At 55.8% G+C, this 69,281-nt stretch overlaps 4 protein-coding genes across 4 annotated transcripts in view; all 4 read right to left on the bottom strand.

The window, feature by feature from the left end:
- Positions 1-6,568, bottom strand: part of SCARA5 (scavenger receptor class A member 5) — a 38,607-nt gene extending 32,039 nt beyond the window's left edge. Inside the window, exons 1-3 of the mRNA XM_050895135.1 lie at positions 6,362-6,568; positions 4,876-4,997; positions 117-245 (exon numbers count right to left, since the gene is read on the bottom strand). Coding sequence (XP_050751092.1) covers positions 117-245; positions 4,876-4,987 — 241 coding nt within the window. The 5' untranslated portion in view covers positions 4,988-4,997; positions 6,362-6,568. The remainder of the gene's footprint in view (positions 1-116; positions 246-4,875; positions 4,998-6,361) is intronic.
- Positions 6,569-21,878: 15,310 nt separating this feature from the next.
- NUGGC (nuclear GTPase, germinal center associated) lies at positions 21,879-32,703 on the bottom strand. The gene is given in 19 exon segments (XM_050894021.1): positions 21,879-22,027; positions 22,355-22,445; positions 22,991-23,070; positions 23,073-23,126; positions 23,789-23,897; positions 24,417-24,555; positions 25,201-25,233; positions 25,235-25,281; positions 25,283-25,329; positions 27,077-27,245; positions 27,694-27,720; positions 27,723-27,827; positions 28,247-28,280; positions 29,340-29,515; positions 29,989-30,228; positions 30,785-30,988; positions 31,352-31,574; positions 32,132-32,264; positions 32,697-32,703. Coding segments are annotated over 19 exon segments (2,067 nt in total).
- A 4,485-nt stretch (positions 32,704-37,188) lies between these two features.
- LOC127014577 (L-gulonolactone oxidase-like) lies at positions 37,189-53,985 on the bottom strand. The gene is made up of 12 exons (XM_050894020.1): positions 53,947-53,985; positions 53,469-53,570; positions 52,702-52,827; positions 51,167-51,261; positions 49,481-49,571; positions 48,585-48,770; positions 40,353-40,460; positions 39,837-39,913; positions 38,767-38,916; positions 38,205-38,369; positions 37,649-37,739; positions 37,189-37,317 (listed from the first exon to the last, which is right to left on the bottom strand). The coding sequence occupies exons 1-12, from the start codon at positions 53,983-53,985 to the stop codon at positions 37,189-37,191; spliced, it is 1,359 nt and encodes a 452-aa protein (XP_050749977.1).
- A 10,382-nt stretch (positions 53,986-64,367) lies between these two features.
- The window catches only part of EPHX2 (epoxide hydrolase 2), a 9,537-nt gene continuing 4,623 nt past the window's right edge, over positions 64,368-69,281 (bottom strand). The window contains 9 exon segments of the mRNA XM_050893922.1: positions 64,368-64,575; positions 64,680-64,738; positions 65,112-65,192; positions 65,271-65,340; positions 65,579-65,681; positions 65,790-65,835; positions 66,734-66,808; positions 67,136-67,247; positions 67,413-67,498. Coding sequence (XP_050749879.1) covers positions 64,407-64,575; positions 64,680-64,738; positions 65,112-65,192; positions 65,271-65,340; positions 65,579-65,681; positions 65,790-65,835; positions 66,734-66,808; positions 67,136-67,247; positions 67,413-67,498 — 801 coding nt within the window. The 3' untranslated portion in view covers positions 64,368-64,406.

Here is a 69,281-nt window from a genome sequence, read left to right as displayed (position 1 = left end):
GCAGAAACGTGGTCCCATGCCCACAGCCAGACCCAGTTCTCTGAGCTCCTACACAGGGGAGCATCGCCCTAAGGTACCGCTGCACCATACAGGGAGGACCCAGGCTCAGCCCTTACCCGCGAGGATGAAGACTCCGACGAGGATGAGGAAGACGAGGAGGTAGAGTCCCACCACGGCGTACTTCAGTGCCGCCAAGGAGCCCAGCCGGCTGCAGCGTCCTGCTGCCTTCATCCTCTGCCCGGGACCTGGGGGACAGAGCGGGGTGTCAGGGAGAGCATCGTGCACCCAGTCTGCCTGGGCTCCGTCTCCCACCGGGAGAAAATATTGCAAATAGAATTTCGGCAATGCCTCGTGGGTGCAGGCACAGCTCTGCATGCCCCAGTGTCGATCCACACGGTTTTCCCCGAGTCGGGACCATCGATGCTGGCACAAGCCCATGCTCCCAAGTAAAGGCTCCCACGCAGCCGGGACACCATCAGCAATGCAGTAGGCAGGGGCAGGCCTGATCCTGCCCACGCTCGTGCTGTGGGTCTGGGCTGGAGGCAGGCAGCCCAGTTTGAGCGTGCAAACATCTCCCCTCCTGCACGGGCAGAGCTGGGGTGCAAAGGGCCTGGTGGGGATCCCAGGTAGGAAAAAATCAGCATCACCCACCCTTGCTGAGCCGTCACCCCTCCAGCTCCCACCCTTCGTCCCCATCCCCTGCCTGCAGCCCTGGGACTCTCCCTGCCAGGCAGGAGGCAGGCAGCAATAAGGGGATGGAGGAAGATAGGACAAGGGGTGATGGGCTTAAACTAAAAGAGGGGAGATTCAGACTAGATAGAAGGAAGAAATTGTTTACGCTGAGGGTGGTGAGGCACTGGCACAGGTTGCCCAGAGAGGTGGGAGATGCCCCATCCCTGGAAACATTCCAGGTCAGGTTGGACGGGGCTCTGAGCAACCTGATCGAGTTGAAGGTCATGGAATCACAGAATGGTTTGGGTTGGAAGGGACCTTCAAGATCATCTAGTTCCAACCCCCCTGCCATGGGCAGGGACACCTTCCACTAGACCAGCTTGCTCAAAGCCCCATCCAACCCGGCCTTGAACACTTCCAGGGATGGGGCATCCACAGCCTCTCTGGGCAACCTGTGCCAGTGCCTCACCACCCTCACAGGGAAGAACTTCTTCCTTACATCTTTAGATTAGATCTCCCTGCTCATTGCAGGGGGGTTGGACTAGGTGACCTTTAGAGGTCCCTTCCAACCCAAACCATTTCTAAGATTCTAAGATGCCTGGATCCTGACATCCCTGCCAGCTTCTGCTTGCCCAAACCTGCACTAGCTGTGATCCAGCTCCTCTTCGACGCTGCCACAAGCCCTGAGCAGCAAGAGCTGTGCGCGAAGGAGGTGGGGTTTTATGAATAAAATAGCCGGGAGGAAAATGCAAGGAAAGACGAGGAAAGGCTCCTGTGCCGTGAACTCAGCGGCAGGGAAAAGTCATCTTGTTTTGGGCTTTGCACATGTTCCAAGCTCGAGCTCGTGTTCAAATCTGGGCCAGGTCGTGGTCTTAGGTGGGAGCCAGAGCCTGATGTGGCTACAGACCCCGCAGCCCTCTGCCCCCAGCCCCAAGGCTGCAGTAATGCTTCAGCCTGACGCCTTGGCTCTCTGGGTGACCCCGTGCTGCTGGGACGGGGTGCCGGGCGTTGGGTGCCTGCATTTTGGCGTTGGACTCTTGCAGAAGCACAAGGTTTCTGAGAGCAGCCGTGAACCAGCAACTTCATGCCAGGTCAGCAAGCGCCGCCCGGTTTTGCCCCTTGCCAGATCTGAGATGTCTCCAAGGAGACACCAACAAAAGGTGGAGGAAGAGTCCGAAACTCCCACCCCCTTGACATTTGGGTGGCTCTGTCCCGTTGCTTTCTGCCCTTTAAGCTCCCAGGCCCAGCGTAGCACCGAACCAGAGCCTGCATCAACCCAGCAGAAAGGGTGACGCACCGCAGCCCCAAAGCCAAACCTCCTGGGGAGGAGACCACGCTCATCCATGGCCATGAGCAATGCTCACCTCCAGCTGAGACCTTCCCTGCTGGGCTTTGAGACCTCACCCCATCCCATCCCCATCCGTGGGGCAGGAGCTGTGGGACCAAGCTGGCCCTTGGGGTGCCAGAGATGGAGAGGAGGTACAACGGGTTGGGGGTGTCCCTAGCCTGGCAAGGACCCTTCCCCGCTGCACCCTCACCCTTCCCCAGCTGATGGTCCACGTGTCTGTCCTGCTGGAGGACAGGGAGGTTTGCAAAAGCCTCCAGCCAGCAAAGGGTTACGCTGGGTGTATCGCTTACCTCAGCCCCGTTTTGGGGCTCCGAAATGATAAAGTGCTGAGGTCAGGCTCACTGACACCCGGAGGGGATCCCGCGGGGATGTGGGGTGCTCGAGGCGCCCCAGCTCAGGTGCGAAAGGCGGTGCCTCTCCTCCGGGACCCCTCCATCTGCTATTCATTACCCGCACGCGGTTCCCATTTGCCGTCACTGGCCAAACAGATGGAGCCGAGGGTTTCAGAACGAGGAAAGCTGCAATATTTTTCTGACATTAACACTTATATCAGGTCCTGGGAGACTCCAGGAGGAGCTGGCCCTGGGCCCTGAACCACCCACTCCTCTTTGCTGCTCTCGGAAGAGCAGGAGGGACCGCAGCTGCGTAAGCAGGGTTTTCACAACAGCCTGCTCCGAGGAGCCCACGGGCGGGCTCCGGCCAGTAACCAAGGGGAAAAGCAAATATTTCTTCCCCCTGCCCATGCCCAGGGGAGCTGGAGCTGTGGCCCGCCCGGTCAGTGGGGTTGCAGAAGGTGGGAGGCTGAAAGCAGCCAGGACTTGTCATCCCCCAAGCCCTGGGGGGTGTCCGGGGCTGCTGTCCTGGGGGTCCTGGCAAGCAGCAGGCTGCAGCACTGGTCCTCAGCCCCACACGGAGCATTTTCACAAGCCCGGGAGGGACTTGAGTGGTTCCATCCTCACGATGAAGCTCTCGGGGTTGTCCTTGACCCTGCCCTGTGCGGCTGCGGACCAGGCACAGCCCCACAAGCCTCGCTCCAGCAACCTCTCCCATGGGAATGGGGTTCCTTGGAGGGCCAGCTCTGCATCGGGGTGAGTTATGGATGAGCAGATTTGCCCTGAGAGAGCCAGGACAACCTGCCACAAAACTACCAAAGCCAGGGAGATACCCTGAACCCTCCCTGCCATTGCCCCACGCCAGGGCAAGGTCTCTGCTGGGAATGGTGGCCTCAGTCATGGAGGACACCAACTCTTCCCTCCCATCTCTTCCAGCATCGCTCCCTCCAGGTTCCACCACCCCCCCCCGCCACGTTTGCAGCGTGGCAGAGCATGGGGACAGCCCCTGGGCAGGATCTGCCCCTCTCTCTGCTGCAGGAAGGTGGGATGGGTGCTGGATTTTACCAGCCGACAGCAGGAAGGTCGGCAGAGGCAGGAGCAGACATGCTGCTGAGAGCAGGGGGACCCTTGCGGGTGACATCAAGTTTGGGGAATGACATCAAGTTTGGGGAATGACATCAAGATTAATGATTGGGGAATGACATCAAGACTCAGCTTTCTCCATCATGGGAAATCCACCCTCTGAATCCAGAGCTGTCCCCATCCCGGGGGCTGGAGGGCAGGAAAAGACGCCCACGCAGCAACATCACATCTCCTCTTGCAAAGACCACCATGAGCCATGTGCACCCTGCAAGCATCCAGAAGCAATTTGTCCGGGGCTGGGTGTTCCTGGCTCACTCAGTGCCTGGCTGCAGCCCAGCCTGGCACAGGGGCTGCCCTCTGGAAGCGCCCAGGGCTCTCCATCGTACCCTGGGGATGTCCCACGTGCCTAAAACTGGGAAGGTGAGTCCCCCATCACCCCGATCCCATGCTTGTGGTGGGGGACAGCAGTGTTGGGAAGCCTGCTCAGAACAAGATGAGTTTCCCCAGCAGCCCCACAGGTCTCCAAGCAAAGCTGCCAGCAAAGGGGACCTCTCATCTCTGCTTGAGCACCCAACTCTGCCACCCTGGCCTCTCCCACCCGGGCTGCAAGGGCCTCGGGAAAAATTCATCAGGGCTGTTTGCCTGGGGACCAAGCGTGGATCTGGTGAAACATGGACAGCATTTCCTGAGGCAAGAGTGAAGGAAAAGAGCTCAGCAAGTCCACAGTGAAGATAGAGGCCAGCTAAGATGTGCAGGAGATACAAGCAGGTCCCGCTGTGTCCTGCTGCACAGCCCTGGTGCTGCCATCCCCACTGCAAGGCATCTCTGGACAAGACCGCATGCGAGAGAGCCAGAGGCTTGGAGGAGAAAAAAAAAAAACCACAAACCAAAAACCACCAAAATCAACCTTTAGCAAGCAAAGTGACTTTCCTTGGAGCACAACCCTGGTCAGTGGCAGAACTGAATGAGATCCTGGGCACCCTGAGAGGCCCATGGTGCCCTGGGTCTGTCATCCCCCCGTCAGACCAGAAAGGGGGGGGACAGGCGAGGAGGCACAGAAACCCCCTTGCAATGGGATTCCCTGAGTGTTTCTCCCAGTGAGGCCATGCCAGCAGGAGAGGAGAAGTTTCCTGCTCCGGTTGAGGCACACACCTTGATCATGGTGCTACTTCCACCATGGCACCCTCACCCTGGGCACCTCTCCATCCCGGGGCAGGGGTTGCTCCCTCTGCTCCGGTGCCCTGGGACCCGCGGCTGGAGCTGAGCACCTAACTCAGGCCAGACACCTTTGCCTGTGTGGGACCAAATTGCTCAGCTTCTTCCTGAGCAAGCCAAGCTCCCCTGTCCCCCCCATGCAGAAGCTCTCCAGGTTTCTGCCACCAGGTTCAAAGCCCCCCCTCCCCGACCCCAGACCGAGCCGCACGTAGAGCCCATACTCACCGTCCTCGCAGAGATTCAGTTTGGAGAGGTTCCTTCCCTCGAAGGGCTCCTCGAAGATGGAGCCGTTCTCCCTCTCATTGAAGGTGTGAAGGTACATGGCCTTGTTCTCCATCCTCCTGCTGCTGGTGGAGCAGAACAGGCACATGAGATGGTGCTTGGTGGCTATGGCATATCCTGACATGGCAGGGGCCCGATCCTGGCTAATCCTGTACCCTGCATGGCTCTGGCACCATGGTCCAGTGCAACGTGGTGTGGGCTGGTGCTGGGGAGGCGGACCTGGTGCCACGGGTTGGCAAAGCTCTCGCTTGGCAAAGCTGACCACCGCATCTCAGCCTGCGGTTTCTTGCCTTGCCCATGGCCCGGGCTGGGCTTGTCAGTGCCCCAAACGAGAGCCAGACCGCCTCAGGGAATGCAGGGAGAAGCCGGTGGGCAAGCTCAGCAGGACCGCAGGTCCACCACCAGCTAGTCCTGCCTGCGGCCTTGCAGCTTGGTGAAATCCTCACCGCCAACACAGACCCCTTGCTCGTTGGCCAAGGAGGAGCTCCTACCTCCCACCCCTGCTTGACCACATTCCCTGCAGATGTCCAGCCTTGGCGTCTGCTCCGGGCATGCCCTGGATATCTGTCCCTCCCCAGGGCTGGCGAGATGGGGGCTCAGTGCATGCATGCAAGCCCCCCAGGACCTATTTCACCCCTAGAGCTTGGGGTACCCCTGCACCCACACCACCTCGAGATAACCCAGCACCCCGACCGTGAGCCAAGCCTGCTCTCCCCACGGGCCTGATCCTGCTGTCACTGCCTCTCTGGTGAGGAGGCTTGAGTTGGGCTGGTCCCAGGGACAGGTCCGTGCCCGCAGGGAATACCGTGGGCCCTGGGGGAGGCTGGGCCTCCTCTGCCACCGAAGTTTCATCACAGCACCCGGCCGGGGAGGAATCAGCCCCCAGCAGGGCTCTGGTGTGGAAGGAGTTAAAATCACCCACTAAGTGGGACCTGCTGAGCACTCCCAAACTCATCCCGTGCACCCCTGCGACTCCCCCAGCTCCAGCCACCCCTCGCTGTCAGCACATGGGTGCCGTGCTCTGTGGGGACCCCCAGCTCCTGCTACACCCCCCCCCCCCAGCTAAAACCAGCCCCGCTGGGAGCAGGCTGGGCAGGGACCTCCCTGGCCGGGAGCAGCATCGCCAGCCCCTGGTCCCACTCCCACGGGGGAGACATCACCCGTGTAACCCCGGGGCGGGGGGGGGGGAGGTCGCAGCACCGTGGAGTCAGACTTCACTCCCCCCTCCTGTATGTCAGGGCTGGGGGCGCAGCGGCAGGGCCCGTGGGTGCCGGTTCCCCACGCAGGGATGCTCGGGGAGACACCAGCCCCCCCGCGCCCACCCCACGCGGGGGGGTGGGGGGGTGTCCATCCCCGCATCCCATCCCGCTCCCCTCTCCCGGAGCTGCGTGTCCCCTTTCTCCCCGCTCCCCGCCGCGACGCCGCTCACCTGCTGGGGGGACCCACGCGGGAGCGAGTTTCCCGTGGGCCCTTCCCTCGCCTTCTCGCTCAGTCCCCGGGCTGCGCCATGGTGGCCGGGACAAGGGGGCGAGGACAGCAAGGGGAGCCCCCGACCTCACCGCCAGCTCCCCACGGGCGCAGAGGGGCCGCCGCTCCCCGCCAGCCTCCCATGGGTGGGGGGGGGTGTCCCCGGGGGTGGGTGATGCGCGGAGCCGGTGGGGCGGCTGCGGAGCCGGGAGGCTGTGAGCAAGGACCGCTCGGCCGGGAGGGTTTTGTAGGCGGGGAACGGGAGGGAGGGGGGGCCGGGCTCCCCACGCCCCCCCCCCCACCCCCCCCTCCCCTCCGGGGCCGCCCCCGCCGCCCATTCGCCGGCCTCGGGCCGCCCCGGCCGCGGGGAGCCGGGCAGGGGCAGGGGGAGCCGGGGCCGGAGCATCCCCCGGGGGAACGGGGCCGGAGCATCCCCCGGGGGAACGGGGCAGGAGCATCCCCCGGGGGAACCGAGGCCGGAGCATCCCCCGGGGGAACGGGGCAGGAGCAGCCCCCGGGGAGCCGGGGCAGGAGCATCCCCCGGGGGAACAGGAGCCGGAGCATCCGCGGGGGAACGGGGCAGGAGCAGCCCCCGGGGAGCCGGGCAGGGGCAGGGGGAGCCGGGACGGAGCATCCCCCGGGTGCGCTCGGCTTCACGGGTGTCGGGGGGGGGGGGGGTGGGGTGTGGAGTTTCCCTTTGGAAAACCCCCTGGGGCAGGAGGTGGGTGCATGGGGCGGTCCGTGTCCCAGCTCCAGTGGGTCTCCATGCCTTCCGCTCTCCCTTCGCTGCCCAGTTCCCTACCAGCTCAGCGCACGGCGGGCAGGAGCAATGGCAGCCCCCGAAGAAGGGAGAGGTGCTTGTTCCCCGCTGCACCTACGGGGAAACTGAGGCACAGAGGACCAGAGGGAAATATACTCTCGACCTTGGTGTGGGCCGTACAGAGTGGTGCAAGACGTGCACCCACTATGGTCAATCTCTGGGAGGGGGCAAGGTGGGGAAGAAGCTTTAATGTGCTGCTGCAAGTCCCTCACTGTCTTTGGGGTGCTGCCCGCTCCCCACTGCAGCCGGCAGCTAACCCAGGCCACTCGGGCTCATAGCCCGGTCCCCAGGACCCCGTGTCCCTACACCTTCCCTGGTCCTGGAGCAGAGCAAAGCACCCTCCAACATCTCTACAGGGTCGGGGGGACTGGCTTGGCCTGGTGGCACGATCAGGAGGGTGACTGGTGTCCCGTTGGGGTGGGTGTGCCTGGCTGTACCGCTGCCTTTCTGGCAATGGTGCCAGAGCGAGCACTGGGCTGACTGGGACAGTGGGGTCACTGCTGGCTCGTGTCTGGTTCACCACCCGTAAGGATGACGGGGCCAGGAGAGCTGAGCACGCTGCATCACGCGATGAGCCACTCGGTCCCCCAGATGCCACCAGACAGGCGATGGCAACACACCTTTTAGGAGGCCACAAACATACTGGGACCATGACCTAGACCTGGAGAAAGGATGGCAAGACCTGGGGGGAGAAGGGCAAGCGCTCCTTGCCCAGGGGCATGTCCAGCCCGTGGTGCCATCCTGAGGACACACATTGCCTCTTCCATCACGAAGAAAGATCTCCAGGGGTACAACCACACGGCAGCAGGTCCCCTCCCAGCACGGTGCAATGCGAGTCCGTGGCAGCTGCCTCTCGCAGCCACCCCTGACCAAAACTTCACCTTGGGACACCTACCAAGGACACCCCAAAGGTCTGGGGCAAGGAAAAGACAACACACTCCAGGTCTGAACAGCTTGGGGTAGGGCTCTCACTGCTGAGCTGCCTTTCCTCTCGGAAAGGCCAAAAGCATTATCAAAGCGTGCTTCGTTCAGACCTGGCCAAACATCTGCAAACGTTGCCCCAACGAAACCGAAGCTGCAGCAAATAAAGGCAATTATTGTAGAGTATTCCCAAGGTTTCATCTTAATACAAAACACCCGACCAAGCAGTCCGGTTACTTCTTTTGCATTAAAAAAAAACCCAACCCAACCCAGTCACGTGTAATCCAAAAAGGTTAATATTTTATTAGATTTCAGGTAATTTCTAGCAGAGTTGCACTTTTGCATCTTTAGAGCCTTCTCTGTTTATATGCCACGCAATAAATTTGCCGTTCGACGGTTCTGGGTTTGATTCAGGCGTAGGTTGAGTCTCAGTCTGCTGGCTTCTACTGGAAAACTGAAATGCGTGAGGAAAAAAGGGATTTGCCTTTATAAGAGTATAAAAACTATGCACAAGCTGCAACTAACTTTTAGTATAAATGCAGTTAAACTCATACACATCATCTATCGTCCCTATTTCCTAAAAGATGTTCAACAAAGCAGCTGAGGCACCTCCAGTGCTCACCGGACAAGGCCAGCATGGGGAAAAGCCCCTTCACGAGGGGCTGGCAGATGTGACATGGGACCTACAAGAGATCCACACCCTCCTGGGTCCTTACGAGCCCGCGTTTAAGCTACTGAATCTAACCCGTAACATCTCTAAAATTCCCACTCGCATGACGGTCAACACAGAAAAGCAATGAGCTGATTGGTTAAAAGCAATTAAGGATAAAAGCCAAAAAAAAAAAAAATTGATAAAAAAAAAAGCAAAGAAACACTCTTCTTGCAGGTCTTTTTGGTCAGTCCATCTGTCACAGGGATTTCGGCAAAACCTGGATTTCTTGGCATTCCTTCTGGAAAACTGCAAGGAGAAGAGCAAAATGAAACAGATGATTGAGTTGTTGGCCTCTTTTTTCGTAGAAGGGGAAGAAAATGATAACGTGTTCGGTAGAAATGAATGGGAACACACAAGTATGCTCAGCGGTCGCGGACCCCAGCTGTTTATTTCGGAATATACGGTGGGAAAAGACACACAGCACCCCAAGTCTGTCCCCAAGCCCTCTCCCACCCACCACACTGGCCCCAGAGAGGAGAATTTGGACCATGCCTGGCAGCACCCCAACCAGTTGGTCCCGAGGATGAAAGGTGAGGCTGAGCATGTTGGAAAAGTCCTTCTCCAGCATCTTAATGATATGCCTCTGCTATCGCAGAGGACGACAGCGTCAGACGTCAGGTGACAGAGCCATGAAGCTCCAGGAACTCCCAGTTTGCACTATTATCTGCTGGGACTGCCAAGGTTGTGACGCTAGTGATGGCAGCTTTGACCTGGGCATACCCAAAAAACCTGCTGGGGAAGCATCAAAACTGATCTTCCAGACCCAAAGCAGATGAGGAGTTTATTAGGTGAGCCTATATCCCACCTAGGTGTCCATCATCTCCCATCAAGCCAGCATGCCAGATCTTTGGCCAGCGTAAAGGAACTTCACTCAAACAACTGTGATGAGTCTTGGCGTGTGTGATCACAGCCTGAATCCATCAGGTTTCAACACACAAGAATGATCTGAATGGCCAGACATGAGGTCTAAGAGCTCACATGAGGTCAGAAAGCAAGAAAGGAAGGGACCAAGCTAGGAAATTACTACCCAGAAAACTATAATTTTGCTTCCTAAGTAAGAAAACGGCAAAGCTCGCTTTGGGGACAACCAGGGAATTGAATCCAAACAAAAATCAGCTGAAGCCGATCAAGAGCTCATTTTCTCATTGACATTTCCAAAGACCGTCACATTTAGAACATTGCGGAACAACCTGCGTCTTGCGCAATCACTCTGTCATCTTAGTCGCTACATCCCACGCGGTCCATAAAATTTCACCGAGCATTAGAAGTGCTCTGCAGTGACCACCAGTCCAGCCATTAATTTGTCTGTCACGCTTTCTGGATTGACAACAGCAGGTTTTGAAGCGTCACTTCCCGTCAGACCCTAGAACTGGCTGTTCGTCGTCTCCTTTGCTTTTTCAAACATCTCCCTCCCACCTCAATGTCATGTTCCAGATGGGTTTTTTTAATCCGCTCGCATGTCTCCTTCCCGCTTATCCGAGCAACCCCTCTTGCAACGATGGGAAACATCAACGTGCTGTTGTTGATGCTAAAGCCATGCTGCCCGAGAACTGGCCAGTGGCAGGTTTTCACCTGCCAATCCCCCTCTTCCCAAACTGCTTTTGCCAACCTAAAAAATTCCTTTATTCAACAGCAAAACCTTCATGTTACCTCCTTCCAGTTCCCCTCCAGCTTTCCCCAGTAGCCTTTGACAAGGTCTCTGCTCCCCAACCCCACATGCTGCTCTCTCTGTACCGGGGATGAAAAGCCTCCAGTTGACCCACAAGAGAAGCATGATGAGTTTACGTGGTTTGACGATCAAGGGATGGGACAACAGTGTCAACAAGACAAGGGATTTATGCAGTAAGTTTTGGAACTCACACATTTTCTCTGGAAGTAAGGTTGTGACCCGCTGAACACGTCACCCAAAGGCACAAATTTACACATCCTTCTTCAGCCAGTGAAACTAAAGGCTTCTGTAGCTAGACTCCACGCAAGAGCTGGGAAAACATGTCCCAGGGCCAGACAGCGAACTCACAGTGGCAGACGCAGGATCAGATGGAGAACCTGTCCTACCTTCGTAACAAGGTGCTTTGGATGGACAACACAAGGGACTCATAGACACTCTTCTTTTTCGAAAGAATTTCTCTTTCAGGGGCTTTCATGATGATGTTTGTCTGCAGGAATTGACGTCAAGTGTTTACCAGCATCTCTCCAAAGCCTCCTTTGCCAGCAGAATCCAAACAAACACTTCCAAGCCCAGGAGCAGGCGGAGCACACCATGCGGTTACGCAGAATTAAGATAGTAAAATTGAGAGATGTTGGGCTGCATCTACGCTGCTAAAGCCACTCACTGGAGCAGTGATCTCTGGCCAACAGGCCAAATAGTGCACAGGGATTCAGGATGCTCCCTCTCCACCCTGCCAGGGCACACTGGTGGTGTCCCCATGGCCAGCGGGCAGAGATTTGTGTGCATACGTGTCATTTTTCCAGTTCCAAGTGCCCATAATAACAACGAACCTGTCTTCAAGCTGACTTGACTGGTGTTTTAATAGCATGGCCTCAAAAGCATGTATTGCACAGGCTTTTAAGGCTGAGTTTGTATCCTGGGCTGGACATACCCAGCCACGCTGCCAGGAGCTCCTTGCAGTGCAGGGTAGTATTATTAGCTCTCAAGCTTAGGACCAAATCCATCGTGCTTTGGTCACCTGGGGTTCCCATTTCCTTTCCATTACCTTCTAGGAGGGCATCTCGCAAACTACCTAGTGTTGCCCCGAGGCTGAAGCAGGAGCTGACTGTGGCTCATCATTAAACACAGTTCTGCTGCACCCAGTGCTGAATAATCACTACTGGTTATTAGAGGTCCCTCCTAAACGACCATTAGATAGACGATGGGCTCTCCCCCGCTCACTGTCTCTCCAGGGGTCACTGCTTTCCCAGGCACGGGAGGATCGAGGGGACAGCAAGGGTAGGGGAGCTCCGTTGCAAGGGAGCGGCGCAGATGGGGGATGCTGCTGACATTGCCTCTAGGTCAACGTTAGGATCCTCTCCCCAGGCCAGCCCGGGCTGAGGGTTTGATCATTGCTCTTTTATTCTCTGCCAATCAAGGCGAGTTTCTTTTATCAGAGGACACAAGATGAATTCACTTTCTTCTTTTCTTTGGGGAACTGGAAATAGGAAGATACTAATTTTCTTTCTTATCCTGTCCGAACACAGAACAGAAAAGGATGGAGTTGCAAACGCCACTGTGATTTATATATCGCACTGCTAATGCAGTACATCAGTCCTGGTTTTCCAGGTAAAGAAAGGCTGGGGGCTGTTGGCCGTAGGACGATTAGAAGCAATTGGGGGAGAGATGAGCATCTTGCTGAGACACGTAAGTCAATTGGAAGCTTTGCCTAAGTAAATGAATAATGGTGAGATATTTTTAGTTTCCTCAGTGACTGGACAAAGCCGTGCTGTCTTAGGTTTCTCGGGGAAGAAGAAAGATCTGAGTGCTTCCCAGACCAGGTTGCCTGCAGCTGAGTTTCCAAGATTAATTTCGTGGGGGTATTTGAGAAGAGATCAGGCAAGCTTAGATGACAGTAAACATTTCACCAGACGTATGTATGACTGAGGGAATGAAGACAAGATGTACTGGGATACAAAAAGTTCTCTAGGGTTGTTTTATGGAGGATGAGAGTAGGGTCATCTTGTCCTGCCAAGCCAAAAGCATGGCTAATGAGATTTTGCTTCTTTGTGTTTATTTGACTTTAGCAAGAGAATTAGCTCATTTATTGCTTTGCTTCTACTAAAAAATGAGTGATGGCTTAAAAAATTTCAAAATTGCTGGTGGCAATTTTTATGTAACTGCCCAGAAAAACAAAACAAAAAACCCCCACGTCTTCTTCTGCTCTTTTATACATCCCCTCGTGATCTTTTTGTTCCTGGATTCCCAGGTCATTCCTGCTTGTCTCAACGTATGGAAAGGACAGCAAGAAACCCTCTGCCTCTGCTTCGTCCTCCCCGCAGCCTCCTTCGGCCACTAGCAGCCTGTCTGAGCATAAAATAAAGATCTCTACAGGATAATGCATCCTGTCCTAAAACAGGTGGGGCTAAAACTACCTCCTGTAGAGCCTCCCCCTTCACCGGCTGTAGGAGAAACCCAAACCACTGGCTCAGCTCCGATGATGGGTCTCCCACACCTTGCCCCACGCCCCCAGCCAGTGCCTTAGCAAGAAAGCCAAGCATCCATCCCAGACGAAAGCCAGGCACAGCAGAGCTCGCAGAGGGAAACGGCAGGGTTGCCTTCATTTTCATACTTGTCTCCAGCTGAGCACCATCTCCTTGAAGAAGAACATACGGCTGTAGGGGCATGCGATGCCCTTCTCCGACCTCGTTCCGGGATTGCAATACTCTTGCTCTCTTTCCAGGAGTCCTGCTGAAGAACAAGTCCTGGAAGAACTTGCTGCTGGGTGGGAGCACATCAGGTTCTGGCCGATGGCATGACCTTGTTCACCATGATCCTTGTCCAGTGCGCTTCCCAAGACCTGGCTAATCCTGCCGGCATGTAACTGTGGAGCAATCTGGGCAGATCTCTGACCACCTGCTTTAGGGACGGCATAAATCACATCCCAGGCTGCATCAAAAGCAGCGTGTCCAGCAGGGCGAGGGAGGTGACTCTCCCCCTCTACTCTGCTCTCGTGAGACCCCCCTGCAGCACTGCGTCCAGCTCTGGGGCCCCCAGCATAAGAAAGACACGGACCTGTTGGAGCGGGTCCAGAGGAAGGCCATGAAGATGATCCGAGGGCTGGAGCACCTCTGCTGTGAAGACAGGCTGAGAGAGTTGGGGTTGTTCAGCCTGGAGAAGAGAAGGCTCCGGGGAGACCTTATAGCAGCCTGCCAGTACCTAAAGGGGCCTACAAGAAAGCTGGAGAGGGACTTTTCACAAGGGCAGGTAGTGATAGGACAAGGGGTGATGGTTTTAAACTAAAGGAGGGGAGATTCAGACTAGATACAAGAAAGAAATTGTTGAGAGGTGGGAGATGCCCCATCCCTGGAAACATTCCAGGTCAGGTTGGACGGGGCTCTGAGCAACCTGATCGAGTTGAAGATGTCCCTGCTCATGGCAGGGGAGTTGGACTAGATGGTCTTTGGAGGTCCCTTCCAACCCATTCTATGACCCAATGATTCTATGATCTGGACTGTGCACGAAGGCTGTTACAGCACCATGGTGACCATGAAGGTGACATCCCTGCACTTCCCAGCCTGGCAAGCTTTAATTGCCCCTTGCAGCATGGTTTCATGTATTCTGGCCCCGAAAACAGGTTCAATATCGGTGATAATCCAAATGGATGAGCATTTGTCCAGGTTTTGGCTGGGACAGAGTTAATTTTCTTCCTAGTAGCTGGTACAGTGCTGTGTTTTGGATTTAGTGTGAGAATGATGTTGATAACACGCTGATGTTTTAGTTGTTGCTAAGTAGCGCTTATCTTCAGCCAAGGACTTTTCAGTTCCCCATGCTCTGCCAGCAAGCAGGTGTGCAAGGAGCTGGGAGGGAGCACGGCCGGGGCAGCTGACCTGAACTAGCCAAAGGGGTATTCCACACCATGGAACGTTATGCCCAGTATATAAACTGGGGGGAGCTGGCCAGGAGGGGCGGATCGCTGCTTGGGCATCGGTCAGCGGGTAGTGAGCAATTGTGTTGTGCATCACTGTTTTTTTTTCCTTGGGTTTTATTCCTTTTTCTTTTTCCTTTTTTTTGTTATATTCTTTTTCATTCTTATTATTGTTATTATTTTTTATTATTATTATTGTATTATGTTTTATTTTACTTTAGTTATTAAACTGTTCTTATCTCAACCCATGAGTTTTACTTTTTTTCGATCCTCCTCCCCATCCCACTGGGAGTGGGGTAGGACTGAGCGAGCGGCTGCGTGGTGCTGAGCTGCTGGCTGGGGTTAAATCACGACACTCCTTTTTGGCGCCCAACGTGGGGCATGAAATAACGACAGATCTGACCAGAGCGTGTTAAAATGAATTTGTTATAAGCATCGATTGTATTAGTTTAATAGTCGCTGGTCACAATGTTGATTTATTGGCTCTTAGAGTTGTGGTGCTCGTTCTTAGAGTTGTGTTATGTATCACCTCACTTGCCGTATATAGTCCCTGTGCTGCTGCTGATCACCCATAAGGTGAGGTGGATTAAGGTTTGCGCTTTGCTGTATTATGGAACACTGGTTTATGGCATGATAAAATTGTTGGTAGTGGGGCTAATCCGGTATTTGTACTCAGCATTGCCGTTATCTCCGTACTTCGGGAGCTATCTAGCGGAAGCTATTAATAATTACACCCTTTACCTTTCCTCCTCGGAGAGCCAATCTATGGGGGAGACACCTTCCTTCACCTTCCCCTCCTCCTCCAGGCTAATTACAGTAGTGTTTGAGAATTTGGAAAATTTTGAATATCCTTGGAATGTTTGAAACTACCATGGTCCTATTGCTAGGAACTAGCTTGTTCCTGAATGTGGTTCAGGTCTTGTTCAGGGTTAAACAATTATTTAAGTGGATCACCCAGAGATCTGCCCCAAGGCTGGAGAGTTATGAGTGGCACGGCGCATGGGGTAGCACGGGCAAATGCCTAAGACAGTGGGCACCTCCAGTGTTTTGGAACTTCACCCTTGAACAAGTGCAGAATCCTGAAAAACTAGGAGAACATTTGGAAAAAATATGCTGTCACCCCGACAATTCCAGGGAGACGCAAATCACTGCAATGTGCTGGGGCCTGGGCCGTGCCTACCGAGCCCTGTTGAACACTATTCGGGGCCCTCAAGGGGAAGAGAAGCTCTCTGGAGCTGATGACAAAATGACCGGCACTGCTATTCCAACCCCGGTGACGGGCACTGCAGCTGAACCAGAGAACCAACCCATGCCGGTATCAGTTGCCCCTGTACGGAAGAAGAAATACTCAAAAAAACCAGCTCGCTTAGCGAAGGGTGAAGGTGAACCAGGGTCATCACGAGAACAGGAGGAAGAGGCAGAACTGGAGATAATCACCCGATCTCTATCCCTGAGTGAGCTGCAAGATACGTGAAAAGATTTCAGCCGTTGTCCAGGGGAGCACATTATCACCTGGCTGCTCCGATGCTGGGGTAACGGGGCCAAGTAGCTTGGAATTAGAGGGTAGGGAAGCCAAGCAGCTGGGATCCCTTTCTAGGGAAGGGGGCATCGACAAAGCGATTGGAAAAAAGACAGAAGCCCTCAGCCTCTGGAGGCGACGTCTGTCGGGTGTGAGGGCAAGGTACCCCTTCAAGGAAGATGTTGTATGTCAACCAGGCAAGTAGACCACCATGGTGAGAGATATCCAATACTTGAGGGAATTAGCCGTGTGGGAGATGGTTTATTATGACCTGGACGATGCGCAGTTACCCACAGATCCAGATGAAGTCTGCTGCACACGAGCCATGTGGTGGAAGTTTACACGGAGCGCACCATTTTCGTATGCCAACGCACTGGCAGTAATGGACTGCAAAGATGAAGAGGGACCAACGGTGGATGAATTGGCTGGCCAACTCCAGCAATATGAAGAAAGTCTCTCTTCCTCCCTCGTCTCGGCTGTGGAGAAACTGCCAGACATGCTAGCCGAGAAATAGTCCCGAGAGTTCTAGCGATTTGAGGATAAATTCTGCCTTCCACCTGCATGGACCAATATCTCAGGTATTAGGAATAAGCGTCCCTCTGCTCATGAGAGAGGAGATAGAAGGTACACACCACGGGGTACCCTGTGGTCTTACCTGCATGACCACGGAGAGGATATGATGAAGTGGGATGGAAAACCTACCTCGGTCCTAGGTGCACGGGTACGTGAATTGCAAGGAAAAACAATCACAAATGAGGGTTCTTCCAGGAAAATTGCTGCTCCAGTCTCCGGTGGGCAGTGTGAGCGGTGTGCCAGACAGAGTGGAAGGGCTGATCTTACTCCTGATCCTATAAGAAGGAATTCTAATCCATTTTCACAAGAAGTGAGTGGAGAATCCTATGACCGGGACCAGAGATGCCCTGCCTCCAGCCAGGCGGAGGAGAGGGACAACCGGGTTTACTGGACTGTGTGGATCCGATGGCCTGGCACATCAGACCCACAGGAGTAGAAGGCTCTAGTAGACACCGTTGCATGGTGTACCCTAACGCCATCAAGCTATAAAGGGGTAGAACCCATCTGGGTTTTTTTGCTGCATTTTTGTGCAATGGGAGAAAGCAGCGCTGGGGGCTGCAATGCCCCCTCCACCCGCAAACTTGCCCAGAGACCTTTATTCCAGACAAGTCGAGCTGTCTGGAGCAGAAAGGAGAAAGCTATCGCTTTCCCCAGTCTTCCCTTGGATTGTCCCAAACAGACCAAGGTTCAGCATTGCCCACAAGAGCTCAGTGGGGCTCAATGCACAAAGGTGCCGCAGAGCCCGATGCAGATGGGGTCGAAGGCAGACTCGGAGGCGGGGTGCAAGGAGAAATCATCGAATCACAGAATGGTTCAGGTGGGAAGGGACCTCCAAAGGCCATCTAGTCCAACCCCCCTGCAATAAGCAGGGACATCTTCAACTCGATCAGGTTGCTCAGAGCCCCGTCCAACCTGACCTGGAATGTTTCCAGGGATGGGGCATCTCCCACCTCTCTGGGCAGCCTGTGCCAGTGTCTCACCACCCTCATTGTAAATTTCTTCCTTATATCTAGTCTGAATGCAGACCGCTGTAGCAGATGCAAATATTGGGGGAGTTATCTCCTTGCTAAGATGCAGTAATTCCATCACCAACACCTCGCAAAGGACCTATTTCTGCAGCATGGCCTCTGCTCTCTAACATCCTTACCCTTCCCTCGTTTCCCTGCTCCAAACCCTGGCCAGACCATTCCAAAGTGGGAGAAGCTCCCAGGGAGCTCTGCAAGAGATGGCACACAGCTCTCCGCTCGCTCCTGGCCTCTGTCCCAGCAGACCCTGTTGGACTTCCCTCTACTTTGCTGCAAGCTATAATCCCTCCTCTGATGTTTCCATGGGATGCCAAGAAGGACAGCTAATTTTCCGTGCGGCAGGAAGCTGTCAGAGACCCAAATCTGCTTTATGCACCCCTCTGGAGCGATCCAAGTAGGCAATTCCCGGTTTTATTTTTCTCTTTAGAAACAAGCCTCTGCCAAACCCTCTGAGCACGGCTGAACCTTGGAGCTAGATTCGTATTATTTGCAAAGTTCCCATTATTTCTACTCAAGGCAGTTTGGTGGGGAAGATAGCCAGAGCCGAAGGGCTCTTTTCTCAGGGAGCGATCAGAATGAGTTGCTGCAGGCATGGGGGACCGGTATGGGATGCTCTGGCTCCTCAGACAGCACCAAGATCGCTCCATCAGGATCTGGGGACTGGATTCTCCATAGAAATGGCCACGGCTGCGCACTGCTGCAGCCTTCTTGCCTCTCTTCCCTCCACTACAGGCTACGATCCCTCTCCAAAGCTTGCCATGTTTTAGGCATGTCACCGGCCTGCCCCGGGGCTGACACGCACTCATGGCTTCTCGTACTGACAGTTTTTAAGAGTCTCTTGTTCCTCCTGCAGCATTCTCGGTCGCTTTTGGGGTATTTCAGCTGCGTTTTCACCTTCTGCACCTTTTCACGTTGAAAGGAGATCCTCATTATCACAGCCTCACCAGGTGTGAATAGAGTTTCAAAGCCTCATAGTAAATAATCTCAGCTCTCTTATCACCGATGCTGGGAGAAATCAGTCTCCGAAGCCTGAATTAAAGGTGTATAGGGATGAAAGTCAAATCACCCAGGTTTGGACATTTGAGCTCATTACCCTCATAATCCCTGGAGGTAAGGTCGAGGTGGTGGCTCACCTGACCTGGGGTAGATGTCTACTTCAGGGCAGGCAGCTGCCTAAACTCTGCTGCCCATTCTCACCGGAGCTGTAAGGGGCATCCCAGGAGCCGGGGATGGCCAGCACAGCTCTTCACACCCAAAATGCATGGATGTCGAAATCCCTCCACGTTGAAAGTCTTTTCCTAGCCAGCTTTCTCTAATCAGCCTTGACACAGACCTGAATTCAGGTCTCCAAAATCCTTTGCCCAAGTGGGGACACTATAGCAAACCTTGGATCCAAAACCTTGGAACCAAAGTCCCCTTAGCCAGGCAAATTGCTCCTGGCTGTGATTTTTGTTGGGCATTTAAGGAAAGAGCAGAAAGAGCAGAGCAGGATCGGCATGATGGACACACTGCCACAAGGGTAGCTCCCTAAAATGAATGGTATATTTGGGCGAAGAAACCTTTGTGCAGGCATCCCATCCCCACTCCTCCTGCGGCGATTGCACGCTTTGCCCCCACGCGAAGTGGAGAAACTCTAAAAAGCCAATTCCTCTGTTAGGAAATGCAGTTTAAAAGATGCTGTGACTTCCCAGGTCCTGGCATCTAGCTAAAATTGGAAAGCTTTATCCTCCAGAAGTCTGCAAGTGAGTGAAAGCAGAATAATTTGGCATGAGCTGGTGTGGAGGACAGGGTGGAGGGCAGCAGAAGCCTGGGGAAGGTCCCCTCCCATGCTTGCAGAAGCAGAGCAGATGATGGCACAAGTTGCCCTCTTGCCTTGAGCCTCTGCCGTTTCAGTTGACCTGTCCCAAAGTCCTCATCATCCCTGGGTTGCCCCTGGTTTTCCACAACCAGGCTGTGCTCAGAGGAGCAGTGATAAGACCTCAAATTATCTGTATTTCAAGAACTGCTTGAGGGAGAAAAAGAAGATAATTAAGATATTTTCCAGCTGATGTCACTTGTGTCGTCGCTCAGGCACTGGAGCGTGACCGGTGCTCACCGCTCACCCCTTCAATGGCTGGGACACCCCTGGCATGGGACAGCTTCGTCAGCCACGGAAGCCTCCAGCACAGCTACCCTGGGGTGCTGGATGAGCAGCAGGGCAGGGGACATGATTTATACCCTGTGAAAGTCTAGGGGATGGTAAACATATGCAAGATTTGGGGATGAAAAGCCAGGAGAAGGCTTGCTCCTTGACGTGGACCAGCCAGGAGATGAGTGCGCTCGGCTGGGGTCCAGAAGACCCATGACCCGAGCATCCCTACTGCCTCCAAGCCCACCCTCGGGATGCTTGAAGCTTGGACACCCCCCCAGCAATTTGGCTGCTTCGCTTTCGGCTGAGGTGCAAAGGCAGGGTCAGCCCTGGGAGCTGCTTTCAGCGAGCAGAAAGCCAGGGCAGGCTGGTTCCCTGCCTAGGAAACACGCAAGGGAGCAAAAACAGCTCCCAGGGGCTCAGCCATCACTTGTTCCCACCCTACACAAGAACCATGCCCCAAAAAAGACATTGATGAGCTCCTTCTTTCTCATTGCATCATAGAAAGGGCTCTAAGGCTAAATTAAACCTGCCCAGGGCTGCTCTTTGGCCAGGGGCCACCCACCCAGCCACGGCCGATCTGCTAAACTCTCTCCTCTCCAAAGCAACCCCAGGGCGGGGGACATTGGTCAGGACCCCCACGCCGTACCTGGGCACAGCATCCCGCCGTGACTAAAGGGCCATAACCAGCCTTAGCACTAATTAATTTGCTTGTACAGAAGTCGCCCTGGATTTCAAACAAGAAACTTGGCACGGGTGCTCGTTTACGACACTGCAGCAGGTTAATTATCAACGGGCATACGCTTCCCGCAGCACAGCTATCAGGGTTTTAACGCGTAACCTGCAGTGCGTGTGCCAGCTTTCCTAGCGAGGCCATTTGTCGCAAAGAGCATTTTCCCCTCTCTTTGGGCGGGTTTATTCAGCTGCGCAAGCCTCTAGTCACCGCTTCACCCTGAAGCGCTTACCACCAATGATCTGCAAAATGTAGGTGTGCTCAAGCAGGAAAGAAGCTGCCACCGGCATGAATGAAATATTTGCCTACAGATTTATCCCAAAGTTCTCCTTTCTCCCCCAAAGAGTGATCAGCAGAGTGAAGTTTTGAAACCTTGGCTTCCTGTTGCTCTTTTCTCGAAACTGAAGAAACAAAACTGGCTGCAGGAAGCCCTCCCCGAGCCGTGCCCTGCACCACCCCTTCGGGACTGGACCAGGTTCTTCTCGTCCCCCTTCCTTGGTGCCCCCCTTAGACTGCAAACACCATCCCTGGCCGCAGCAGCAGAAATACCTTTGCACCTGAACGAGAGTTTTGCAGCTCCCAGAGGCAGTAGTAGCTCCCAGGGTGGTGTCCGTGTCCTTCACCTGCTGCCCTCCAGGACTTAAAAATGGGTGGAAAAAGCCACCTTGGCTTCCCTCCCGCGAGGCGCTTCCCACAGGGGTATTGCACAGCTTTTTCCCGTGTTTGCTTTCGCACTCCTGTCCTCCCTACTTAGCTTTTTCTCAGTGCTCCCGCCAGATATTTCTCCATCTCTCGTGAGCTTTTCCTTCACCATAGAAGTGTTGTCCTCGCTGTTAAATCCCCGCTGCAAGGCTCGTTGTCTGCTGGTGCCATTTCTCCTTTGAACACCCCAGAGGTTCTGCCTTGCTTTCCTCTGGAAACATTAAACCCATTTCATCGGGTCATTTTGCAGAGGGAAGCGTTTCCCGAGCAGCTCTTTGGGACTGGTTTTATCCAAGCGTGTCTTTCACGGGAGCACACGAAGCGAGTTTGTTCTGAACATTTTTATTTTACTAGCAAAATACGAAGTATCAAAGAGATATAAGCATGGCAGGTAAAATCAGGATACATTTGGCACGTAAGCATGGTGCGTTATGGGGTGAAAGGCTCGTCTCCACAAGCATGAAGGAGCACAGAGGTGTGATGGCTGAGGGGACCCCAATAACCTGGTCAGAGACACGGACACCCCGATCCCGCTCCTCCTGGGAGAGCATCAACCCCACGGTCCAGGGTGATGCTCATCACGAGGAGTCAAGTTCAGAGCAACCTTGGGATGGAGGGTCACTGCTGAAGGGTGTGGGACTCATCATGGCATGCAGGGGAAAGGTGCTTGGGGATTGCACAGGACTCTTACTTATGCAGTATCATAAAACGCATACAAAATACCTTGGGAATGCTTTTATAGGGGGAAAAAATTCACCTGAGGTGATTGCTTACGAACCCACAGAGTAAAGAGAGCAAGCCACCAACATGAATAATAAAACTGAATCATCTGAGACGATCCCCACAGCACTCTGAGCATGTCTGGCTGCATGCAGGTTCTCATGAATGGTGTGGATGAAGAAGAACTCCTTCTGCGAGCCTGCAAAAAAAAAAGAGGAGTCCATTAAAGACAGCTGGTTCATGGTAAATCTGTCACCTTTCCTTGCTCCTGAAATGATCCACCGCACTCACTGAGTTCATTTCTCCTATGGATGTTGGTTATTTGGCGTTTAAGGTTTGGGAACTGGAGCACAGCGAGAGAAAGGTGACTTGCGTGCCAGCGGGCAGCTTTTGGGCAATGCCACAGCTGGCAAGTCCTGTTGTCCTGTTGGCCTTCCCTGCCGTACCTCCAAAACAGGCGTGCAGGACCCGGGGCCACATGCACTGCGCAAAACATCCCCCCCGAGCCGGTGCACTGGGACCGTACCTGGCAGCTTGCCGTTGAGTTGGTCCCATGGGCAAAAGGCGAGGCTGAGCGTGTTGGAGAAGTCCTTCTCTGTCTTCTTGATGACCTCTACCTGCAGCCATCACATGGCCGAGCACGTGAGCAGGGGACAGGGCTTAGAACCCCGCTGGCCCCCCAGGCCCCCCTGTTACTGCCTGCTGGGGCTGAGGAGCTCTCAGATGCAGAGGCAGCAGCTTTGAGCTACTCTAAAGCCCAAATCATTATTAATTTGAGGATAGGAGTGATGTAGTTGCCAATTATGAATGACAACTGATAGTCAAGTTAGATGTTTGTGGGCAGACCCTCGAGTACGGGGCTCAGACCCACATCAGTGCCTTGAGCTAAGTTGGGTCAACGCTGGTGAGCAGCCGTAATGGATTAATGACGTTAATAACGCGTCTGGGCACCACTGGAGATGATTCCTGCTGCAAAAGCAATGCCAGCGGTGGCCTCCCAGTGTATGTGAGAGCTTCCTGATGCCAACGCCTCGCAAGGAGATGCCTTCACGTTACCACACACGTGTTCACCAGATCCTTTTTTGGGACGTTGTCCTCTACCCCCAAACACTGCCCATGGCTGTAGAGAGGTCCCCAAGGAACAAGAAGGTGCACAACTTACCTTCAGATCCTGGAAGTGCCTTCTCATGCTCGCCTGCGCTTCTTCAAACATTCCCTTTTCCGACTTACTCTTTATCCCTTGCTAAGGATGGTTTACATCCTCTTGTGGGCTTGTACTCCACTGTGCCTGGCAGCATCTGTTGGTAAAGTGGCGACTGTCACACTGAGATCCAGACCCAAGATGCCCGTGGGGAGCAGGGCCAGTGGTGTGCTGTGGGAAAGGTAAATGCAGTGCTTTACACTGCTGCGTTGGAGGTAACCCATTTCCAGGACACTTTCCTGCTTAGGCTTGGCTAACTGGCCCAGCAGTCCATTTTCAGAATTAACTAATCGAGTAATTAAGGTGTCTTCCTAAAGCAAACATGAGTGACTGCTGGATTCTGGGTTTTTAACTTTTTCATTTTCTGAGTATGCCACCTACTGATGGGAAAGGAAGGCAGTAACGAATTCATGAGCTTGTTACTTCAGGATGCTAAAGGAGACATGAAGGATGTCCTTCAAAGATAGACAAATAACAATGAATTAATTCTAGGAAAAAAAACGTAGTTTACAAGAATTAGCGAATTAGAGTAAAACAGGCAGCTCGTTCTCTGTATTTGAGCATGATCTACTTTGGACTTCAGAAATCTCTCCGAGTTGATGACCAAGTAATCCTTGTGCCCTGTGAATTTCTTCCCCGCCTTTCAACAGGCAGATTGTAAGCCTGGACACTTCTTCTGAGCTCGTATTGGGGTTATTCTGTAAAAATCAAAAGAACCTTCAGTATAAAATGAAGAAAAGATGAGGTGACTGGTCATACCTTCATAGCATGGCAGCAGGTCGTTTTGAACGGAGAGAGTAAGGGAGTGGTAGATTTCTGCTTTCTTCTGGAGGATGACTTTTTCAGTCTCCCTGATGATGAAGTCTGTCTGCAAGAATAACTTTAAATGCTTGCCGCCATCGCTTCGGTCATAAAAGATGATCTACGCTACAACTTGATAATAATAATTTCATAAAGACGATCTAAATTAAAGTGCGGCATTCAAGAGATGACTGGAACAGTTGGTGCCAGTAGGCATCACCTCAGAGACTTAACATGGAAGATGTCCCTTCCAACTGAAAACTATTCTGTTCTATTCTGTTCTATTCTATTCTATTCTATTCTATTCTATTCTATTCTATTCTAATGTCCAACTGGGAAGTTTCATGCCTGGATACAAGAACAAGTGCATGGCCTCCACACCCTCCTCAATACCGTGCTTGCTAAAGACAAGGTGGAACATCTCATATCTCCCTTTGTCACCCCTATAGGACCTTGAAACAGAGCTGATTACCTCAGCAGGTCCTACAAAGACTGTGCTTTCCCCCTGTCCCCTCTCCTAGTGCTCATTCTTGCTTGCACAGCCCCTCGCGGGCGTCTTCCCTCTCCCCTTGCAAGGCGAGCGCACCTCCTGCTGAAGGAACCTGAGCTTGTACTTTATGTCAGCCACTGGGTACTTCATCATGGCTTTCTGCAGTTGCTGCTGCATGGCATCTTCGAACGTGTCAAGGTGGGCTTTCAGTGTGGAGCAGGCGCCCATCTGGATCCTGTTGGGGTAATAAATTCACCAAGGACAAAGAAAAAGGTGTTGTATCATCCACTGTCTCCCTGCCCTGACGGAGCAGGCAGCCAAGGGGAAGCCACAGGAATGCAGGGTGGGACAAAGCAAGCAGAGCAGCACGGTTTCCATGGTCCCAGAAAGGGGGAACTTCCTTTAGATAGTCCAGATCGAGGACGTGGCCTTAGCTATTTTTTTCTTTGAAAAGAAGCAAACGCCGGACACAATGAGTTGTCCCTTTCTGAAGCCTGAGGATACAAATGCTACCCTGGTCCATCTTGGCTGGAGGAAGCTCTCCTGGCCCTGCGGCAATGACCTGAGCAGGTCTCTTCCAGGACATAGTCACTCACAACATGCAGTGGGTCCAGGTTTTGGGGTGCTGTGGCATTTCCCTGCTCCCCAAGTCTGCTGGGCACTGGGCAATCAGGAGCCACAAGAGGCACAATGCTCTTCAGGTTAAGCAAGTGACCGGATGAAAACTTGTCTTCATTTTAGCTCTGTTCACTGGTGATTCACCTTCTTCTAGTGTCTCTCTTTTCTGTCTCCGTCCTGCTGTGGGGCAAGGGATGAACCGTGGCACCTCGAGGACCCTTTCTGCACCCTTTGACTTCACTCAGGGAAGGCAGTCTCTCACCTGAACATGTTTCCAAAACTCACGTCGATTTTGGGAGTCATTGAGGTCTATCAGGCAGAAGGTCCGGGTCGTGTACATCCTCCTTGTTCAGGCACACGGCTTTCCTGTGATAACCCTGGTACCCATGATCTCGCGGCGGGATGGGAAACACAGAGGAGCAAGGCACGGACAGGACTGATGCCCGACCATGATCTGCACTACACAGCAAGCCCAGGCGACCTGAGCTCTAGGTACTTTGAGCTTTTTATAGCCTGATTGTACCAGTTTTGGCTGGGATAGAGTTCATTTTCTTCATAGCAGCTTGTATGGGGCTGGGTTTTGGATTTGTGCTGGAAACTGTGTTGATAACGCAGGGATGGTTTAGTTATTGCTGAGCCGGGCTTTCACGGAGTCAAGGCCTCTTCTGCTTCTCGTGCTGCCCCACCAGCGAGGAGGCTGGGGGTACGCAAGGAGTCGGGAGGGGACACGGATGGGACAGCTGACCCCAACTGACCCAAGGGATATCCCAGACCATATGACATCGTGCTCAGCAATTAAACTGGGGGAAGAAGGAGGAAGGGGGGGCATTCGGAGTGATGGCATTTGTCTTCCCAAGTCACCGCTACGCGTGATGGAGCCCTGCTTTCCTGGGGATGGCCAAACACCCGCCTGTGACGGGAAGCAGCGAATGAATCCCTTGTTTTGGCTTTGCTTGCACGCGCAGCTTTTGCTTTACCTGTTAAACTGTTTTTATCTCAACCCAGGAGTTTTTGTGCTTTTACGCTTCTGATCCTCTCCCCCATTGCAACCGGGGTGAGTGAGCAAGCGGCTGGGTGGTGCTGGGCTGCCTACGGGGGTTAAACCCCAACACTGATGTTGTTCAGCATTTGGCCTCGCAGAGGAAGCAACGCCCTGCCTCGGCATGCAGGGCTGCCTTGCAAGGGTGTAGGAAGAAGCACCATGTCTCAGCATGTTCTGCAGCAGCCACCACAAAGCTGCAGTCCTAAAGCTGCCTTGTGCTTTTGCAGTGTTTTCTCCCGGGGTTGTTGCATCTGAATTGGGCTTTATTTCCCTCACATTTCCCTCTCTTCCAGGTCGCTGCTTTAGCCACCAAGTTACAGAGCCTGGCTCGTGCTTGCCCTGCTCAAGGGGGTCCTCCTCGACCACGTCAAACGAGAGGAAGTTCTGCAAGGAGGGAGCAGAGCTCCACATCCCAGCCCCGAGCACGAGCATCCAAAACGCATCGAGGCGGTTGAGTTTGCATTCAAATTCCAGGCAATTCAGAAAGGAAAAAGCAAGTCGTGGTCTTCACATCTGCAGACTCCTAAGACACTGCAAGGAACTCCCAGGGCTAGCACGGCTCCTGCCAGGGCCAGCTGCCACCCAGCTAAGCCTTCCTACAGGGACAGGCAAAGAAATGCCACTTGCTGGTGCTTAGGCACAAGCAAGCATGTGCAGGAGAAGGCTTTCAGCACGGGGAGGCATTTTCCCATCGAACTACGGTGCCTTGAGCCTTGGGCAGCAGCTGAATGGGGCTATGGAGGATCGGCTGCTGGAACGAGAGCATTTCAGTCCCCTCTGTGCCCCTGCATGGGTCTGGGACAGATCTTAGCAACGTGTCCAAGGTCACTCAGGCACTGGCGTACTGATGTGCCCCGTCTCCTGTATCAGCCCTCTCTCCACCCAGCCAGGATCGGAGACATCCCGCTGAGCTGGCTGGTTTTAGGGCACCAATGCCACCCAGCCCAGCGGAGGCTCCCACCTTGGAGATTTTCAAGATTGCCCGGACAAGGTCTGGGGCAGCCTGACCTAGCGTTGGTGTTAGCCATCACCGCAGACCTCCAAGGGTCTTTTCCAAACTAAATTATTCTAGGGTTCCAAATAAACTGCTTTATACTCACATTGAGGATCTTGTGGATATTTTTCTTATACAACTTCTTTGCTTGGTCTACACCTTCATTGAGAGGTTGTTCGATCGGTATAAAACATTTCTCAACATCTTCCTCCAAATCGACGATCTTCTGCATAATTAAGTCTTTCAAGTGACTTTTCTTCACATGCTGGTACTGAAACGAATGGACAACGGGGGGAAAAAAACAGTGAGCACCTCGTGCTGGATGCAATGTAAACATAACCCTGCAAGTATCCCTGCAACCGGTGCAACTAGTGCTGCCCCTGTTCCCCCACCACTTCCAGGGATGTTGCTCAGAAACACCTAGGAGAAAACTGTTCCTCTGTGTCACCAGGAGCTGGAGAACAGCCTGGGGTGCTTCTTGTTGGGGAAGCTGTAGGAGATGCTGTCAAGCTGAGCTGAGTGCGGCTATTTTGGGCAGCAGTGCCTCGCTGCCTTTGTCGGGCCACTGCAAGATATTTTGCCAGCAGTTTGCATATGTGTCGTGCTAGAAACGCAAGACACAAGTTGCCCGCTCAAAGGAGAAAATCCTGTCTGGAGCCATTACCACCTGCCCAGCAAAGAAAAAATAGTGGGATTCTCTGAAGCTGTTCTGGACAAACCTGTGCATCTTGGTTGGACTGGAGACTCTGAATATCAGTGAGAAAATGACCAAAGCCTCTGTCACGTAATCCATCAGTATGTTCCTCTTCTGCACTATGTAAAACGTCTGGATGTATGCCCTCAGCTTCAGGATCTCTGAAACCATGCAAGCAAGGTGGAATTAGAAGTATGAGAGGGCAGCACGCCTCTCGAAGACCCCAAGGAAATTCATTCCTCCTGCAGAACATCTGGGAGATCAGCATTTCACAGATGGTGGCCTGAGAAGGCTCATGGGAGAGCCTGAATCTCGAGAAAGGCTTTAAGGATTCATCTTCCGCCACACCAGTTGCCTGGTCTGATTCAGCACGTAGCCACGTAGGCAGAAGCACTGGTCCATCAGAGCATGGGGTGGGATGTGGGGGCCACCAGGACTTGGGCTGGTCCCACAGAACTATACGAGCACCTTGGGGACGGGACGTTGCCTGAGAAAAAAAGCACTGAAAAAGATTTTTGTAGATAAGCAAAGGACCAGATAAATTCATAGCCAGTGCAGGCTCATGCTGAAGGTCTCACCTTGGTTATAGCAACGGGTCCTAGTCCTGAAGGACTGGGAAAACAATAATATTGGGATCAAAAGGTAACAGAATAATTATATGGCCAGCACTCCAACATTGAGCGGAGTGAAAGAGAGGAACAGGCTTTCAAAAGAGGAGACAACTGGGCAAAAATCCATGCCAAGCCAGAACGGTTTTAGCAAAAGCAACGTCAAAGACACTTCACGTGGCTTTAATGCAATTCCATTTTAAGTAACCAACAGCAGTGCAAGGTATTTGGCACGGTGAAATGTTCAGATGCAAACCCAAGAATGCTGTGGATTCAACATGGGACATTGTGCGGGTTTTGGCTGGGACAGAGTTAATTTTCTTCGCAGTAGCTGGTATGGGGCTGGGTTTTGGATTTGTGCTGGAAACAGTGTTGATAACACAGGGATGTTCTCGTTATTGCTGAGCAGGGCTTACAGAGAGTCAAGGCCTTTTCTGCTTCTCACCCCACCCCACCAGCGAGGAGGCTGGGGGTGCACAAGGAGCTGGGAGGGGACACAGCCGGGACAGCTGACCCCGACTGGCCCAAGGGATATTCCATACCATAGGACATCATGCTCAGCATATAAAGCTGGGGGAAGAAGAAGGAAGGGGGGAAGTTCGGAGTGACGGCGTTTGTCTTCCCAAGTCACCGTTACACATGATGAAGCCCTGTAGGGAGCCCTGATGGAGTTTTTAAGACCAAAAGAAATGTCCAGTACAGTTTCTCCCTAATGCAAGGCAAAGAACTGTACAGACTTTCTGGTTTTTGCGTTAAGTCAACCAATTCTGCTCAGGTCACATTACATCATATGGAAAATTCTCCAGTTTTCTTAAATGACCTGAAAGGGACGAAGAGACTGAAGTCTGAAAAATACTCACATTGCTTTTCTTTCTTTCCCTGGAAAGAGAAAAACAAAACAGAAATTACACATTCAAACCATTTTAGCAGGCAACAGTGCTCTGCTCCTGTAAGGAGAAGGGAAGAAGGACCGTGCCGACACAGTCCAGGTGGGGCCTGAGCCATCATCACCCACCCAGCACCGCACTCCCCCGGAGCACTGGACTTCAGCTTGTTTCATTACGACTTGTATTCACTTAGATCCATCTGATCAGACTTTGTGACCACCAAGGAGATGTCCCTGCGCATCCCACACTGGAAAGCCTTCATGCCTTCTTTCAGCAGCATCTCATGGATTTTGTCTCCCTGAATACGTGCGATGGAGCTGGCCACCCAAACGACAGAGCATTTGTTGATGTTCTGCAATGGGAGGAGGAGGAGAAGGGCCAGAAAGAGAAGATATAAACCATCAGCAAAGAATAAATGCCAGAGATGCTGAGCGCCTTTAATTCCCAGTAACTCTGGCTGAAGAAAGAGGATGTGCAATCTTCGCAGGGTGTATTTCTAACCAGAGACCTCAGCCTCCCACCATGAATTCCTACAGCCCAGGATTGCTGCAGATGGGGGTTTGGACTGGACACCAGTGCTTGCCCTAGCAGGGTGTTTGGTGATACCCTGGTATCAGGAAGGAAGAACGATAAATAATAAAAGCTCAGGTGGGCAACAGTGAAATGTTGATCTGGTCCTTCTGCTAAAAGGTTTCCCTGTTCCCCACGGCCCTGCTGAGGATCCCAGACGTCTCCATCACTTGTGGAACAGGAACACCACTGCAGCACTGCAGAGCTCCCCTGCCAGAGAGCCAGCAAGTGTCCCCATCCTCCCCATGGGAGAGCTATGCCAGTCATCTCTTTCCACATCGCATCCCTTTTGCTGTTGAAATCACCCATCCCTGGAATATCCACGAAGACGACACCTTCTGGAACCACTTGCAACCTTGGGACAGTCACTTCCACATTTTTGATTAGAGGCCAGGGCCGTGTTTTTCTGTCTTCTTCGCTTGTTCCTGCTTTCGCACCACTACGGATGCTCCGAATCCAGATATATGGGCCCATTTTTTCAGAAAGGTCTTCTTCCTGGGACACAGCGGATGAATAAAGAAGTACCCCTCCTTAGCAAAGAACCTCAGAGATACCAGAAAACTGTGACGATCTGCTGTGGCTGGTTGTGACCCCTCAAAGCCCCACGCCCTAGGTGTGGACACCATGGTATGAAGAGGAGAAACAACTTCCCAATGTCACCACTGGTGGGACAACCCAAGAAGCCCACACCCTTCCGAACACGATGAACCCAACAACAAAGAGAGAGAAAAGACTTCACCTCCCATCCCCAGTAGGCAACAGGAGACCCCCCAGGAGCCCACGGTGCCAGGGTTCACCCCCTCCCTCGGGAATCTGCAGGACACTGCTGCTCTCCCACGCAGGGACAGTGGAGAAGTTCAATTTAACAAGATCTGGAGAGGAACGTGCCCCTCAAGCGTGCGTATTCTTCCCAGAGAGATGGGCCAGCTCCAAAGACTGTCCTCACTTACTGGGCCTGAGACAGAAGCAAATGGGTTAAAAACCTTGGCTGTATTTTGCAAGGACACAAGATGAGTGGTCTTATTGGCCAAGGAATACACGGGCTACTCACATGCGTTTCCCTGAGGGTGATCCATCTTGAATGGGGAATACGGACGATGGGTTTCATCCTACACAGTTCTTCATAACTCTTCGTTTCAGCTTCTTCCCCATAGATAGCAGAGATCTTCAAAACAGCCTCGTTTCTTTCATTGTCATCCTCATCTTCATCCAGGTCCGCAAGTGCCACCAGACCCTTCAGCTCATCCTTCCACTCCTGTCGAGACAGAACAGATGCACAAAAGAGGTAATGGCTTGGGTGCCTGGAAGAAGGAGGGGAAGGACATGGCCTGAGCAAGATTGCCCTGGGACAACCAGCACACAGGCACAGCTGAGGGGTCTCGAGCCTCCAGGACAAGAGAGCAAGGAAGAAGTTGCGTTGCCTCTTCCCTCCTTGCGCACCTAAACCAGTGGGAACCAGCGCCAGTGTCCGTCACTTCTCTGGGGACGCTTTGGCCATCGGGGTTGCATCCTCCCCCACCCCACATCCCTTCCAGAAGGATGCACTTCCCTCTGGAGAAGTCTGCTAAGACTCAGTCTCCTTTCCTTTCAAGGGCAAAAATAGAAATATTATCCATGCCTCATCTGTGAGAAGGTGAATTTTTGCCTCATGCTGTTTGCTGTGGCTTGTGTTGACCTGCACCACGTGGGATGTGCAGGCTTTGCTCCCGGACACCGGCAAGACGTTGTTTTTGTCTGTGATGGTATTCAGCAACGTGTTTTTCCCTGGCCCGGTGCTGCCAAAGAGACCAATGTAAATGGGATCCAGCAAAATGCCTGGCTTCAAGCCTGTGAGGTGGTTCCTGAGGATGGAGAGACAGGAAAAAAAAGGACAACTTAAATGACTCAGGTAGGTTTGTGCATTTCAAAAGGGTGGGAAAAAATTCTGTGTCATGCAAAAGAGACTTTGAATGGGAACTTGTGGGATCCTGAATACCTCCCGTGTCCAGTTCAAGGACAGATTCCCAGTGGCACGCTGGACACCACATGAGCTCCAGCCTCATCGCAGCATTGTATGAATTGTCACCTTCTAATGGGCATTTCATCCCACCAGGAAACGGTGTTCCCTGCTCTTGGAGAGGATTTCCAGGGAGCTCTGCAAAGCCAGGACAACCTGCACCCATGGCCTGTACGTGTACAAGAAGTCTCTCCTTGGGTCCAGGGAGGAGAGTGCCATTGAATCTGGATGTCCGGGGATGCTCCAGTGGCCTCCTGGGCTGCCAAGGAGTGCTACACTGGTTGAACCCACTGATGGAGGGGATAAACCTTCCTTGAAATGGCTTCAAAGCCCTCCCGTGTGGCAAAAACTCTGAATCACCCCTTTCCACAGAAGAATCAAAAGATGGCCTTTGGGGGGAACAAACATTTGACAACTCATTTGAGATATTCAATCCCCTTTCTTGTCCCGGGCAGGCTGTGTTCGGAGAGGAATTGCGACAGCTTCTCTGCAGACTGATCCAGAATGTCCTTTAGGTCATTTTGCATCTTTTTATCTGGAGGGAGGACATGGTTAGAAAGTCAGAGCTGCATCTGCAGCCTTCTCTTAGGGAGGCATCTCCTAAGCTGAGCATCTCCCTAGGGTCAGCAGGCACCATGGCTTTTCCGTACCCACAGTCCTTCCCGAGCCTCTTCCTCCCCATCTTCAGGATTTTGGTCTCTCTTGCACATTTTTTTCCAGTGAGTCCCTCTCAGTAAATCAGCATTGCCACCTTTTCAGATGAAAGGGGATTTCTCATTAGTGCACCAGTTCTCTAGTTCTCTCTAGAGGCTTTCCCAACTGAAGATCGTTTCTGACAGCCCTGGGAAAGCACCTATTCAACCAACCCCCTTGTCTGTCAGCCGCTCCTCTTAGAAACAAAAGCCCTCGAGACTGAAGTGGACGAGCTCAGAAGGAGGATTCCTCTCACCTAATCTCAGGTGCCTACCTCCCATTTTGCACAGGAAGCTACACGAGAGACGCAAAACTTCCCTTTTTTTTGCCTCAGCTTATGTTAAATTGCCCTTTTATGCCACCCATGGAAGATGCCTTCACAGCCCAAGCCCTACATCTCATCCTATATGCTGTGTGAGTGTGTGCTGTGAGGACCCAGTGCCACTTACTGGTGAGACCTCTGTGTGTGAGTGGGTTTGGGGCCAGCTACTGGAGTCAGACCAGAGGTGTGGGTGCCTCTGAACCATGCTGTCAGATACTGGAGCCAGGGGGGTCCCAGTGCAGCAACTGGAGCCAGTGGGGTCCCAGCAGAGTGACTGGAGGGAGCGGGAGTCTTTAACCTCCAGCCACTGGGGCAGGAATGATGTGTGTCCCAAAAACCAGCTCCTGTTGGGGGGGACCAGTGTGAATGAGGTGAGTGAGGGGCTCCATGCTGGTGGCTGGAGCGGGACCATGGGTGCCTCGTGCCAGATGGTGGGGAGCCGAGTGTCTGTATCCCTCCCAATCCTGGTGTCTGCATCCTCCCAGTCCTGGTGTCTGCATCTCCCCAGTCCTGGTGTACGTGGGGTGTGCATGTGAATTCACCAGCAAACTTCAAGCCAGACCAGCCGGCGAGCAGGGTGGCCTTGGGTCCGGGCGGGGGTATCAGGCAGGTGGGGGGGTCCCGGCTGGTACCCAGGCGGACCCACGAGCGCGGGGTGCCCATGGGATGAGTGTGTTGGTGCTGCGTGTTTGCAGCCAAGCACCGAGCTGGAACCAGCCGGAGAGTCGGGGACGCGGGGATCCGGGCAGGGGTGCCGGGGGGACAGAGGGGCAATATGGGTGCTCAAGGGACCCGTAAATGTGCATGTGCCTGTGAACCCAGAGGGTGTCCTGTGCGTGTGTCTCTGGGACACGGGCTCAGCTTTGCTCCTGGTTGACCCTGCAAACGGGAAAGCAGCAGCAGCAGCAGCATCCCTCAGTCGGTCCCTGCGCACCGGGCTGGGCTCCAGCAGCCGGGCAGAAGGGTCCTGGGCTGGGGCTGCTGGAGGAGGCGACTGCATTCCCAGCATCCCTGGACAGGGAGGAGATGCTAAGAGTGACTATCTGGGTCTCCCCTCCATCAGATGTACCTCAAAGGGTGCAAATTACAGGACTCCCTCCCAGTTGATGTTCACGGTGACAGAGGACGCAGCGCGGGATCCCCTTGAACTCACCTCGTTTTCTGAGGCTTCATCCTACCATCCTAATAGACTAACACCAAACTGGGGGTGACCTTACGTGGGTGGTGGGTTGTTATCGTTTACTGGAAACTGGGCTGCATGCAGATCCGAAGGTGGTGGCTCCAGGAAAAGAAAGCATTGCAAGATCCTCCTGAGGGGGACCGAAGAGCATAGTCACGTTCTTTGCTGCCTTGATTTGAGAGGGACATCACCGCTACCTCCTCTGGGGTCACAGCAGGACTTTTACCAACTTTTATGTGTCTGGCTTCTTCGCAGGACGCCGTGGCTTAACCTTGAAGTGTCCTTAGGAATAGGGTCAGCTCCACTGGTGGGTGCATGATGTAATGCACGAGAGTGGGAGAAGGCAGAGACTTGCTAGAGACACGGAGACTGACAAGACAGACTCAACAGCAGATGTAAAATTTACTTTTAAACAGATACTTCCTTGCAACTAGCTAAGGCAAGACGGTGGTGGGTGTCAGTCTCTTCTCCCAAGTAACAAGCGATAGGACGAGAGGAAACGGCCTCAAGTTGTGCCTGGGGAGGTTTAGATTGGATATTAGGAAAAATTTCTGCCCCGAAAGGGTTGTCAAGCACTGGAACAGGCTGCCCAGGGAAGTGGTGGAGTCATCATCCCTGGGGGTATCTAAAAGACCTGTAGATGTGGCACTTAGGGATGTGGTTTAGTGGTGGACTTGGCAGTGTGAGGTTAACGGTTGGAGTCGATGATCTTAAAGGTCTTTTCCAACCCAAGTGATTCTATGATTCTATAATTGTCACATCCTGGATACGCTGCTACCCTTCTGTGTGCTGCTAATCACAGTAGTCCTAGAGAGAACACATCACTTAAACCTGGACTATTAAAAAAAGTATAAAAGAGCAAATATAATTAGGATTAGGATTATATTTGCTCTTTTATACCATGCATCTTTTTTTTTTGTGATTTTGATTGGCATTTTTTCACCCAAAATGTTTCACGTAGAACCTGTGGATACTCCAGTGAAACGATTATGCAGACAAAATCGTGAAAGGATTTGCAGACAAAATATAAAAAAGCATCCACCTTTTACACCACCAAACTAGACACTCGATGCAGCACTCCCTTGGTTGAAAGCATGAGTTTTGAGACAACAATGTCGATTTAATTTTCCAAGAGTTCAGAGCTTCTTGGATTTAATCAGACTAAAGTTTCTCTAAGAAAAGCAAGTCCAACAATTTGCAACAGAGGTGCTGAGAGACTTAAACCTTTTCCTTGGAAAGAAATCTTCCCAGAAGTTACTGTCAATAAATACAGTGTTAATTAATTAATCAGGCTAAAATCAGAGAGCATGTTATTTAGACAGACTACAGTCATTCAAATATCAGCTACATAGGAAGAAGCAGCATTACCACAAAAGAAGTCCATTACAAAAGAAATTGAAACTTATGGAAGTTTATACACCCTCTTAGCTTCAGATTTGTAGAGCTGTCAGAAACTCCTCCTGCACAGCAGAAATGAAACTGCAGCAAAATCTGAGGCTATATAAAACCCTCCTCCCGGGAAGGTGGCCAGCTCACTCATTTGAATCTTCACCTGCTTCCTCTTCATGCTTTTTAACTATCTTTTCAAAAAACAACCGACCTTCCTCTGTAGGTTGCCCTCAGGCTGCGTTTTCAAGATCGTGCATAAATTTGAGAGCTAGAAAGAAAAATTTCAGTGCTTACACCCCACCTGGCTCCGAGGGCTGGAGGCCAGATAAAACCCCAGCGAACAGGCAACTCCTGGGAGAAACCACCAGACCTGTCACGTGAAAGAGCCACCATGCCTATTCTTTTCCCCCCCCGAGATGATGCGCTTTCACCAGCATCTCCCTGTTGTCTCATCCCTGATGCTCCTGGGCACCAACAGCAACACCTGGGCGTTGGCTGAAACCTTCCTCCTACGTTCCTCAACCTGTTTGCTCGGACACGGCCGGAACAGCAGATTTGTTAGCTGACCTTGGACATGACACCAGCATCTTGCCTTGAGTGACCTGAGCTCAGTAAGATGGATGAGCTGCGGCATGCCCACCCCACTGCCAGCTGATGGCTCTAAAAGTCAAAGCACATCTGCCCATGAATGGGTTGTCATCGTCCATCGAGAGCAACCCCAGAGACATCATTGCTGGTGCCCCTCATCCTCTGGCTTGCACACCAGCAATTCTGGCCATGCCACCAGACACCCAGGCCGTGGTGCTTGTGAAGCTGCGGGGAGAGGACACATGGGGAAACCGTAGCAGGAGTGAGTGGGAGAGGGTCAAACCAACCCGTGTCACAAGTTTTGGGGACAAGCATCACTCTCGTCTCCCATAAAATCTTGCACTTGCTTCCTACACAACCCCGCAGGGCAGGGAGGCTGCATGGCGCTGGGACGGTGTCTCTCTAAAAGCACTGTCGACTTGCTGTCCATCTGTCCTGGCCATCCTGAGGAATCCTGCTGCTCGTCTTGAGAAATCCACGTCCCCTTCCCCATCTCTTAGCGATGCAAGCAGGGCTCGGACCGGCACCCTTCGGGTCGGTCTAGCAGGGACGTTTTTTAGGAGAGGAGGGACAGGAGCATGGGCGTCACTCCGCTGGATCCCAAGGAGCATGTCCTGCAGGTTTTGGCAGCATGGGGCAGCTGCGGTCCCACCTGGGAAGAGGACACAACCCATCTGCCCATGCGTGGCTTCCCTTACACCAACACGAGCCAGGCTGGGGTGGATCTGGGCAAGCAGCCTCTTCCTCCCAAAATCCGCCTGCGTGACTCTGCGAGGGGAGATGGCCTGAGCTCGGGGACGTGGATGGCACCAGCCCCAGGCTGTGCAATGGGCTCTGGTCTCCATGCCCAGCCCTGACCCCCGCAGTGGGGCTGTACAGGGACACCAAGCCCCTTCTTCGGTCCCCAAGGCTGGGCACCTCCATCAGACACATTCCCAGGCTGAAAGCACAAGCTCAGATAAGGTCTGCTCAAAGAAAGGTCTTTATTGAGATGTTGGCTTGGACAGGAGGCACTTGGGGCTCTACAGGTCTCGGGGGGACAGGGACATGGTCCCCCCCAAGCTGCTGGTTTCTAGGAGAGGTTTCCAGGCACCTCAGAGCCTTGTTAGCATTGAGATCAGAGCACACCCCTGCCCGTGGGGCCAGCCCTTGCTGCCTGCTGTCACGACAGATGAGGGCAGAGCTGGGGGTGCAGCACCTTGGGACCACGGAGGACCGTGAGCTTTGGGGTGTCCTGAGAACTGAGGGTGATGGCTGGTTTTTCCTCCATCCCCCACATCGCCCCCATCAATAAAACACTTTTTCCAGGTAGGCGTTCAGGAAGATCCCCGTGGGGTCCAGCTTCTCCCGGACGGAGCAGAATTTGGGGAAGGCTGGGTACATCTTCTCAAAGTCCTTCCTGGTACAACTGTGGGCCTGCAGAAGAGAAAGTGTCCCGGGGGGGATGCTCATCACTGGGGAACGTGTCGCTGGCCCTGGGCCCCCATCACCACGTGCTGTGGGAAGCCCCTGCAGAAGTGGTGGGACCTCCATCCCCTTATCTACGTGCCCAGGGTGGGTAGCAAACAGGGGAACGCCATCTCCACGAGGCACCCATCTCCCCCTGGGACCAGCCTGATGTGGGGGCCCTTCTCTGACCCCCACTCAACTGCAAACCCCCACCTTCCCATGAGGAGCTGCGATGGAGAAGGGGAAGGGACCCCCTTCTGCAGACCCACCCCTCCCAGAGGAGCGGGGCTGTCGGTACCTTTGCCCAGTGTGGTCTCCCACCGTGCTTCTTCATGATGCCCTCGTAGGTCAGCCAGTAGTTGAGGCGGGGGACGTTCTTCCCGTAGGGCCTGGGAGGGAGTCGGGCAGGGAGGGCATTAGTAGGGGCTGTGGGGGGGTCTGCACACCCAGGAAACCTCCCCAAAAAAACCCCACACTCATCACAGGCTCTTTGACCAGCACCGGGTGATGGAAACCCTCTGGGTACCAGCATGCCACCGGCACTTGGCCAGTGGACCCTCACGTAGGACAACATCCTCAAGAAACAGGGGTGGGTGGCTCTAGGGTGCTCCAAGGCCACCCCATCCCTTCTGGCTTGGTGCCTGCAAATGTCTGAGTGGGGTGAGCGGGCAAAGGTGCAGGACCTCGTTTGATCCAGCTCTCCAGTGCCAGCCAAGAGCTGATGTCGGTGCGTTTGAGCTGGGCGTTTGCTGCTGCCGGGTCTCTGGGCATGGCTCCTGGTGCACCAGCACACTGACCCGAGGAGGAAGAGGAGGAGGAGGAGGAGAGGGGGGTGGAATGGGGACATGGCTCACCTGTACATGATGATGTTCATGTAGCAGCTGTCTCGCTGGAAGCAGGGACTCAGCCAGATCTCGTCCCCCCGAGCGAAGCGCACCTCCACGGGGTAGTGAGCCACCATCTTGGGGTTGTTCTCCAAGGCAGCCTTCAGCTCCAGCAGAGCCTCCTTCGTCTTCTCACTGCCCAGGAGAAACCCCCAGCCCCAGTTAATGCCAGCATGGGCGCAGGCAGCTCTCTTTGGGTTTGAACCCCCATCCCTACAGCTCCATCCCTGGCCCCATGCTAATTCAGGGAATGGCTTGGCACGTTCCGGCACATCCCTCCCATTGCTTTGGGCTCACAAAGCCCCAAGACATGGTGTGGCATGGATTTGGTACCCCAGGACAGGGATGCAGAACAGTCCCCATGCTAAGCTTGCAGGTAGGAATGGTGCCTCCAAGCCAGGTCCCTTTCTTCATGGCTTTGCTCCTGCTCCAGGCAGCCTGGGCTGGGGCAGAGCACAGGCAGGGGATGGCACGAGGTTCAGGCACTCAGCCCGGCTGGGGATGGACAGAGAGGGTCTGCAGAGCCATTTACATGGGGATGGCCCAGTCCTGAACGTGCTGCTTGAAGCGACACTCGTAGTTGAAGATCTTGTAGCTGATGGCGATATTCTCCACTCGTGAGCTGAAGAGGAGCCAGAAGAAGAAGCGGTTGATCCAGCACACCAAGCTGGGCACGAAGGTGCTGCAGGGGAGAGAGCAGGAGGTGAGATCTGACCCCAGAGCTCCTGCCCAGGGATTTGCCAAGGGCAGGCTGTGAGCTGTGATGCCACAAGCCACAGCCCGGGGATGCTGGGCAAGGGGATGCCCTCTCAAGGGCCTGTAAGCAAAGCAGCAAAGCTGCAACCCTCCGAGGGTGCTGGAGCCCATGGGGTCCTGCAGCCCTGCCGGGAGCTTGCCTGTGCTCACCCCACCTGAGCTTGGAGCTTGCACTCTTGCCCTCAGCTCCCTCCTCCTCCTCTTGCTGCAAGGCAGAAAAGGGGTGCTCGGTCATCACCTTCGCTCCCCCTTGAGACCTCAGTGCCTCCCAGTGCCTCCCAGGACCCCATGCCCACTGGGCATCCTCGCACTGGGGGACTGAGAGCTACTGGGGACAGGGTGGAGTGGCAGGGTGGACCCCTTAGAGTCCTAAGTGGCCACAGTCCCTCTTCTCCCTCTTCATGGAGTCCAGCCTGGCTTTCCTCTGCCACCAGGGTCCTGCTTCCCAGCCTAGCCTCCACGACCTGGCTGGATCTCCTGTCTCCACCCTGGTGCTCAGGACATGCTCACAGCCAACACCGTCCCCCAAAAAGCTCCTTTGCTGCCGCAAACCCGCGCCGCCTCGGCACGCTGCTCCATCTCTGTGCACACGAGAGGGCAGTGCAGCCCCAGACATCAATCCCAGCCCAAATCCGCTCCTCCTGCACAGGAGCTTGCTTGGAGGAGAACAAGCATCTCCTTCTTCCCCAGGGATGCGGGTGCTCCAGGTCACAGTCTTCCCTTGCCATTTTCCCTGAGACTCCCAGCAAAGCAGCACAGGTTTCAATGTAGAGATGCAGAGAACAGATCTGGATGAGGCCACCCCACCCTATTTGTCCCCAACCACTGCCCAGACCATGCCCTTACCTGATCCAGAGCAGAAACTCCAGCAGATAGTAGCCAACAGCATAATCCCACAACCAGCTGGCGGAGGAAGAGGGGGGCTGCAAAGCCAAGCAGAGGAAGATGATGGTCATTAGGGAGTAGCAGGGTTTGCAGCTTTCTTGCCAGCAGGCACGGAGGTGGGAGCACATGCCTGGACCAGGACCAAGTTGGGAGCGGGGGTTTGGAGAAGGGCACCCCAGGACTCCCCAAATCTCTCTCCCATGATGAAACAGGGCCAAATCCAGTCCCAGGAAGAGACCAGGCTTTGTCATGAGGATGCGGAGAGCTTGGACAGCCCCAGCTGCATTCCGTGTCCCGGGACCCCCAGACTGTAGAGCATGGGCAGAGCCCAGCCCAGCCCCAAAATGCTCTTTCCCTGAGCAGCCCCCCCAGCAGCCCTTGCATTGCAAGCCCACCCTAAAATGCCGGCTCTGGGAGGGCACCCAGTTTTGTGCACGGGCCCTTCTCCCTTCCCGCATGGAGCCTGGCGGGACCTGCCTTGTTGGTGGGATCCTGGTAGATGACGCTGACGTTCTCGCTGTGAGGGAACCACAGGAATCGGAAGTATTGGGATCTCTTCAGGTGGTCATCAAGGTGATCGAGGACCTGCAACAACCAGAGAAATGGGGGCTGGTCAGTGACTGTCGTGTGTGTCCCCCATGGAGCAGGGATCCTGGGAGCAGGGCTTGGAGGCACCTCGGAGGACTCCCAGGAATGCTGGGCAAGGTCCAAGGAGTCTGTCTGCAGAGTCTTGGCAAGCCTCGGGTGTCAATACAGCCCAGCCACACATCAAGGGGCTCATGGAGACCATGGACCCAACATCTGGGGAAGGGAACCGAGCATGCCCATCATCTCCCCTGCCTCAGCCGTGGCAGAGCCCCCCGTCCTGCAGATGCTGCTAGGGCTGCATCTGGCACGCACCCGAGCTCAGACCCCGCATCCTCCCGCAATCACACCTCTGCAGCCCCCAAACTGCTCCATCAGGCATTCCCAGACACGAGGCAGCGCAGCCAGGGCTGGAGGGCCCCCCTCCAGCCATCAGCCATACAGTGGGGCATGCTGGGGGCTACCGAAATCCACCTCCTGGTCCAGCGTCAGGGATGCCCTCCCCAGCTTTCACACCCTGGCAGCACAGCCCTCTGCGGCTCTGGAGCCCCGGGGCAATGAGGCATGGAGCTGGGATACAACAGGGGATGGAGCCAGAATGCGCTACATGGCCCTGTCCCAGAGACATCCCCCGCTTCCAATGCAGAACTGCCAAATTATTCATAAAGACATAAAAAAGAGCTTTAAGAAAGGCAGCTCCCTCGGATAAGCTGCCTGCCAGCAGCCGAGGACAGCGAGGTAAGGGGAGTCTGAGCGGGCAGGGGACTGGCAGGACAATGCAGGTGATGGGGCTCGAGGGGGTGACCGCAGCCCCGGGACATGCTCAGCCTGTTCCCAGGGCCAGCAGGGTCCTGTCCCAGGGCTACTTGGAGGAAACCCCGCTGCCTGACACAGCAGCACCCGCAGAAATGAAAAGACCCTTCAGCCCTCGTCCCTTCTCCCTGCCTGTGCGTGCAAGGGTGGAGGGACCCTGTGCTCACCCCCTGCATGGTGCTAGCTCAGTCAGGCCAGCACTTCTCCCTCTTGCAAACAGCCTCTCCAACCTGCTCTTCCTGCAGAGATCTCCCATAGCTTTGCAGAAAGACTTAAAAACCCAGCAGCTTTGCTTCAAGGAGTTTGCTTGACCCAGGAGAAGGTGCAATGACCCATGGATATAACCCCAGGAAGGTCGCGGCAACCTTAGCTGTGAAGCTGCTCCTTTCCGGCTGGGTCATTTGAGTTATTTGTCTTAATGAGCTATTAATCACGAGGCTGGGCCGCTTCAGCACTGAGCATCTTGCTGTGACCCTGCCATAAGGCGAGGGTCTTTGTGGGGTCGCACTGCCGTAACATTAAAGCAGGTCCTGTTAAAGCAGGGAGGATGGGAAGACAAATAGTGCATTCCTGTAACTGGTGAGAATTAATGCCAATGCTGTTGGCTTCGTCTTCACATCTGCAGCTCCCCAAAAGCCACAGAATCTCTCTAAGATGTTCCCAAAACAGCCTATTTTCTGACCAGAGAAGTTCTTATTTTGGAAACAGTTAATGATTGTGCAAGTAGAAGCAGGGCAAAAGCTACGACCCCACGTTTTCATGGGTTTGGTTTAGGAACAAATGCATCGAGGAGCTAAAACAAATGGGGAAAAGAAGGATGCAGCTTTCCCAAGGTGATCCTGCCAACGTCTGTTTGTCTTCCAGCCGCCGCGTTTGAGTGCAGAAGCAAATTGCTAGCGGGGTGACCTTTTCAATGTGCGCTTTTGATTCTCGTGATATTGGTCTGAAGAAAATAAGCCCGCGACTTTGTAGGATAATTACAGCGCAGCGGGCGAGGGCTGAAGGCAGCGAGCGAGCCGGCTTCGGGAGCCCTTGGGAACATTGTCTGCTGGCTGAGTGCCGGAGTCGGAGGCAGAGGTTGGGCAGTGGAAATCTTGTTGCTGTAACGTGGCCAACGTACACAACGGAGATGATCCTGGAGCATGCAGAGACCCGGGGGATTTTGCTTGTCTTCAGTTTCCCTCCCAGGAGCCCAGAACAAATCCCTTTGCTTCATAAAGGCTGGGTCAAAAGAAGCTGCTTGCTTGCTTGCTTGCAAACGCCCTCGGAGAGCTCACTGAGCTGAGGGTCAGGCACCCTGCCTGCTGCAATGCAGGGTTGGTTGCTCCAGATGGTCCTCGGGGAAAGGACAAGCGGCAGATGTGGCCAAGGTGCTGTGGAGGACGAAGCACAAGAAGTCACTAGCACATGTCCCGTAGGTCTCTCAGAGCAATGAAGGGGAGCCAGGGAGCATGGGGAGCTCACATTTTGGGAAAGGAGACGGATGCTCAGCCTCCCCCTTTGCCTGCGCGCTGCCTGTGCCTGGCAGGGTCCTACCGCGTCAGGGGACGGCGTCTGAGCCCTGGTTGGAAGAGTCATGTCCATGCACTGAGGCCAAGAACAACCTTTCTGGCTAAGAGGGACGAGGTCAGGCCCAGCAATGGAGAGGGTGGGTGGTCTTGGGGGAGTCGGGCTTGAGGGATCCATCCCAGGTGCCTGGGACATCCCCCCAAGGGTTAGGGTTCAAGTTAGGGTTAGGATTAGGGTTAGGGTTAGGGTTAGGAAGTGGTAGGCTCAGACCAAAAGAAGGACTTCTTCACCCACCAAGTCGCTAAGCTGTGCAAGTCTGCAGGTGGCTAAAAGTTTGCGTGGGTCCAGAAGCAGATCAGAGACCCTCCCGGATGAGAAAATCATTGCCTTATTGCATACATAGAAACCACCTCCAGCTCAGGAAGCCCCAAAGCTGCAAAGATCAGGGAAAGAAGTATCATATCTGAGTCTGACCCATCCTCATCCTCATCAGCCTCCCAGCAGGCCTGGAGGCTGACTCCATCCCTGCCACCATCCAGGGATGCTCTGCAGGTCTCTCTGGTGACCTCAGCTGTGCAACGAACCCTCTCGGTCCCGTGCCTTGTTCCTGGTCGTCAGCAGCTAGAGCAGCTGAGTTTATCCCAGTGATAAAGATAATCACGAGGCCAGAAAAGAAAGCATGCAGATCTTATATAACCACAAATCCAAGCCTGGCTCCTCTGACACATATATTATTTGCAATGTCTTAGATAACTCAGGCTTAAATATTTCAAGCAACCTGCTCCCTTGCCATTATTCTCTTCCGCCTCGCTGGGCCACTCGACATGAAAGCCGGAGATCTGGAAGCAGGCGAGGAGCAGCGATGACCGAGAATTGATAATGGCATTAATATTTATAGAGTGCATTCTCATTTCACCCTCCTAACAGCCCCGAGGGACGGGGAAAGATGGGCTGAGCTGTGCAGGGGGCATAGCCCAGGCGGACGATGCTGAGCAGGGTAAAGCTCAGCCTGGGCTACCTGCCCTGCTCAGGATGGGTTATCCTGCACGTGAACTTAAGTTTCCTAGCTAAAAGGTAGATTAGGAGGTGTAAAACAACTCTCAAGCTGGCAATTTGGCTGAGGAAAGGTGCTAGAGGATGCAGTGAAGGTCCGAGCAGTCTGGCAGGGTGGGTGAGGACCAAGCCTTAAGGAGCTGGCAGGCTCCCACCACATTAAAACATATTTAAATGCATCTAAAGCGGGGAACTCCCTGCTGCAGGACACCAGGGAAGTCACAGCCCAGGAAGCAAACAGGCAATTCACAGGCAAAAAATACTCCTGAGCCACTAAACACAAACTCATCACCTCTGAAACTGGAAACACCGGTAATGAACTCACTGCAGGCTGGAGAAATATCTTGGCGGGTTTCCCTTATTCCTCTGTCCTCCCTTCCTAGCTCCCAGGAAAAATAAGACCCTGAAGTGCTCCGGCTCTCGACTGCTCTGGTGCAGCTGCTCTTCGGGGGGTGACAGCAGGCAGGCAGACACGCTAACGGACTCGGGTAACACGCGTGGACCTCTCTGTCCACCTCCCGGTAAGCCCAGGGGCCCATGGCATAGCACAAGGACCACTGGGTTGCTTTGGATCAGGGCTTATGAAGAAGATACTGCACAAGTGCGTTAAATTCCCGTTCCTGGTGGTGTTCAAGCCACCCCAACGGGGCACTGAATAATTCAGTCCTTAAAAAATTAAGGACAGTGTTTCTCAGAGCTTTACTAGTGCCGCAGCTCGGATCAATCCTGCAACAAATTTTGCTGCTTTTGTCCAAGGACTATTTATTTTTCATGAGCCCGGCTTAACGAAGGCTTGTGCTGTCCTTAGTCAGGGCTGGAACTGGACCTGTGAGACCCAAATGAGACAACGGATGAGGATGCTGCTGAGGATGGACCAGCGGGGATGTCAGACCTCACAGGAGGACAAAGACGATCAGTGGTTGAAGCAGATCCAAGCTCCTGGAGAGGTTCCTTTCCACCTCCACTGGTTCATTCCTCCTGGTGGACTTCATGCCTCAGTTTCCCCACCCAGAAATCTAACTCCTTCCAGTGAACGCAGTGAGTCCACACAGCATTTAGAAGGCCACCAGGTCTTTCAACTTGCAGGTGGCCCACTTCTCTGTAGGCTTCAGCCTGTGCGATGCTGCAGCCTCCAGCGATGATCTGGTGCCGGAGACCTGGGACAAGCTGGGTGATCGCTCAGCTCAAGGCAGTAGGTGACATCCCGATACGGCAGCTGTGCCAGGCTGTCCCAGCCGTGGAGGGGCTGAGCATCAGATGGAACAGCTCGCTCCATCCAACTTCCCAGCTCCGTGAGGGTGGGAAGGCTCCAAGGAAATGCATCCAGCAGTTAAAAGGAGTTTATATAATGGCAGAGACAGGGAAAGTCGGTTTTGATGTGCCCCCAGGAGAAAGAATTCCTTCAGATCGCTCTGTAGAAATGCCCACTGGGCCTTCAAAAGGCTTTCTGAGGGAACCACATCACACCCACCGTTGGCCACAGAGCCACGTGGAGACCCAAGCTCGTAAAGCCCAGGAGATGCACTGCCCCAAAAAAGGGCATTTCATGCCTTTTTCCAGGGAAATGAGCCTGTCTCAGCCTGGTTCCTGTCGGGGATGGAAAGCTGGGCTGGAGGAAACCACGCTCCAGCACTGAGCATCTCTGTACCAGCATCCCAGGACACCGTCCCCAGCGTCTCAGCTGCGTACCGAGCAAGGACCTAAACTTCTCCTGCTCTCCATGGTTGACTAAGTGCCCTTTCACAGGCTACATGCAAGATGTTGTCTTCAGGAGGGACATGGCCACGAAGAGGGGACAACAGGGAGAGGATGGATGGTGGGACAGCAGAACTTGCCGAGGAGGAAACAGCATGTGAAACCTTCAGAGCCATGCAAGATCCTGATCTATGAGAGAGCAGGTCAGAAACCTTCCTCAGAAAGCCACCTCCCTTGGGGATGTCCCAGATGGGCCAGTTACTAGTGCCACACACCTTAGTCTGGGTGATTTGGGCCTTTGGTACGACGGAGACGGACAAGTCCAGCAGCAACGTGACAATTGGTTTAAAGGGAGTTTTCCATCACACGACGCAAATGCAGCTCTGGGGTTGGATGCTGGTAAGGGATTTGTTCAGTCTGGCCCTTGAAATGTGTCACCCGTCACACTCCTTCTCATCCCCAGCACGGTTTGTCCCAACTTCAGCTCAAAAAAACCCAAGAGTTAAACCCAACCTTTCACACTGGAAGACGGAGAGCCTCATCCCGAAAAATACCCTGACCTCACACAGAAGAAGGGACCAAGTTATTATCAAGAGCACGAGATGCTCATGGACTATTTTAAGTGGCCCATCTGTCACTGGAAAAAGCAAGGCTGTCTGTTAGCCGAGCAGCAGGAGACAACAAGATGGGAGAAGGCACTTCCTCGGAGAGCACATGGCTCGTGGGAGCAGCCATGCCCGGCGGGATGCTACTCCTCTCCTCCGGGACCCAGCTAGGCACTGCTTGCCTCGGGGGATACTGGCTCAGCGCAGGCACAGTCTTCTCCCTGTTCTTGCTTAGCCCAGGCAGCACATCAGCTCATCAGACCAGCCCAGGATTTCCAGCAAGGGCAATTTTCTCCAGCTGGAACATTAAATCTGCATTAGGCTTAGTCATGCGTGCCTGGAGTTACCAGATCTCCGCTGACCTGCCGGCGCCTGCGAACACCGGGTTAAACGGAGCAGAGGCGTTGGCTGATCCGTCTCACGGTGACGTTTCCCATGGAGAGAAGCAAGTGCCGAGGGCGGCAGCGCTGACGCCTGCAAGCTCCTTCAGCATCTCTAACTTGATTGCGCTGGAGCCTCCGTGCTCAGCCCCGCTGCGGCTGATGATGAAGCTACCGGCAAACCTCCATCCCTGCTCCGGTGGGACCGCTGGCATTGCACAGCCCGACGCAGCTCCCCACGGCTGCGGCTGCCCTTCCCCTCGCTTATCCCTGCCTGCAGCGAGGCTCAGGCATTGCTCACGAGACGGGGGAACAGTTTAAAACCCACGGGGTTGTACGCAAGGGATACAGCTGGAGGAGGGGGTCCAATTTCTGTCACCTCCGGGCTGAGTCAGGCAGGGGACAGTTGATGCTGAGAAGGGAGGATGATGCTGCAGAGAGGTCAGGACACGGGGACATTGACAGGGGTCTCGTAGTCCAGCCTGTTCCCTAAAGAGGGCACTGGCTGTCCTTCCAGAGGGCCAAGCAACTTGCCAGCCCCAAATCTGAATCGAAGGTGAAATCAAGAAGAGCAGGGGAAGCGTTTTCACCCTCCTCTCCCCTGCCTCGGTCCCACCGGTGCCACGCAGCTCGCACCGGCCAACTCAAGCCCAGCCAGGAGGTCTCTCCTGAGCAGGAGCCCTCTGCTCTCCTGGATCTCAGGTTTGCAATGTACCCCATGCCAACACATCCTCTCCAAGCTGGGGATCATGCCTAGGACAGCAGGCAGCAGTGCCTGCCTGCCTGCTGCCTGCCAGGCAGGCCAGCCCTCCCACAGCAGCCTCCCGCAGCACGGTGGTCCCATCTCCCCTGTCAGGATCCAGAGGATGTCTCTGAAGGACACAGCCATGTCCCAGCTCAGGGTCACTCTCCGCAGCCCAAGGTGAGCACAGAAAGTCTTTGGCAGGTTCCTGAGGGCACTGGAAGCCACCAGCCTCCTCCTGCAGCCACGAGCCGCCCCAGGGTGGCACGGAGGCTGATCTGGGACAGTAAAATCAGCTAGTCGAATCTCAGGCTGGATAAATGCAAAAATCTGCATCAATCTGGACTAATTTTAAAAGAGGAGCCTGGGAACAGCTCAGGGGTGAGCACGGCAATGATGAAGGAGGTGAGGTTTCACGTCACCTTCACACCCCTGAGCCGTCCTGAGCCAGATGTGGAGCTGAAAGCAGCTGGGAATGGACACAACTTCTCCCAGAGATGGTGCCTTGCAGTTCTCAAAAAACACCAGGAATAATAAATAAAGGAAATTACTTTCATCTCCGTGCATTTCCCCGCAGCTCTCCCTCTTTGCCCAGCTCCCCGAGGATGGACAGCAGAGGGGTGGCTGCAGAGGGTCCCAGCGCGAGGTGCAGAGGTCCCACCTGCTTTTTTTGCGAGGACTGAAGAACTCCTCATTGTAGACTCACAGAAGCTTGGCCTTCCCCACCCAGCCTCCTCCCAGATTTTGTGGCCAGCGAAGCTGCCAGAGCACGCTCAGCCCTCACCCCTGCTCCATGCAGCCCCCCTGGGAACGAAGCAAATGTCGTCCCACAGCACAAGGGGACTCAGCACCCCCATTTCCCACCGCCCCACGGGCTCAGCTTGCAACCGCGCGAGGGGCTACACCCCAAACCCTGCTTTGCTCCTGAACGTCAACTGCACGATGCAATGCACGCCTTGCTGCAGGTCCCGACCACCCACCTGCCCTACGTGGTGCCGAGGTGGCCCTCACGAGTACCTCTCCTCCCCATCCCACTACCCGCACTGCTCCGTTCCCAGAAGATGCTGTTCCCACCCACGGGAAGTTAAAGTGGCATTTGCTAAGAAACATGGCTTCGCCTTCCCCTCCTTTGTCACCCTGGAGATGTTTCCAGCTTAAAGGACACCGTGAGGCACGCCACGAAGATGCATAAGGGGTGCAACCTACACACACGTGTGGGATTTTCCACCAGAGCGTAACTACTTCCCAGTCTTCCTCCGACCGTGTCACCTCACCGAGAACTTTGCTTATCCCCAGGGAGGCTTTGAAAGCGTCGCCCACGTCGTACCTCGGTGAGGGTGGAGGGGAAGGCCACCTCGTGCAGGTGGAACTGGGGCACGCACTGGAAGGTGACCGTGAGCACGACACCCAGGCAGCCGAGGTGCAGGCGGGCAGCCTGGAAGATGTCCGCGTTGATGGACTCGGAGCACTCCAGGATCTCCCCCGAGGCTGTCAGAAGTGTGAGTGCTACGACCTGCCGAGAGGGGAGCAAAGCTTCAGCGAGCGTTCAGTGTGTCCCATCTCCATGCCAAGACCCTGCAGCCACCCCAAAACTTAGGGCTGGGGGCTAAGCAGGGAGACCCCCATACCACGACCGTCATCACAGGGTGCTTTCTGCTGAGCTTGGCTCCACCAGCCCCCTCTCCTGCCCCCTTTGATGTAGTGACATAAAAGGGCCCTTCTCTCTCTGGGGGATGCTAGGAAAAGCCATCAAATAAAGAAGTAAAACTCCCCCAAATTACTTCACTTCTCCATAACCATCGGTGGAATCGCCATACAGGATTTGAGCTAGGAGTGGAGGGTTTTCGTAAGTGTCTAGTTAAAAACAGACCTGGGCCCTGCAGAGATTTGGTTCTGGGGGGCTCCAATACAAGAAGAACTGCTTTCCCTTTGGTACCGAGCTTATTCATCGGATTGTGAGACCATAAAGCACAGGGACAGAGGAGTTTTGAGCTGGATTATGTTTTGACTGGCAGATGAGGAGGTCCCACTGTGCGTGGGGGACCTGGGGGTCCCCCATAGCAGCTCCACGCGGGGGGACAGGGCCCCTCCTGCTTGCAGTGTGCTCCTTTCCTTACCCCAGGGCTGAGCACACCAGACCCAAACCGGGTGATGGGACATCTCCCCTGAAGCCCTTAAGATGCTGATGTCCGTGCATCGACACGCTCCCGACCCGCCTCTCACCTGGGTGGGGAGGATGCCGTGCTTGATCCCTGTGTTGTGCGTCCCCGTCCCGATCACACCGGCCGCTGCCACCTCAGAAACGGCTCCTAAGCTGCGGGCAGACGAAAGGGCTGGGTGAGGACCTCAGCGCGTGGGACACGGCGTGGGGCACAGCCCACCGTGCCAGGCGTTACATTGCGTGCAGATCCTGCACAGAGACACCTCCAGGACATGTCCCCCTGCCCCAACGAGCAGGGTTTTCCACCCTTCAGGGTACCCTGCAGCAACGGGTGGGTTTGTTGGCCATGCGTGCACGTCTCCGTGGGACATATCTATCAGGATGCTGCTATAGTCCATGGGGAGGAAGAGGGAGCTGGTGAGCCCAGGTCACCATGGTCAACTGAGCTGTGTCCCATCTCGCAAGTCCCCATCTCTTCCCATCAGCCTGGAGTGACTCACTGGGGTGGAGACATCCCTCCCATATGCATTCAGAGCAAGGGGTGAGGAACCTGGGTTTACCCCAGAAACATCATTGTGGAGCAGGGCTGGAAGCAGCATCCACAAGCACAAGGTCTGCAGACCAAGGTTCGACCCTCCAACCATGGCCAAGGCGGGCACGTGAGGATGGCAGAAGGTTGAAGCAAACACTGCGCTGTTCCTGCCATTTCCCCCAAATGCTCCTCCAGCTTCCAACAGCTGGGGAGCAGGGACCTCCTGAACCAGACGTGGTTTCTACGACCATTGCAACCCTCGGTGGATTTGCCCTCCATGAAGGAGTCCTTGCTCACCCTACCCGCACCGCTGGCCGTCTGCTCAGGTGGGGCTTATTTCTCTGAACCCTCACCCCAGCCTTGGCCAGGGCTCTGGCAAACTCATCACTTTTATCGACAGAGGAACGCAGATATTGAGCTAGACTGTAATTAAAGAGCAGTTTCTTCCCTGAGGTCAGCAGATGAAAGAGATTGAGTGTGAGAGATGCTCTCCATATGGCTCTATCCTTTGCAAACCCGTATCTGAACGGGGCTCTCTCCAAGCCCTCGGCACGACACCCGCTGCAAGGGAGAACCACACGTGTTGGGGGCAGAGGAATCAGCTGTGATCAGCTCGAAGCATCCCACCCTCTGCCCCCGGATTGCCCTGGACCCCCAGCCCATCACTTCCACCTCCTCTTCTGGGGACAGCAGACATCCCAAGGCAATGCAAAGCAAAGATTCTCCCATGCCTCCCGCTAAGATATTCCAATGGCTAATTGCCCTTTGCCACCAAAAAATCATTTCTAGCCTAATTTTGTCTACCATCAGCCTCCTTTGCCCGCAGCTGCCTGCTGTCAGCCTCTGCCCCGTGCAAGGCATCCCTAGGAGGGGTGGTCTCATCTTTTTAGGGCCAGGGAGCGTGGAGTTTTGCTTCGTGACACGGAAAGGACCAGCCTGGTGGGTCCAGTGAGAATAACAGGGTTGGTGTGGAGATAAAGGCTCCCCTTGTCCAGCCTCCTGCTCCCAGGCAGGATCAGCTACTCCATCGTGGAGGGGCTTGACCTGCGGTCTGCGGGACCCTGGTGGAAGACCAGATCCTGAAGTAAGCATCCCTATTCCGCAGTAAAAGCTCTTCAAACATCCCTGTTTTGCCACGTCCCAGCACTTGATCTGGGGCAAGGATGGACAGCTGGGAGGACGCCCAGGGATGGCCCCACGCACGTGTCCCACTCACTTGGCCAGGGCCAGCCCGTGCTTGCTCAGCTCGACATTCAGATCCGAGAGGAAAATCCCACCTTCCACCGTCACTTGCTGCTTCTCCTTGTCGACCTGCAAAGGATGGGATGGGAGGGCAGAGGGGAAGGTCACACAGCTCAGAGGAGAAACACCCCATGGAAAACACCTCTGCTCTTACCAACGCAGCTGATAATGTCTATACAGGAGAGCCACGTACCACGAGGGACTTCCTCCATCCTGCGCTGCCACCTCTCTCAGACCTTCACCCAACCCAAACCACGTCCAACCCAATGGTGCCACTGGTTCCTGCCCCTGGTCCAGACCCTGCTCCCCTCTGCTCTCCCCGGTCTCAGGGGTGTGTAACCTCTCCCATAAACTTCTCCTAGGTGTTGGTCAATGCAAGGGAGAAGAAACTCCCCCAGGAAAGCTCTACCTTCAGCAAACCTCTTCACTCTGCCCTCCTGCCTTGCTCAGCCAGCTTCAGCCAGCTCCTGGAGGAAGGAGAGCTTATTACCATTAGGAGCTATTCATCCCGCTTCTGGCAGACAGAGCTGTCAGGGAGGGAGCCGTTCCTTAATTAATTATTGCTGTTAATGACCAGTAATGATCCAGCTCTCCAAATATGCTGCTAGAGTCAGGATTTTTTCATCTTCAGCTGCACACATACGCACGCATGCACGTGTACAGAAACACGCGTGCATATATAGGCACAAATGCATGCACGCACACATGACAGGCATGCACACACATACGTGTGCATGCACACGTGACACACAGGTGCATACACATATGTGTGCATGCACACGTGACACACAGGCATGCACACGTGCCCAGAGTCAGTTCTCTCAGTGTTTATAGCCAGCCAGCCATGCAGCCCCAGCAAGAGCCCAGTATCTCCCTACATGCCAGAGGTCTGGATGCAAAGCAGAGGGCAGGAAAACCTCTCAGCGGCTCTCATTTTCCCAAAGTTGTTCAGGATATGATCCACAGGCAACCAGGAAGAGCTGTTTCCTTCCCAGTGTCATCAAGTGAAGCAATCTCCCACGGGGATATTTCCCACCTGACACAGGAACAAACCATGGACCACAAATATCCAGCCGGGTCTCTGCCGGGCTGCTGTGCCTACGGCACCTCTGCAAGCTCGCATCAAGCGAGCCGCGAAAGATGATCCTGCCAGGGACCTCCAGCAGCCCATGCTGCGATGAGGACAGCGTGCCAAGGTTAAGCCCTCGCTGAACGCCCGTGGGGAAGACATCACTTCTGGGCATTTTCATAGCTGCTCCATATGCTTCCAATGCACGCGAGGTGCTTTTACACCGGGAAAATGTGCGTTCCCCAGTCTTGCACCAGCGTTTCAGGGTCTGGTTTGGGAAAACTCCTGGCTGGGAGGAGAGGAAAGCCTCTCCATCCTTTCACCTCCCACCCTGGGTATGGCAGCATTGGCACAATGCCTCCCAGCCCTCGGTGGCCGCACAAACAGCGGTGCCACCACATTTCACAGCCACCACGCCACCTCCCAGAAGCCGGTCTCACCTTGAGGACCCTGTTCATCTTCCCCATCTGGATCATGAAGTCGTCGGTGCAGGCGATATCCGAAGGAGAGTGACCGCCCCCCACCACCTTCACCCTCTTGTCCCGCTGCCTGGCCATATCCAGGATCTGCAGAGACAACCAGAGGCGGCCCTGAGCATCCAACATCTCCCTCAAAGCTGTGAGCTAAGGGCGGTGGCAGAGGCACTGTGAGACATCCCAAGCTAAAATGTCACCCATGGTTGACATCCATTTACTTGGGTAACTCATCATCTGGGCTTAAAATCACCCCCGGAGCCCACACATCTCCTAAGACAGCCCTTGGGATCATCCTTGGGGGTTGGACTAGGTGACCTTTAAAGGCTCCTTCCAACCCAAACCATTCTATGATTCTATGATCCCAAAAGAGGCGATGCCCACCTGAGACACCCTAGGGTGACAGAGGCATCTCTGGGGTGACAAAAATGACACAGGACTCCCACCCCTCAGCATGGCAGCTGGGGCAGGCAGGGGACCCCAGAAGGATGCCAGAAGCTGGTGCCCAAGGAACAGAGTCCAACTGGGGCCAGGCGTGCCAGTTTTCTGCATCTTTTAGGTGTTTGACACATCTGCTGGAGAACATGTGCAGTTCTGTAGGATGGGCCATCTCCTGGGGCTCAGGGAAGGACTCATTCTGTCACCATCTGTGACATGATGGAGCATCACAGCCCTTCCTGGCCTTTCCTCCTCTTCATTTCTAACGGATTGTCTCCTGGAAGCACCTTCCTTACCTCCCGGATTTCCTCCACTGAGGTGGGCTGGAAGTACAGCTCCGGAGAGGAGCCATAGGTCTTGGCCCAGTTCTGGAACTTGACTCCTCCTTGGCCATGAACCTGGACCAAAAACAAGAGCTAAAGCAGAAGAAACCAAGTGCCTCCCCTGCTTTTCCACACAGCCCATCCTTCATCTGCCAAGACCACTGTACCAGAGCCAGGTTTCCAAAAGGATTAATTATTTATGGATACAGAGGTTCATCTCAGCCCCTGGAGTCTGTAGAGCAGAGATGTCTCCATGTGAGCAAGTCAGCCTGGACTCCTTTTGCAGTCAGTGGGGAGAAGTGGGAGGACCCCCTGGGCTGTTTGAGACATCTCCCTTGAGCGCAGCCCGTCCCTTCCTCCTACGGCATGACGTGTGCTGGGGTCCTCTGGGTTTGCATGGCCTCTTCTGCTCTGGTCTCCTCTCAGACCTGGTCTCAGCACCCATACCTACCTCGTGGCCCATGGGCATGGCCTCATGGCCCATGGGCATGGCCTCGTGGCCCAGTGTCCCCCAGATGGCCTCATCATGAGGGGCTGACTGGGACCAGGTTGGGAACCTCAGCCATCCACCCTGAGACACTGTCCCCAGGCCTGGCATGAAGGGGTGCAGCCCAAAGACCCAGCCCCATCCCATCTCCAAGCAGGGGTTAACCCAAGGCAGGGCATCCCCGGGGTGGTTTGGATGGGTCCTGGCTCGGGTGGGCACCTCCACGGCCATGGCCAGCCCAACTGGGGCTTGGGCAAGGAAGGACCTGGCGTAGGGTTGGGGACCAAGCCCCAGAGAAGATGGTGAATCCCCCCCGCCCCAGGCAGGACTGGATCCAACGTGCTGCCCCACCAACACAACCCGTGTCCCACCTTGGCTGCAGGGGAGGATTTATTCCCTTGCCACCTCCTGCGGTCTCCTTCCTCCCGTTCCCTCCAGCCTCCTCTCCATCAGCAAACCCTCCACCTTCCACCTCCCCAGCCAGGCTCCCTCCTCTGCCCTCAGCTCGTTTTCCTTCTCCCCATCTCTATGATGGGTTCAAGCTCCCATCCAAAAAGCAGACCCCCAAAACTGGCCAAACTTCTCCAGGGGTGCAGAAGGGGCTCTCCCAGGGGTGTCTGCAGCATCCTTCCCCCCTGCCACCCCCTTCCCTCACCACCCCAGCCCCCCCAGGTTGCTTTTAGGGGCTGGGCAGGGCAGGGACAGTGGATGGCCCATCACCCTGCCCTGGGAGGTGACACTGCCTGGAGCCAGGGCCATCAGGAAGCTATTGCAGATAGCCCAGATAGCAGCGGGGAGCCCTCCGGGCGAGGGGAGATGGGGCTGGGGCTGCCCCACAGCATCCCCCATGCCAGTTAAAACCCGGAGCTGGTCTGTGAGCCAGGGTACAGAGAGGGGGAGAGAGAGAAAAAAAATAAAAAAAAAAAACCTACCCAAAAGAACAAAATGGAGGAAACTGAAAACCCACGGGTTAGAAAACACTCCTGTTCAGCAGCCACAGCCTGACCTGATTTATCCAGGGAATCTGTCGGCTTTCCTTCCCTCCCTCTTTTCCGAGACACCTTTCCTATTTCTCATCACGGCGATGTTGGTTATTAAATCCATCTCAAAGGTGGAAATAAAACCGCATCATCGCCCTGACCACGGTGCGTGGCTCCACGCTGCCTGGACCACCCTTCCCATCCCAAAACCTGAGAAATTCCCCTCTCGGCTGCCTTGGCTTTTCCTTACCATCCCGTCGGCCTCTCCGCAAGATGCTGCTGGAGTGAGCGGGACTCCGGCTGCTCCGGCACTGGGGGACAAGGAGCGATCCTGGCCGGTCCAAGGCTGACAGAGCTTGTTCCTGCCCTGTGGGTCAACAAGGAGCTTCTCTCCAGGCTGGAAGGATAATGAATAACAGCCCTCCCCTTGGGATTTGCCTGATTCCCTGGGGGAGGAGAGGGGCTGAGCCGTTTGCTCCCAGCTGGCAGAGCGGGATCCGGGCACGGCTTTGAACTTGGGGTCCCGCGTCCTACAAGGATGCTGCAAACTCCGAGGGTTTTGGGGAGAAGCCGCTTCCCTTTTGGGGGTCCTCGCCCTGGAGCGGGTCCCCTGAACCTGCAGCCTTTGCACTGGGCAAGCTGGCAAAGGGGTGAATAGGGAAAAGGCCCTGCCAAGTTTAGGGGGACCTGGCAGCGGGTGCACGGGGGGGGTTCAGGCAGTGAGCGATGCGACGGCCTCGCTGCATCGCATCGCCACGTGCAAAATGGGCGCTGGGGGTCTTTGCTCCCTGCCTTGCAAGGAGCAGGGTGCTCCATGCCTTGCACGCTTGCCTTGCACCCCAAACTCTGCATTCCGACCGGGAGCAGAAGGGGGGGGACAGGATCCGGCCGGGTAATGGGTCTCATCTGAAGGACGGGCGAAGAGCGGCGATTTGCAGGAGCTCTGCATCGCTCTGTGGCTGCGCTTTGGTGATAAGCAAACCCTTCCCGGTCCCTCATTAAGGAGGGGATGATAACGATTTTTCTGAGCCGGCTAACTCAGGCAAGGTGACCTCCGGGAGCACCGCTCTGAGCCCCGAGCGGGCAGGGAACCATTGCTGCGGGCAGCTGCCTTCGCAGGAACCTCGGAGTCCCGGCCTTTCCAGCACAATCACGAAGCGGGGAGGGGGGGGCAGAAATTGCTTCTTAATTACAGAGCAGGAGCGCTGTGCAGCCTGCCAAGGACCTCACAGCACCTCCAGCAGCTTTTTCCATGGCTCTTCACATCTACCTTCAAAGCTCCTTGACCTGCTGACCATCCTGAAACCCTGCTGATGTTTTCCTGGCTGCAATGCAGCAAATTAATGAATAATCCTCCGGCACATCTTCGAGCCCAGATAGACGCCAAGGGGGCCAGCCGATTGGGGTCAAGACACCTCCGCGGCTGCCCAGCTAACAGCTCCGGGTCCAAGCGCTGTGCAAAGGTCATCGAAACCTCCCCCCCCAAAAAAAACCCCACGGGATTATTCATTAACAGTGCGGGGTGAAGGGGATGCACGCAAGGAGGGACGCAGCTCTCCCCCACCGCCTCGGTTGCCGCCAGCTCTCGCCTGCATCCAGGAGGGATGTCACAGCTCGGCTAATTCCAGCTGAACAGCAGGGAATAATTCAATTAAAGGATGAAAGGAAAAAAAAAAAAAGAAAAAAAGAAAACAGTGGAGTTTTGCCAGGTGTTGAAGCTATTGGTGAATTTATTTGTGCATCGATGACATTTTTGGTGGGATGAAAAATGCCCCGGCGCACCGTGGTGTCCCCCGTTTGCACGGGGAGAGCAGGGCTGGGGACCCTGACACAGCCAAGCTCTCCTGCACTGCCAGGGTGACACGGGGTTACCGGCTGCTGTGGCCTGACTGGGCTTCTCCAAAGCGGCCAAAATGGGGATGGGAGCTGGGAGAGGCCGCTCTCCGCACCCTCGCTGGCACCTCTGCAGCTGCTGGCGTTGAGCTGGCCCAGCAGCGGGGTCCTGCTGGAATCTCCTGCCTTTGCAGCTACTCTCTTCACTGTCACATCTGCACCACAAACGGCCGACGCGTTCCTAGATTGCAATGCACTCCCAAATTGCAGTGCACTCCCAAATTGCAATGCGTTCCCAAATTGCAGTGCGTTCCCAAATTGCAGTGCGTTCCCAAATTGCAATGCACTCCCAAATTGCAATGCGTTCCCAAATTGCAGTGCGTTCCCAAATTGCAGTGCGTTCCCAAATTGCAATGCACTCCCAAATTGCAATGAGTTCCCAAATTGCAATGAGTTCCAAAACTGCAGTGCATTCCCAAATTGCAGTGCATTACCAGTTGCAGTGTATTCCCAAATTGCAATGCATTCCCAAATTGCAACACACTCCCAAATCGCAATGCATTCCCAAATTGCAACGCGTTCCCAAATTGCAGTGCAATCCCCAACTGCAATGCCTTCTGAAATTGCAATGCATTCAGAAATTGCAATGCTCTCCCAAATTGCAATGAGTTCCCAAATTGCAATGAGTTCCAAAATTGCAGTGCATTCCCAAATTGCAGTGCACTCCCAACTGCAGTGCATTCCCAAATTGCAACGCACTCCCAAATTGCAGTGCAATCCCAAATTGCAACGCATTCCCAAACTGCAAGGAGCCTGCCTTGCTGCTGCACACGTGAGGCTCTGCCTCCAAGAGCATGCAGGAGCATGGAGATGGGATTTGCCCAAAAATTTGGCTTGTGGCCGGAGCCTTCGCCCCTGTCCCCTGCCTGTCGCGCTCCTCCCCAGAGCTGCCGGCGCTTGGGGGGCTCCCAGAGCTGCTACCTCCCCTACAGCAGTGGGGAAACTGAGGCAGGAGTGCTTTGCTGAAGCTCTTGGAGTGTCTGGGCTAGGCAGAAATCAGGTGGCGTTCGGTTTTTTGCCTTCTTTCTTCTCCGTTTAAAAATAAACCGGTTGAAATTTAATTATGGGCAGCTTTTATTCTTTACTTCACAATCTCCAAGGGCTTTTTTCTTCTTTTCTCTTTTCCGAGTTAACTGCTTCCTTTCCGAAACGGGGCCAGCGAGCAACGTCTGGAGGGGAGGAGGACAGGACCAGAGCTGGACCCTGTATGGGAGCAGGGAGATATTGTCCCTTAAGCCTCACCACCGGGCACAACCAGGGTCCCACCGTGTCCTCCCTGCAGATCAGCACCCCTGCTGCCAGCACCCATGGGTGCCTCGCAGCCTTTGAGGGAGAAGCCGATTAAAAGCAGAGGAAAACAGCGCATTTCCAGGGGTTTTTGGTCCAGGGGACAAGCAGAGCCGGTCACATCATGCCACCCTCACGCCGGGGTGGCTTTGGGTCCCCGAGGGGTTGACACTGGGGTTTGCGTCATGCAAAGGCGTGTTGGCCCCAGAGGGACCTTCACCCTTGGCACCCAGCAAACCGGGCGTTTTCAGTCCCAGCGGGGCTGAAATATTAACCGAGCATCGCCGGAGCCGTCCCAGAGTCCAGGGACGGGCTGGGTTGAAATTTAACCGGGTGCCATCAAGCTGGGTGGGTGCAAGCGACCGCGGCTGGGTGCAATCCTATCCCCCCTGCACCCTAACCCCATGGGGCGAAGGGAGCCCTGCCCGCCAGTGCCAGAGCTGGTGACTGTTGTGGGGTAAGGTCCTGGGGGTGCAGGATTAGGCCCAGCTCCTTCCCCCAGCAGCCCTGAGCCCATGCCCCAAAGCGGCTGTGCTTTTGCTGGTTCTACCTATATATTCTTTTTTTTTTTTTTTCCCCCCATTTCAGATGGGTTTCTAAGGAGAAGCCCCGGCAGCTGTGGGTTTTCCAGCCCACTCGCTGCGTGCATGGGGCAGGGTCACCCCGAACAGACCCTGCCAGGAGGCCAGCCCTGGCTCTGGGGCTCTGCACCCTCCGCAGTCCCCCAGCGTGACCCTGCCAGGCTCTGCCTGCACCCTGCACCCCCTGTGTGCACCCCGGCGCCTGCGCCCTGTTTGTGCATCCTGCGTGTGCATGCTGCACCCCAGTACCCACATCGCACACCCTGTGTGTGCAGCCTGTACCCCGTGTGTGCAGCCTGCACCCCATGTGTGCACCCTGCACCCTGGTTTCTGCGCCTTGTACCCCGTGTGTGCACCCTGCACTCCGGTGCCCACACCCTGCACCCCATGTGTGCACCCTGCGCTCCGGTGCCCGCACCCTGCACCCCATCTGTGTGCCCTGCACCCCGTGTGTGCACCCAGCATCCTGTGTGTGCACCCTGCACCCCGGTCCCTGCACCCTGCACCCCATGTATGTGCCCTGCACCCCATGTGTGCACCCAGCATCCTGTGTGCACCCTGCACCCCAGTGCCTGCACCCTGCACCCCATGTGTGTGCCCTGCACCCCGTGTGTGCACCCAGCATCCTGTGTGTACACCCTGCACCCCAGCGCCCGCACCCTGCACCCCATGTGTGTGCCCTGCACCCCGTGTGTGCACCCAGCATCCTGTGTGCACCCTGCACACCAGTGCCCGCACCCTGCACCCCATGTGTGTGCCCTGCACCCCGTGTGTGCACCCAGCATCCTGTGTGTGCACCCTGCACCTCAGTGCCTGCACCCCATGTGTGCAGCCTGCACCCTGCTGCCCACACCTTGCACTCTGGTGCCCGCACCCTGCAATCTGTGTGTGCACCCTGCACCCCATGTGTGTGCCCTGCACCCCGTGTGTGCACCCTGCACCCTGGTGCCTGCACCCTACACCCCATGTGTGCACCTTGAACCACGTGTGTGCACCCTGCACCCTGCGAGTGCCCCCTGCACCCCAGTGCCTGCACCCTGCACTCCTCATATGCACCCTGCACCCTGTGTGTGCATCTTGCACCCTCTGTGTGCGCCCTGCACCCCGGTGCCTGCACCCTGCACTCCCCATGTGCACCCTGCACCCTGTGTGCGCATCTTGCACCCTCTGTGTGCACCCTGCACCCCGGTGCCTGCACCCTGCACTCCCCATGTGCACCCTGCACCCTGTGTGCGCATCTTGCACCCTCTGTGTGCCCCCTGCACCCTCTGTGTGCCCCCTGCACCCTGGTGCCTGCACCCTGCACTCCCCATATGCACCCTGCACCCTGTGTGCACATCTTGCACCCTCTGTGTGCGCCCTGTACCCCGGTGCCTGCACCCTGCACTCCCCATGTGCACCCTGCACCCTGTGTGCGCATCTTGCACCCTCTGTGTGCCCCCTGCACCCTCTGTGTGCCCCCTGCACCCCGGTGCCTGCACCCTGCACTCCCCATGTGCACCCTGCACCCTGTGTGCGCATCTTGCACCCTCTGTGTGCGCCCTGCACCCCGGTGCCTGCACCCTGCACTCCCCATGTGCACCCTGCACCCTGTGTGCACGCCATCCAGCAGACGTTTCCCGGCGGAGACTCATCGCAGCCATTGCAGAGACCCCGGTGGGGTCAGAGGGATGGGAGGAACCCTGGGGGTGACTGTCCCCCACCCCCAGATCCACTTGTCCCCTGTACCACAGCACAACTGCCACCAGCTTCTCCTCCAAAGCAGAGCCAGGCCGGGGATGGCGACCGAACACGCTCCTCCGCCGCTGTCCCCCGCCGGCATCTTGCTTAAGGGCTAAACAACCCGATGGAGGAGAAATAACAGGGCCCGAAGCTTTAATTCCTGGCGGGGAGAGTCTCCTGGGGAACGGCGGCGGTGGAGGGTTGCTGCCTGGCCTCGGTGATCGGAGCGAGGTGTCCCCGGGGACGGGCGCGGGTCAGACCTCCCGCCTCCGTGCTCGCTGACCTTTGGAGGGGTTTGCAGCCACCTCCATCGCCGCCGGCACCGGCGAGGGCAGAGCAAGGGAGGGGGGGGATGGCCTTCGCGCCAGCAGCGCCAGAATTGGAGATTTGGGGGGTTCTACCCCCGTTTTTGCCCCCTTGAGCAGTGCATCGCCATGCAAACACCCTTGCAAACGGAGCCCTGTCCTCATGGCCGGGTCCCCGACGCGTCGGGTGCTGTCGCTGTCGCTCAGAGCGGCCGAGCCTCTGCTGCCCTGGGGACACGTCATGATCTTCGTCTCGATACCCGTATTTTTTTTTGTCGTTCTCAAAGGTGAGCGTTCGGATTTGTAGAGCAGGAATTGCAAGCATCTCTTAAAAAATAAACCCAGCCTTTTGCGAGCTGCCCTGGGAGCTCCAGGACTGCCCCTAACGCCGGGGCTTCGGGAGATTATTTCTTCCCAGCCTCTGCTGGGATTGGGGGTTTGAAACCCACTCTGAGGTTTTCCAAATGTTTTCTTCTTCCTTTTCACATCGAAGAGCTGAGGGAGGAGCAGGATAGGGCCACTGTACGTCGTGCAGATGGAGAACACGTCCACCCTGGGGGGATTTTGCTGGTACGAGCTCCCCAGCTCCGCAACATCCCAAGGGATGCGATCCCTCTCCCTCTGCTGCGCCCGAGGCCACTGTGAGTGGCTTTGAGCTGCAAAAAGAAACGGCCCGGAGGAGCTCAGGCTGCAGCCAGATTTATTTCTTCATTTCAGACTCTGTTCATCACGCCGGGACCCGGCCCCACGGGTGCTGTTAGGTGGCGGCAGCCAGTGCCATCGGTCATGTTTATGGCTGGAGGATTTCTCCTGGGAATAAACCCTCCGAGAGATGGAGCGAGGCCCCAGAGGAAACCGGGGTGGGCCTTTGCATCTCTTTTGATGGCACGTGCATTGCTCTGGCCTTGCCTTCCTGGACCTGCCAGCATCAAAGCCCAAGTCTGCTTTGGCTCGGCTGGTTTCCCGGGTCCCCGCTCTGCAGGCGGTGGGATGTCTCCATCCCGACCACTCGCCCTGGGCTAACTCCATCCCATCCGCCTGCGTGGGCATCAGAGCTCGCTGAACGTGCCAAGGATGCGTGCACCCGAGGGCACGTACATCCCGGGGATGGAGGATGCATGCACCCAAGGGACCGAGGCCACGTGCACCCAAGGAGCCAAGGACACATGCACGCTGGGGACTGAGGACACGTGCACCCAGGGGACTGGGGACGCATGCACCGGGGGACTGAGGACATGTGTACCTGTGGGGACTGGGGATGCATGCACCCAGGGGACTAAGGACACATGCACCCTGGGGATGGAGGATGCATGCACCTGGGGAACCATGGACACGTGCACCCCAGGGACAGAGGATGCATGCACCGGGGACCGAGGACACGTGCACCCTGGGGACTGGGGATGTGTGCACCCAGGGGACCAAGGACACGTGTACCTGTGGGGACCGGGGATGCATGCACCCAGGAGACTAAGGACACGTGCACCCCAGGGACTGAGGATGCATGCACCCAGGGGAGCAAGGACACATGCACCCTGGTGACTGGGGATGCATGCACTGGGGGACCGAGGACACATGCACCCTGGGGATGGAGGATGCACGCACTCGGGGAACCAAGGACACGTGCACCCCAGGGACAGAGGATGCATGCACTGGGGACCAAGGACACATGCACCCTGGTGACTGGGCATGCATGCGCCAGGGGACTGAGGACACGTGCACCCCGGAGATGGGGGATGCATGCACCCAGGGGAGCAAGGACACATGCACCCTGGCAACTGGGGATGCATGCACTGGGGACTGAGGACACATGCACCCTGGGGATGGAGGATGCAGGCACCCAGAGAACCAAGGACACGTGCACCCCAGGGACAGAGGATGCATGCACCGGGGACCGAGGGCACATGCACCCTGGTGACTGGGCATGCATGCACCAGGGGACTGAGGACACGTGCACCCCGGAGACGGGGGATGCATGCACCCAGGAGAGCAAGGACACATGCACCCTGGCAACTGGGGATGCATGCACTGGGGGACTGAGGACACATGCACCCTGGGGATGGAGGATGCAGGCACCCAAAGAACGAAGGACACGTGCACCATGGAGACGGGGGATGCATGCACCCAGGGGACCGACGACATGTGCACCAGTGGAACTGGGGATGCGCACGCACCAAAGATCCATGCATCCATGGGGCCGAGGACGTACACAGCCAGGGTGGGGGGTGGGAGCTGGAGAAGCTGGTCTGGGCTGCAGGAGAGGGGGCACGGAGCTGGCGTGGGGTGGGAATCTGCAGGAGGGGGGTGCTGCTGGAGCAGGAGCAACACCCTGCTGTGGCAATGTAGGGTGTGTGGGGGGGGGGTGGATTACATGGTGTGCGAGGAGGGAAGGGGGCTTGGGAGCTCTCTGCAGGTCCTCCTCCCTCCCAAAATCATTCCCAGGATCTGCAGGAGGGCTGGTGCACTTCTGGGCGCTGCCGCAGCCTTGCAGCCCCCCCAAGAGCGGTGTGGAAACACCCGGGTCAGGCCTCTGCCCGGGGCTGGGGTGCAGGGAGGGCTGGCAGGAGCCTGCAAACCCCCATTAAAACCAGGAGCGCGGACGCCAGTGCCATGGGAGAGGCTGTTTTGGCAGCGCCCGCCCGGCTTTCTGGGCAGAGCTGCAGGGCGGGTGCTTGGCCACAGCTCCCGGCCGCCCGGGAATGATGCTCTTGGATTTTACATTTCACCAGCGGAGTCCAAAGGAGCTCCGAAACCTGCTCCCGAGGCTGCCTCCCCTGCCAGCAAACCTGGAGAGGACGACAGCCAGGGTTATGGATAACTCTGGGCTGGAGGGAGTAGGTTTAAATCTCTCGCTGCCCACCCAGGGGCTGGGTTTTTTTCTCTTCCCCCCCACCCCACCCCAAATCCACACAGCTCCTTTTTTAGGGATGAATCCGGATGCAAAACATTCCCGTGGGCTTGCTGGCAGAGCGGGGAAGGGCTGGGAGGAGGGACGCAGACAGACAAACCGCAAAGCCCCAGATGAAAATAGTTGAGGGCTGGGGAGAATTTGGGGGGGGAAATACCAAGCGTGTTTGCTCAAATCCTTACGCCGTCCTGGATGTCTGTTTGTAACGTCTGTCGGGGCCAGGAGAAGGGCTGGGAGCTCAGGGGAACGTGGCTGCAGGCTGGGGGCCGAGCCCTGGCACCACGGGGATGGGCCACGGGGAGGAGGGGAAGAGGGAGCAAGATGCTGCATGAACCTGCACCCTAAGGAGCATGGGGAGAGCCGAGGTGCTCGGGTCACTTTGTGCTTTATTTCTCAACGTTACAAGGCAGAAGGTGATTTCTCAGGCAGCATTAATTATTATTAGTGTATTAAAACCTCCACACCAAAAACCAACCACGCGGCGTGAGCGGCCACAACCCGGGACCCTCCGGCCAAACCCTCGAGCGAGGGAAGCTCCTGGGATGGGGTCGGGGTGATGTGGCAGCCCCGATGCAGCCCCTGCCGTGGCACGAGGATGGATCCAGCCCCAAACCCTCTCCCAGCACCCCAGGACCCCCACGAGAGCTCACCGGGACCCTTTTAGCTGCACAAAGCAGGAGCGATGCTTTGTGCCACCCCCCTCCTAGCCCCGGCTCACCCATCAACCCCCCCAAAAAATACAAATCAAGCCCTAAAGGTAAAAATCAAACCCTAAAGGTAAAATCAGCCCGGGGAAGAGGGAAGGCACGGGGCAGGGCTCTGCCTGCCAGCCCTGCTCACAGCCTGGAGATCTTGGGGAGGGGGGTGTCGGGGGAAGCCCCTCCAGCCATTCCACCAGGATCCTGTTCAGCACCGCCGGCCTGGGGGGATGGCACAGAGCTGGGGTGGGATCTGGCTTCCCCCCCCCCGGAGAAAGGGGAGCCCGGCTCCGATGGAGCGAGGCCGTGCACGCCGGCCGCGGTACCTCTCCATCTGCGTCCAGTGCCCGCACTCCTCGATGTGCTCCCGGCGCAGCTGCGGGATCTATGGAAGGATGCACGAGAGTGAAAAAGGGTTGGTTTGTGCCAGGATCCGGCACGCTGGGCACCAGGAATCCACCCCGGGCTGGCCCCTGCATCCCCAGCTCTTCCTTTTGGCAAAAGCAAATCCCCTCCCGCCCGCGGCAGGCAGCAGAGAAGGCAAATGCCCCCCTCTTCCCCCTCCTCATATCAGCCTGTCCCCTCTTATCAAGTGACGTCCCCGTTATCTGGGCCAAATCCAGCCCATCTCAGCATGCCGGGCCTGCCCCGGGGCTCTCCCGCGGTGGGATCTTATGGAAGCGGGATGGTTTTGGTGCACGCCGGTCCCGGGCAGGGGCAGGGCTGGGGTGGGAAGGGACGGGACCACGTTGGCTTACCCACTCCTCCATGCCCCTGCTCATGCTGGGATGCAGCACCACGTCCTTCCCGGCCGTGACCATCAGTGCTGGCATCGTGATCTATAGGGGACGCAGGGGATAAGGTGGGGAAGGTGCTGGGTCTGCAAACGCTCCCCGCGGGGCAGGATCAGTCCCCACCTTCCTGTCCTTGGCAGAGAGTGCCCAGTGCCAGTTGGGTCGCATGTTGCGGTACCAGTTCAGGGGGCCACTGGGAGAAAGAGGAATGGGGTGGAGATGCTGGGACTCAGCTCCTGCCGACACCACCCCAGGGACCGTCCCACTGCCCCCGGCACGGCCGGCACGGGAAGAGCCTGCAAGGGGAAAGCAGCCTCCCCGCCAGCAGCCTCGTGCCTTCTTGGGGTTATAAAGCAAGGCCAAGGTGGGTTTGGGGGGGTCCTCCTTCTGCAGGGGGGTACCCCACCAGCCCCCCGGGCTCCTGCCCCTACCTGAAGCCGGATTTCTCGAAGCGCTGGATGTAGTATTGCAGCTCAGGGCCGTGCAAGATCTGGCTGGCGGGGGGATTTTCTGGGAAGCCCACCAGCAGCCCCCCTGCAAGGAGAGACCCAGCACTGCCCACCCGCGGCACCCCCACCCGCAGCACCCCCACCCACGGCACCCCCACCCACGGCACCCCCAGGTCTCCCCCCCTCCCCTTACCTCGCTCCTGGACCCCGTGGAAGTTGAGCGTGAAGGGCAGGCGGTCCTGCGGAGAGAAGGGACCGAGGGCAGGCAGGGAGCGGGACCGTGCCCAGCAGGGAAACCCATCCCCTGGGAGTCGGGGGGGGGGGGCTCCCCATGGCTGCCAGGCAGATTTGGGGCTCCACATCCCTCCTCGCCAGGAGCTGGCATCGAGCATCACTGCATCCCAAGGGATGCAGGAACCGACCACGCAGCCCTGGGCCGCGGAACTGGGAGCTGGCACTGAGCATCGCTGCATCCCGATGGATGCAGGAACCGATGGCATGGCCCCGGGCCGCGGAGCCGGGAGCAGCCGGTGAGGCCGGCAGAAGGACGCTGCCGGCGAGGCATGGCCTCCCGCGCGCTCCCGGGGCGCTGTTATTTTGAACTGCAAAGGTTTTCACCCTGAAGCGAGACGTTAACATTTGCAGGGGTTAAGGAAGCGAGCGGCGCTGGCACTGCGAGGGCAGGGGGAGAGCAGGAGCCCCCGCCAGCCGTGCCGTGCTCCAAGCCCAGCACCAGACAGACCACGCTGTTCCCCGGGCGAGGCTGTCTCTCCCCAAGCAGCACAGCTTTCTAGAGGTCTTCTCAAGCCCTACTCAGGGTCAGCTTTGAGTCCTAAAGAGATGTGGGCCCTGCACCGCTGCTTACAAGGATGCGTTCACTCTGGTCCCTACTGATGGCCGACTGAATGCAGACTTTGCCGCGGACAGACAGCAAAAGGACGGCAGACACAGGGTGGAGATTGCCTGAGGGTCACTGTGGGCCACTGCAAAGCCATCCCTGAAGCTTCTGGCTCCCAGTATGGGCGAGGCAGAAGTGGAGAGGGTGCCACAGGCACAACGCTAGCTGGGCTTGGAGAGGATATCACACTGTGAAGCCCTCTGCTCCCACCCCAGGTCCACCCTCAGCCCCAGCCCTACCTCCTGGCACGTGGAACGGATCAGGACCTTCAGGGTCCGGCTGATGTCCTTCTCGAGCTCTGCCTCCGCAACGCCCTGCACGGGGGGAGGAAGCACCGCGGGTGATGCCAAACCTCCCCAGGGACCCAACCCCCCCCGGGCTGGATCCTGCCACCCGTCGGGGCTCGGGTGGAGGCTGGGGATGGTTTTTTTTGCAGAGTTCAGCATGGGAACAAGGTCAGGCAAGCCATTTTTGCAGCTGGGGTGACAGCAAGAGCCCCATGGCGTGGCACCCTGGCTATGGGGCAGGCGATGCCCAGCCGTGAGCTGGGGATCCCGACACGGGCACGTCCCCATACTTGGGGGGGGGGGTTTAAGCCCCAAAAGAGGGGCGGAGGATAAAAATTGTGGTCCCGGACTCACCGGCTCCTGGAAGTAGAACTGGTAATCAAAGGTGGGGTAGGTTTTCATCTTCTCCACGATGTCCACGGTGGGGTCGGCGGGTCGGTACGGGGTGTTCAGCGAGGCCACGGCTCTGGGACATACATTACGGGGAGGGGGGGACAGAGTCAGCATGGCACCCGGATTCGGGGTGCCCCGTGCGAGCTGGGGTGATAGGACAGGATCCGGGGTGCCCCATCCCCCTGGGAGGGAGCCGGGAAGCTCGGGGGGGGGGGTACGGCTGGTCCCCAGGACCCACCTCACCCTCTCGGGGTAGAAGAGAGCCATGTTCCAGACCACGGCACCGCCCCAGTCGTGGCCGACCAGCACGGTCTGCGGGATGCCCTGCGGGGAGGGGGGCCGTGAGCCCGTGCCCCCGCGGCTGCACCCCAAAAGCAGCAAAGAGATCAGAAAACAGCAATATTTTCTTTTTTTTTTTTGGGCTTTTTTTTTTTTTTCCTTTTTTTCCCCCAAGGAAGAAGCGTTACCTGATCCCCCGGAGCAATTTGCTCCGACTTAATTAAACATTTCAAGTACCTGGACCCTCCAGAGGAAAGGGGTTTGATATTATCCACCGAAAACATGTCTCGAGGCTGCTCGTCCCCTGGGATCACCCGTATGGGTGTCCCCCCCCCACCCCACCACCGCTGCCATCGCACGGGGTGACAGCACGACGAACGTCTCGGTATTGGCGCAGCCGAATAAATCCCTAGCCCCTCTGGGAAGGGGCTCGCAGCGTTCCCGGAGCCGGGCACGCCGAGCTCACTGTTCCCCGCCGCTTCCTCCATTCCACTTTCCTGACCCCTCTGGGCACCTACCAATAAATCCAATTAAAAACCCGCGCTCCTGACAATGTAGCAGCCGGTTCATAATTAGCTGATATTTAGAAGCGTAATTAAAATTCCCTCCCGGCGGACGCGGCTCGGGGCCGGCGGTGTGCCGGCGAGCCCTGCTCGCTGCTGTCTGACGGCATGAAACCCAGCGTCTGAGACCCCCCCCAAGGTGGGCAGAGGCTTTTTAGGGGGGGTCCCAGCATCTCCCACCTTCGATGTGGGGCTGAGTGGGTCCCCCCGGTGCTGATGGGTTTCATCCCACCATCCCTGGCCATCACCAGTGCCGGCTCCCGGACTGCTTTGCATCTTCTGCATCCCAGATACGGGCTCAAACAACACATGAGGCTTCATAAAATCACTTATCTTCCCCCAAATCCCCCAGGATGTCCCAGAGGAGGGAGAAGGAGCCCCCCGGGAGGGAGAGGAGCAGGATGGGCCCCGACGGTAGCGGAGGAGCAGGGAAAACCAAAGTCCCATCCATACGGGATGCCACGACCTCGCATCCCATCTACCAAGCTCACCCCCAGAGCAAAGCGGGTGCCAACCCTCTTGCCAGGCTGCGTATCAGCAGGCACCTTTCTGTCCGTTTTCCTTATCGTTTGTAATCCAGCGTGAAGGCAATTCCCCAGCAAAAAAAATCACCGCGATTTATCCTCGCCTGCTCGGCACCAAACCGGAGCTGCAGCCCCCGCAGCGCCCGGCTTGGTCCCGTCCCGAAAAACCCATCCCTGCTCCGACGTTGGCACAAAACCACCACCGCTCCTCAAACGAGGAGCCCTTGCAAAACCTCAAGGGCTTTTTTTCCCCTTGTTTCTTGGTTGTTTTTTTTTTTTTAGCACTGTGCTTTTTGAAGGACTCATTCCCTTGGAAGCCATTTGGCAAGGAAAAAGCCCTGCGGATGTTGGCATTTGCGGGCTGTGCCTCCCCCCCCCCCTTCATCTCTTTTAAAAGGCGCAGAAATCAACCCCATCCCCTCGCCGGGATGGGAATTAAACCCAGAGCTCCCAAACCCAAGTGGATCGGATGCCGAGATGACACCGGATTCAAGCCGTGCTGAGGAACAGCGTTGGTTCCCCCGGCCACCCCAGCCACTCGGGAGCTGCTATGGTCAGGATTTAAGCGGGGGCAGAGGGGATGCAGCCCAGCATCCTTCTCCACAAGTATCTCACTGCCTTACCAAAACCCCAAACCAGGTGCCACCAGCCCATCTCCCCAACCTCAGCAAGGACACAAAGCCCAGGAGAAGGTGACGCAGAGCTGGAGACCCTCCCAAGGATGGGTTCCCCGCACCAGCA

The sequence above is a fragment of the Gymnogyps californianus genome, chromosome 3 (genome assembly GCF_018139145.2).
Source record: "Gymnogyps californianus isolate 813 chromosome 3, ASM1813914v2, whole genome shotgun sequence".
NCBI lineage: Eukaryota > Metazoa > Chordata > Aves > Accipitriformes > Cathartidae > Gymnogyps > Gymnogyps californianus.
This window is presented reverse-complemented; position numbering and strand designations above follow the sequence as displayed.

What these genes read in the sequence shown, in the direction of transcription:
- LOC127014577 (XM_050894020.1), bottom strand. Translation starts at nt 53,985, where the DNA reads ATGCCCATGGGCCATGAGGCCATGCCCATGGGCCACGAG. An exon ending in ACCAGGATCCCACCAACAAG is followed by an intron (nt 39,914 to 40,352) that starts GCAGGTCCCGCC and finishes TTGGCTTTGCAG; the next exon opens with CCCCCCTCTTCCTCCGCCAG. An exon ending in GAGTTTCTGCTCTGGATCAG is followed by an intron (nt 38,917 to 39,836) that starts GTAAGGGCATGG and finishes TCTCCCCTGCAG; the next exon opens with CACCTTCGTGCCCAGCTTGG.